The 72089-nt window shown below is 43.6% G+C and overlaps 1 long non-coding RNA gene across 3 annotated transcripts; it reads right to left on the bottom strand.

Moving 5' to 3' along the window:
* Positions 1-13275: 13275 nt before the first annotated feature.
* On the bottom strand, positions 13276-71419 carry LOC146785319 (uncharacterized). 3 transcript variants are annotated; one of them, XR_014970622.1, is made up of 4 exons: positions 69876-71419; positions 32484-32581; positions 17699-17794; positions 13276-16331 (listed from the first exon to the last, which is right to left on the bottom strand). It is a non-coding gene; the product is annotated as an uncharacterized LOC146785319 (long non-coding RNA). The 3 variants fall into 3 exon arrangements; XR_014970624.1 differs by having other exon boundaries at positions 17692-17794; positions 70361-70478; XR_014970623.1 differs by having other exon boundaries at positions 17692-17794; positions 69876-70003.
* Between the last annotated feature and the right edge of the window lie 670 nt (positions 71420-72089).

Genomic DNA, 72089 nt, shown 5'->3' with positions numbered 1-72089 from the left:
ATCCACGCAGGTTCCAGAACTTTCCATCACAGAAATGTGGGGGAAAAGTGTTTTTTTTGTCAATTTTTTAGGTTTGCAAGGGATTCTAGGTAACAGACCCTGGTGGGAGGCACTCAAGTCACCCCATCCTGGATTCCCCTGGGTATCTAGTTTTACAAAATATATAGGTTTGCTAGGTTTCCCTAGGTGCCGGCAGAGCTAGGGTTAAAAAACTACAGCTAGTCACTTTGCCAAAAAAGGGTCAATTTTCACTACGAAATTGAGGTGTGACCACATTGCATTTTGTGCAATTTCCTGTCGCGGGCAGTAGGCCAACCTGCACAAGTGAGGTACCATTTTTCTTGTAAGACTTTGGGCAACATGGGGTGGGTGGAAATTTATGGATCCACGCAGATTCCAGCACTTTCCACCACAGAAATGTGGGGAAAAAGTGGTTTTTTGTCAATTTTTAGGTTTGCAAGGGATTCTGGGTAACAGATCATGGTGGGAGGCAGTCAAGTCACCCCATCCTGGATTCCCCTGGGTGTCTACTTTTCAAAAATGTATAGGTTTGCTAGGTTTCCCTAGGTGACGGCAGAGCTAGGGTTGAAAAACTACAGCAAGACTCTTCGCAAAAAATTTGTAAATTTTCATGGTGAATGTGGTGTGTTCACGTTAGGTTTTGAGCCACTTCCTGTCATGGGCACTATGCCTACCCACACAAGTGAGGTACCATTTTTATCGGGAGACTTAGAGTAGTTCAGTTTTGTAAAGCAACTGTTATTACCTATTGATTTTTGATGCATTTCTCTATTCCAAATGAAAGACATTGTGTAAAAAAAAAAGTCATTTTGAAAAATGACCAATAAATCTCATGCTAGTATGAGTATTCCCAATTTCGAAAATGTGCAAATATGCACTGTTTCTAAACTCTGTAATTTGTTCCCATTTCAGAAATACATAGGTGTCTTTCATACCCATTTTTCCATGTATACATTTTCCCACAATAATTGCTATATACCCGGAACATAATAAAAAACCATTACAAAATGTTGCTCAGTTTTTTACTCTGGGTTCGTTGGGCTCTTTGTGAACCTACAAGTCCTATATATCCCCACAACCAGGAAGGTCCAGCGGATGTAACGGTACATTGCTTTCAAAGAGATGTCAAAATTAGAAGAAGTTACAGGTGAAAACGTTGACACAAAAGGCTGCTTTTTTCAACTAATTTTCAATTTTTCCTATATTTAACTGTTAGTTTCTATAAAGAAAACTTGATGGATCTACACAAATGAACCCTTGCTGAATTCAGAATTTTGTCTACTTTTAAAAAATGTATAGCTTTCCAGGATCCATTATTGCTTTTGTACCCATTTCTACCATTAACTGGAAGGAGGTTGAAAGCACAAAAAATAGCAAAAATAGGGTATGTCCCAGAAAAATGCCAAAACTGTGTAAAAAATGTTGGAATTCTGAAAAAAATCTGTCATTCCCTAAAAGCTGGATAAATAGTGATTTCAGCCCCACAACCCTTTTTTGATACCATTTGCAGAGAAAAACCCAGACGCTTTCACTTGCAGCCAGCTTTTCCCATTTTTCACAATAAAAAAAAAATGTTGCTGTATTTTGACTAATTTCTGGGAACCTTCTAGGAGAATCCACAAACCCTGGGTACCTTTAGAATCCCCAAGATGTTGGAAGAAAAGGACGCAAATTTGGCGTGGATTCCTAATGTGGTCAAAAAGTTACAGGGGCCTAAGCGCGCACTACCCCAAATAGCCCAAAGAAGGCCTAGCACAGGACGGTAAAAGGCCTAGCAGCGAAGGGGTTAAACCAAATACTATGCTGCTAAGCAGAAATTGGAATTTCTTGTGTCCTATACGGCGTATAGTTGGCAGGCAGCTGCGTGGCAGTGTAGGAGTGAAACGTATTATCTTCTTCACTCACCGCCGGCAGAGTCACCCAAGAGTAAAACAACTCATAAGGAAACGATGCATCGGCACTCACCACAAAAATTACAGCCATTCCATCGTCCGGCAACCCATACTGCATCAAGTGACGTCGCAGACGTGTGCGGCTATGAGCCACTATATCGACTGCCATAAGGACACAGACAGAGAATCTACACCGAGTTTTATTAGTAGCACAAGGGTTCAGAAACCTTTTTAATGATCAAGCTTGAATGAACCTATCACTATAGTAATAGGTAGGTCAAAAAACCGTCACTCCTGTTATCTGGAAACAAGAGTGAGGGCGTTGTGGACTAATAAAAGCACTACTAAGGCGTCTCAAATTAATAGACAAAACGTTAGGTGCGCCATGTTGCAGGGATTCTGCTCATACACAGAACTATGCGCAGGAAACCAGGACCTGAGTGAATTGTGGTGTACCAGAAACTCACCTCAGAACCCAGAACCCCCCTATCCGACCAGCATCAGTGTCCCATTCGTTATCCGTATAATCACGGAGGTCCCAATGAATAGACAACCCAGAACAAGTGACTTAGGGTACTCTCAGGAATGGTGGGAATCAGAAATACCTGTTCGTAATCATTCTCATATCAGTCCACAACAAGAGTAAACAAAGACACGGTAAAGTTTAAAGAGTTTATTTTATAAACCTCGTGTCCTAAGATGCAGTACTTTGGCTAACATAAGCAGACAAATGATTAATATCAAAACCATCAGCATTGTTACAATACCATAGAAAATAAAGGGAGAAATCATATTATAAATGACAGTGGGTTACAGCCACCTTTCCTTCACTAATAAGCTAATGTTATTAGACTAATAAAAGGTCTCTAGGTTTGAATGGGGAACCCCATACCGTAAAGATCAGCTTAGTGGATTCACATCACAGGATCAGATGTAGTCTTCTCCTAGGAAAGCTCGTCTTCAGAATGTGTGTTAAGCATGCAGCCTGCAATATTAAAAGCACTCGACTTTCAGGTATTTGCAGCTACGTGTGTGTTATGGCTAAATAGTGGGCCGATCAACCTGAACTCCAAAACATGCATTGTCTAGCGACCCAGACTGTTTCCTTTACACAATGTTCAGACCAAGGTCGCAGCTCACGGCTAGAGATTTGAACAACAGACAGTTCTCATGTGAAGAAAAGGCGAGCAAGCAGTTTTCAAATAATAACATGTGACTGCAGTATCGTGTGCAAAAGCAGCAAAAAGCAGCAAGATGGGTTTCTAACATCTAACGCGGTTATGTTAACTTAGCAATGTGTGTATGTAAATAGCAGCCTTCACTACACCTGCGTTGTTCCCTATTTTGGTGGAGGTTGTTTGGTCGGTTCCTAGCGTTATCATGGGTCTTCCTTTCATGTTCACATTATGCTCTGGTCGAAGTCCACCTGCACGAAACTCGTGGCCAAGGGTTTCACGTTTGTAGGACTTTGAGTGAGAAGCTTCTCTCAACTGTTTAGACCGCTTCCGTTACTCTTAACGGATTTTAAGTGTCAGCATGCCTTCTACCCTAACCAGGGGAACTTTTGTTCCTTTCCAGAGCGTTTTCTCTCTGGTGTATCTTTGTTGTTGAGGTTGCACTCTTCCGGTTATCTAGAGTGAATCTAACCCCTATTGTACCTTTTATTGGGGATGTTGTTTTCTCCCAAGGGTCAGTGTCTACACCCACCTTTGTTTAACAGGGTGTCTACCCTGTGGTGTTGTGAGGGTGACCACCCTTCTCTGTTGCATTGTTTTTTTTTATCATCTAAGCCATGCTTTGTTTTCCCTAAGGGAGGGGGATGGGGCGTGTAGTAATGTTATTTGCAATTTTAATGTATTAACTTATTTTTGCATCTTAATGCATTTCGGTTCATGCCAGTGGAATTTCTGATACCTCATGTAATACACCTTTGGATATGTGCATCTCATTGTTGTACTTTCTTGTTAATGATATATTTGAGGTATCTTACTTGTCTTTATCTTTATTTCTGCTGTTGTTCCCTAAGGAAGGAGGAGGTGTAGTAAATTACTTGTCTACTTTTCTCCACTGTACTGCTCTGTCAGAATGTTCCATGACATCATAGAATGCCTGAGTGCCTCTCTGTGTTAGAGTGTCAGTTAGTCAACTCAGGCTGAGCTATTAGGAGCCTGCTCCTGGTGGGGCTGTCTTTATACCATCTATCTTCTCCTACTATCCTGATCTCCTATACTGGAACCAAGCTATTAATAAAGAATTATCCTACATGTACAGATGGACTCTGTATCTTCCTTTACAACAGGCTCCAACTTCCTATTCCTGTCTAGCTGACTGCTACCAGTGCTTTGTGCATCTCCTGATCACTTTTCATTTGGATTTTGAGGTGAAAGGATCACTCTCTTTGTCTGCCGCATATATGCCATTGGATTTATGGACTTTGCTTTTTGTGATTTCACAAGTAATTTCAAAATACTTGTGTAAGGGTGGTTTTTGTTTTATAGAGGGCATGCACCAGTATTTATTTGTACTCTTATTCGATTTTTATATTTTATTTTGGTGGGTGACCTAGAGTTTCAGTATGAGCCAAGTTATTTTTTTTATTGAATTTTTTTACTTTTGCAAGGGAAAAAGTTTGCATAGTTTAATACATTTTTTCCATGTTTTTTAAGTTTTCAATATGTATTTATTTTACTTTGTGGCCTAGTCTTTTAATGGCCATCCATCTAGAAGGCCCAGTACTGGTCATGGGTATATGAAAGAACTGTTTCTGCTGAATATGTTGTTGCAAAACATCATTTAGGGCAGGGATGGCATTGAATTAAATTTAAAATGTGTTTTATGGTATTTTACATTTTCTTTCGGCAAACAGTGTATAGGTGGGGTAATATATATTAGATGCCTTGAGGGTATGTGTGTTGTTGTAAAATATTTATAGCTCAATTATGTTTCATTTTTGGCATTGCTGAATTGGTGTTTTTTCTCCAGTGTTACCAAGCCTCCTTTGTGTGACCAGTGTGTGTGTGAGAGTTTGCCATAGGCCATAATTTGTCTTTGCTCTCCATGCCATGTGGCTGGGGGCCCTTTTGTGCAGTCAGTGTCCGTAGGCCTGCATGTGTTCTTTGTTGTCCATGCCTTCTTACTTACTGTTTGACCATGTGATCGGTGACCATTTTATGTAGCCAGCCAGTGTGCTTTTGCCATATGCCTGCATGTTTTCTTTGTTGGGGCCATGCCAACTTGCATGCTGTTGTTGTTTGACCATGTGGCTGGTGGGCATTTTGTATAGCCAGCCTGTGTGCTTTTGACATAGGCCTGCATGTGTTCTTTGTTGGGGCCATGCCTCCTTGCTTGTTGTTGTTGGTTGACCATGAGACTGGTAGCCATTTTGTACAACCTGCCATTGTGTAAATACTTTTATTCCAGTTTTCAAGCCATTTTCCAGGGAGATTGATAGAAGAGGGCTATGCCTTTTTGTTTTTGTTGATATTTGTTTACTTTTTCCTGATATCAGTTTAATATTATGTCTGCCATAGTGCACAGTGCCCACTAGCATTCATTTTTTCAGTAATATTCCATTTACCACTGGACCCCCTTGCCTGCCATAGGTGCACTGTTGCACACCAACATTAATTTTTTAAGGTTTATTCAATTTCCCTCTGTACTCCCTTGCTTGCCATAGGCTCACACCAGCTTTTATTTTTTAAGGGGCAGATTGGGGATGGGTGGTTTAGGAGAATTGAAGTGTGGTATAATGGAGTGGAATGGATTGAGTGGTTTGGATTGAAGTGGGGTGGATAGAATTGTTGTGGGGTGAATTCGATTGAGTGTGTCAAATTGGTGAGGGGTGAGGCGAGATGGATTGAAGGGAGGTACATTGGGTGTACTGTACAAATATGTGTTAAAGCATAATTTCAGTATGCCTAAGAAAGAAACAATGTCGATTTGCAATAAAATAATCCTCAGCTCTTGAAAACACAGCACACAAGCAAAAACAAAAGAAAAACATGAGTGCAAAGTGAGAAAAGAAGACTTGGCAAAATATAAGCAAGTTAACTATAGAAAACTAATCTTTGCCAGGGTCGACTTTAGGGCGGTGCGACCGGTGCCGCCGCACCGGGTGCTGGCTTCCTGGGGGCGCCGTGTTTGAAAGTTTATTATGCTTTTGAAGCACCTGCTAGAGCGTTTCTGCGTTTCTTTCCTGGGCAATTACCAGGCCTCACATAAATGTCAAGATAACTTGTGTGATTAATTATCTTCCTGGAGAGAGATCAGCATTTTGTATAGTTGAGGTTTTGACTTCGGTGAAGCTAGTGCAGAGGGTTAATATGCCTGCAGCAAAGAACATGTACCAAGTAGATTACAGAGTGCCTATGATGTAAAACAGATCAGCAGGTTACTGCTTTCAAAAGTGACATCCTTTTGTTACTTGCGATTCATAACTTTAAGTCCTAATATAGAATAGTGAGCTATTAACTTTCATCCTGGAACTGCATACACACTGCAAAGTATACATTATTAGAACATTGATTAATGTTGCAAAAAGGGTTAATTTAGCTAGAAATCGATTCTTATTATTAAATAAAACTCCCAACTATGCTGTTTCTTTTTCGACTCTGAGTTTGTGCTTCTCCACACCAAGCACTCTTAAACTATACTAACTACCAGTATGGATGACATGTGACTCCTACACTTTTAGTCCTTTGGCTTATGTAACATTTCCTATTCACTGATTTACACAAGTATGATTGATTGTCTCTGTGTAATGTGTGTGTGATGCAAAGTGCTCGGACACCCTACACTGGTATGAGTGGCGCTATATAACTAATTCAATGCATCTGAGAGAGTGTGGTTATGGAGACTTGGTCACTGTTAAAGGGGGCTAGTGAGAGAATCCGTGGTGGGGGTGGCCACTGGGTGGGGTGTCAACTGACATTGTCGCACAGGGCGCCACCAGCACTAAAGCCGGCCCTGATCTTTGCAATTTTGTTTGTCCTGCTGGGCACGTTTTTGGAAGTCACAGCCTTTTGTTTGCAGGGCACTCTAAGTTAAATAGAACAAAATAGTACCTTAATCACATTGGGAGCAGTGGACAGGCACTGATTAAGATGAATCAATCACGCTTGGTCCCTGATCCACAGAAAGGACTGGAAACGATGTTAGGCCTGCTTTGACAAATTACGAGGCTGTAAAGAAGAGTGCAACGCAAGCCAATAAATTGTAAGCAGCGGGTGGACTCCAAGCCCTTTTTGTTAACAATCGCATCTCGCAAATGAGATGCATGCGCTAGAACATGCTCTTGCAGGCTTGTCCCTAAAAAGGGCTTCAGAAGAGGGCATCATCAATGCAGGCCTGAAGTCTGCCCAACTCCTAGGGTAGGCTTTCCACCTCATGGTGAAGTAGCGCTACCACATGGCATTAGAAGTGTACTTTGTAGGAAGGGGGCAGCAGTGGTGGTTCAGGCAGACCCGCAGTGGTAGGGATGTTGTGGCCAGGATGTAGGTGCAGGAACTTTGCTTGGAAACTGGGCCCCAGGGCAGTCGCAGATGCCTCCTCTTCCTCCTCCTCCAGAGCCACCAACTAATGTTATTAGGATGGCATCCATCCTTTGCTGCTGTAGCCGGCCTGCTATCTTCTGCCAGTTTTTTGGGAATACGTGAAATTCCCTGGAGCAAAACTCCATGAGTTCCACCCAGGACTAACCTTTATAACCCGTTTCCTGTTGCGGGCACTAGGCCGACCCGCACAAGTGAGGTACCATTTTTCTCTTAGGACTTTGGAGAACACGGGGTGGGTGGAAATTTGTGGATCCACGCAGATTCCAGAACTTTCCATCACAGAAATGTGGGGAAAAAGTGTTTTTTTTGTCAAATTTTTAGGTTTGCAAGGGATTCTGGGTAACAGACCCTTGTGGGAGGCACTAAAGTCACCCCATCCTGGATTCCCCTGGGTGTCTAGTTTTAAAAAATATATAGGTTTGCTAGGTTTACCTATGTGCCGGCAGAGCTAGGGTTAAAAAACTACAGCTAGTCCCTTTGCCAAAAAAGGGTCATTTTTCACTGCAAAATTGAGGTGTGACCACGTTGCATTTTGCGCCGTTTTCTGTCGCGGGCACTAGGCCGACCCGCACAAGTGAGGTACCATTTTTCTCGTAGGACTTTGGAGAACACGGGGTGGGTGGAAATTTGTGGATCCACGCAGATTCCAGAACTTTCCATCACAGAAATGTGGGGAAAAAGTGTTTTTTTTGTCAATTCTTTAGGTTTGCAAGGGATTCTGGGTAACAGACCTTGGTGGGAGGCACTCAAGTCACCCCATCCTGGATTCCCCTGGGTGTCTAGTTTTCAAAAATATATAGGTTTGCTAGGTTTACCTATGTGCCGGCAGAGCAAGGGTTAAAAAACTACAGCTAGTCACTTTGCCAAAAAAGGGTCATTTTTCACTGCAAAATTGAGGTGTGACCACGTTGCGTTTTGCACTGTTTCCTGTCGCGGGCACTAGGCCGACCCCAACAAGTGAGGTACCATTTTTCTCGTAGGACTTTGGGGAACACGGGGTGGGTGGAAATTTGTGGATCCACGCAGATTCCAGAACTTCCCATCACAGAAATGTGGGGAAAAAGTGTTTTTTTTGTCAATTTTTTTAGGTTTGCAAGGGATTCTGGGTAACAGACCCTGGTGGAAGGCACTCAAGTCACCCCATCCTGGATTCCCCTGGGTGTCTAGTTTTCAAAAATATATAGGTTTGCTAGGTTTATCTAGGTGCCGGCAGAGCTAGGGTTAAAAAACTATAGCTAGTCACTTTGCCAAAAAAGGGTCATTTTTCACTGCAAAATTGAGGCGTGACCACGTTGCGTTTTGAGCCGTTTCCTGTCGTGGGCACTAGGCCGACCCGCACAAGTGATGTACCATTTTTCTCATAGGACTTTGGGGAACGCGGGGTGGGTGGAAATTTGTGGATCCACGCAGATTCCAGAACTTCCCATCACAGAAATGTGGGGAAAAAGTGTTTTTTTTGTCAATTTTTTAGGTTTGCAAGGGATTCTGGGTAACCGACCCTGGTGGGAGGCACTCAAGTCACCCTATCCTGGATTCCCCTGGGTGTCTAGTTTTCAAAAATATATAGGTTTTCTAGGTTTCCCTAGGTGCCGGCAGAGCTAGGGTTAAAAAACTACAGCTAGTCACTTTGCCAAAAAAGGGTCAATTTTCACTACGAAATTGAGGTGTGACCACATTGCATTTTGTGCAGTTTCCTGTCGCGGGCAGTAGGCCAACCTGCACAAGTGACGTACCATTTTTCTCGTAAGACTTTGGGCAACATGGGGTGGGTGGATATTTATGGATCCACGCAGATTTCAGCACTTTCCACCACAGAAATGTGGGGAAAAGTGTTTTTTTTGTCAAATTTTAGGTTTGCAAGGGATTCTGGGTAACAGATCATGGTGGGAGGCAGTCAAGTCACCCCATCCTGGATTCCCCTGGGTGTCTACCTTTCAAAAATGTATAGGTTTGCTAGGTTTCCCTAGGTGATGGCAGAGCTAGGGTTCAAAAACTACAGCTAGACTCTTCGCAAAAAATGCGTAAATTTTCATTGTGAAAATGTGGTGTGTTCACGTTAGGTTTTGAGCCACTCCCTGTCATGGGCACAATGCCTACCCACACAAGTGAGGTGCCATTTTTATCAGGAGACTTAGAGTAGTTCAGATTTGTAAAGCAACTGTTATTACCTATTGATTTTTGATGCATTTCTCTATTCCAAATGAAAGACATTGTGTAAAAAAAAAGTCATTTTGAAAAATGACCAATAATTCTCATGCTAGTATGAGTATTCCCAATTTCGAAAATGTGCAAATATGCACTGTTTCTAAACTCTGTAATTTGTTCCCATTTCAGAAATACATAGGTGTCTTTCATACCGATTTTTCCATGTATACATTTTCCCACAATAATTGCTATATACCCGGAACATAATAAAAAACCATTACAAAATGCTGCTCATTTTTTTACTCTGGGTTCGTTGGGCTCTTGGTGAACCTACAAGTCCTATATATCCCCACAACCAGGAAGGTCCAGCGGATGTAACGGTACATTGCTTTCAAAGATATGTCAAAATTAGAAGAAGTTAAGGGTGAAAACGTTGACACAAAAGGCTGCTTTTTTCAACTAATTTTCAATTTTTCCTGTTTTTAACTGTTAGTTTCTATAAAGAAAACTTGATGGATCTACACAAATGACCCCTTGCTGAATTCAGAATGTTGTCTACTTTTCAAAAATGTATAGTTTTCCAGGATCCATTATTGCTTTTGTACCCATTTCTACCATTAACTGGAAGGAGGTTGAAAGCACAAAAAATAGCAAAAATAGGGTATGTCCCAGAAAAATGCCAAAACTGTGTAAAAGATGTTGGAATTCTGACAAAAATCTGTCATTCTCTAAAAGCTGGAGAAATGGTGATTTCAGCCCCACAAACCCTTTTTTGATACCATTTGCAGAGAAAAACCCAGACGCTTTCATTTGCAGCCAGTTTTTCCCATTTTTCACAAAAAAACCAAAATGTTGCTGTATTTTGACTAATTTCTGGGAACCCTCTAGGAGAATCCACAAACCCTGGGTACCTATAGAATCCCCAAGATGTTGGAAGAAAAGGACGCAAATTTGGCGTGGATACCTAATGTGGTCAAAAAGTTACAGGGGCCTAAGCGCGCACTACCCCAAATAGCCCAAAAAAGGCTTAGCACAGGAGGGGAAAAGGCCTAGCAGCAAAGGTTAAACCAAATACTATGCTGCTAAGCAGAAATTGGAATTTCTTGTGTCCTATACGGGGTATAGTTGGCAGGCAGCTGCGTGGCAGTGTAGGAGTGAAACGTATTATCTTCTTCACTCACCACAGGCAGAGTCACCCAAGAGTAAAACAACTCATAAGGAAACGATGCATCGGCACTCACCACAAAAATTACAGCCATTCCATCGTCCGGCACCCCATACTGCGTCATATGAGCCGCTATATGGACTGCCATAAGGACACAGTCAGAGAATCTACACCGAGTTTTATCATTAGCACAAGGGTTCAGAAACCTTTTTAATGATCAAGCTTGAATGAACCTATCACTATAGTAATAGGTATGTCAAAAAACCATCACTCCTGTTATCCGGAAACAAGAGTGAGGGCCTTGTGGACCAATAAAAGCACTACTTAGGCGTCTCAAATTAATAGACCAAACGTTAGGTGTGCCATGTTGCAGGGATTCTGCTCATACACAGAACTATGCGCAGGAAACCAGGACCTCAGCGAATTGTGGTGTACCAGAAACTCACCTCAGAACCCAGAACCCCTTATCTGACCAGCAACAGTGTCCCATTCATTATCCGTATAATCACGGAGGTCCCAATGAATAGACAACCCAGAACAAGCGACTTAGGGTACTCTCAGGAATGGTGGGAATCAGAAATACCTGTTCGTAATTATTCTCATATCAGTCCACAACAAGAGTAAACAAAGACACGGTAAAGTTTAAAGAGTTTATTTTATAAACCTCGTGTCCTAAGATGCAGTACTTTGGCTAACATAAGCAGACAAATGATTAATATCAAAACCATCCGCATTGTTACAATACCATAGACAATAAAGGGAGAAATCATATTATAAATGACAGTGGGTTACAGCCACCTTCCCTTCACTAATAAGCTAATGTTATAAGACTAATAAAAGGTCTCTAGGTTTGAATGGGGAACCCCATACCGTAAAGATCAGCTTAGTGGATTCACATCACAGGATCAGATGTAGTCTTCTCCTAGGAAAGCTCTTCTTTAGAATGTGTGTTAAGCATGCAGCCTGCAATATTAAAAGCACTCGACTTTCAGGTATTTGCAGCTGCGTGTTTGTTATGGCTAAATAGTAGGCCGATCAACCTGAACTCCAAAACATGCATTGTCTAGCGACCCAGACTGTTTCCTTTACACAATGTTCAGACCAAGGTCGCAGCTCACAGCTAGAGATGTGAACAACAGACAGTTCTCATGTGAAGAAATGGCGAGCAAGCAGTTTTCAAATAATAACATGTGACTGCAGTATCCTGTGCAAAAGCAGAAAAAGCGGCAAGATGGGTTTCTAACATCTAACGCGGTTATGCTAACTTAGCAATGTGTGTATGTAAATAGCAGCCTTCAATACACCTGCGTTGTTCCCTATTTTGGTGGAGGTTGTTTGGTCGGTTCCTAGCGTTCTCATGGGTCTTCCTTTCATGTTCACACTATGCTCTGTTCGAAGTCCATCTGCACGAAACTCGTGGCCAAGGGTTTCACGTTTGTAGGACTTTGAGTGAGAAGCTTCTCTCAACTGTTTAGACCGCTTCCGTTACTCTTAACGGATTTTAAGTGTCAGCATGCCTTCTACCCTAACCAGGGGAACTTTTGTTTCTTTCCAGAGCGTTTTCTCTCTGGTGTATCTTTGTTGTTGAGGTTATCTAGAGTGAATCTAACCCCTATTGTACCTTTTATTGGGGATGTTGTTTTCTCCCAAGGGTCAGTGTCTACACCCACCTTTGTTTAACAGGGTGTCTACCCTGTGGTGTACCCGCTTATGGGGAGGTTGTGAGGGTGACCACCCTTCTCTGTTGCATTGTTTTTTTTTCATCTAAGCCATGCTTTATTTTCCCTAAGGGAGGGGGATGGGGCGTGTAGTAATGTTATTTGCAATTTTAATATATTCACTTATTTTTGCATCTTAATGCATTCTGTTCATGCCAGTGGAATTTCTGATACCTCATGTAATACACCTTTGGATATGTGCATCTCATTGTTGTACTTTCTTGTTAATGATATATTTGAGGTCTCTTACTTGTCTTTATCTTTATTTCTGCTGTTGTTCCGTAAGGAAGGAGGAGGTGTAGTAAATTACTTGTCTACTATTCTCCACTGTACTGCTCTGTCAGAATGTTCCATGACATCATAGAATGCCTGAGTGCCTCTCTGTGTTAGAGTGTCAGTTAGTCAACTCAGGCTGAGCTGTTAGGAGCCTGCTCCTGGTGGGGCTGTCTTTCTACCATCTATCTTCTCCTACTATCCTTATCTCCTATACTGGAACCTAGATATTAATAAAGAATTATCCTACATGTACAGATGGACTCTGTATCTTCCTTTACAACAGGCTCCAACTTCCTATTCCTGTCTAGCTGACTGCTACCAGTGCTTTGTGCATCTCCTGATCACTTTTCATTTGGATTTTTAGGTGGAAGGATCTGTCATTGGATTTATGGACTTTGCTTTTTGTGATTTCGCAAGTAATTTCAAAAATACTTGTGTAAGGGTGTTTTTTGTTTTATAGAGGGCATGCACCAGTATTTATTTGTACTTTTAGTCGCTTTTTATACTTTATTTTGGTGGGTGACCTAGAGTTTCAGTATGAGCCAAGGTTTTTTTTTTATTGAATTTTTTGACTTTTGCACGGGAAAAAGTTTGCATAGCTTAATACATTTTCTCCATGTTTTTTAAGTTTTCAATATGTATTTATTTTACTTTGTGGCCTAGTCTTTTAATGGCCATCCATCTAGAAGGCCCAGTACTGGTCATGGGTATATGAAAGAACTGTTTCTGCTGAATATGTTGTTGCAAAACATCATTTAGGGCAGGGATGGCATTGGATTAAATTAAAAATGTGTTTTATGGTATTTTACATTTTCTTTCGGCAAACAGTGTATAGGTGGGGTAATATATATTAGATGTGTTGTTGTAAAATATTTATAGCTCAATTATGTTTCATTTTTGGCATTGCTGAATTGGTGTTTTTTCTCCAGTGTTACCAAGCCTCCTTTGTGTGACCAGTGTGTGTGTGAGAGTTTGCCATAGGCCACAATTTGTCTTTGCTCTCCATGCCATGTGGCTGGGGGCCCTTTTGTGCAGTCAGTGTCCGTAGGCCTGCATGTGTTCTTTGTTGTCCATGCCTTCTTACTTACTGTTTGACCATGTGATCGGTGACCATTTTATGTGGCCAGCCAGTGTGCTTTTGCCGTAAGCCTGCATGTTTTCTTTGTTGGGGCCATGCCAACTTGCATGCTGTTGTTGTTTGACCATGTGGCTGGTGGGCATTTTGTATAGCCAGCCTGTGTGCTTTTGACATAGGCCTGCATGAGTTCTTTGTTGGGGCCATGCCTCCTTGCTTGTTGTTGTTGGTTGACCATGAGACTGGTAGCCATTTTGTACAACCTGCTATTGTGTAAATACTTTTATTCCAGATTTCAAGCCATTTTCCAGGGAGATTGATAGAAGAGGGCTATGCCTTTTTGTTTTTGTTGATATTTGTTTACTTTTTCCTGATATCATTTTAATATTATGTCTGCCATAGTGCCCACTAGCATTCATTTTTTGAGTAATATTCCATTTCCCCCTGGAACCCTTGCCTGCCATAGGTGCACTGCTGCACACCAACATTAATTTTTTAAGGTTTATTCAATTTCCCTCTGGACTCCCTTGCTTGCCATAGGCTCACACAAGCTTTTATTTTTTAAGGGGCAGATTGGGGATGGGTGGGTTAGGAGAATTGGAGTGTGGTATAATGGAGTGGAATGGATTGAGTGGTTTGGATTGAAGTGGGGTGGATAGAATTGTTGTGGGGTGAATTCGATTGAGTGGGTCAAATTGGTGAGGGGTGAGGCGAGATGGATTGAAGGGAGGTACATTGGGTGTACTGTACAAATATGTGTTAAAGCATAATTTCAGTAATTATGCCTAAGAAAGAAACAATGTCGATTTGCAATAAAATAATCCTCAGGTCTTGAAAACACAGCACACAAGCAAAAACAAAAGAAAAACATGAGTGCAAAGTGAGAAAAGAAGACTTGGCAAAATATAAGCAAGTTAACTATAGAAAACTAATCTTTGCCAGGGCCGACTTTAGGGCGGTGCGACCGGTGCCACCGCACCGGGTGCTGGCTTCCTGGGGGCGCTGTGTTTGAAAGTTTATTATGCTTTTGAAGCACCTGCTGCAGCGTTTCTGCATTTCTTTCCTGGGCAATTACCAGGCCTCACATAAATGTCAACATAACTCGTGTGATTAATTATCTTCCCGGAGAGAGATCAGCATTTTGTATAGTTGAGGTTTTGACTTCGGTGAAGCTAGTGCAGAGGGTTAATATGCCTGCAGCAAAGAACGTGTACCAAGTAGATTACAGAGTGCCTATGATGTAAAACAGATCAGCAGGTTACTGCTTTCAAAAGTGACATCCTTTTGTTACTTGCAATTTATAACTTTAAGTCCTAATATAGAATAGCGAGCTATTAACTTTCATCCTAGAACTGTATACACACTGCAAAGTATACATTATTAGAACATTGATTAATGTTGCAAAAAGGGTTAATTTGGCTAGAAATCGATTCTTATTATTAAAGAAAACTCCCAACTATGCTGTTTCTTTTTCGACTCTGAGTTTGTGCTTCTCCACACCAAGCACTCTTAAACTATACTAACTACCAGTATGGATGACATGTGACTCCTACACTTTTAGTCCTTTGGCTTATGTAACATTTCCTATTCACTGATTTACACAAGTATGATTGATTGTCTCTGTGTAATGTGTGTGTGATGCAAAGTGCTCGGACACCCTACACTGGTATGAGTGGCGCTATATAACTAATTCAATGTTTCTGAGAGAGTGTGGTTATGGAGACTTGGTCACTGTTAAAGGGTGCTAGTGAGAGAATCCGTGGTGGAGGTGGCCATTGGGTGGGGTGTCAACTGACATTGTCGCACAGGACGCCACCAGCACTAAAGCCGGCCCTGATCTTTGCAATCTTGTTTGTCCTGCTGGGCACGTTTTTGGAAGTCACAGACTTTTGTTTGCAGGGCACTCCAAGTTAAATAGAACAAGATAGTACCTTAATCACATTGGGAGCGGTGGACAGGCACTGATTAAGATAAATCAATCACGCTTGGTCCCTGATCCACAGAAAGGACTGGAAACAATGTTAGGCCTGCTTTGACAAATTACGAGGCTGTAAAGAAGAGTGCAACGCAAGCCAATAAATTGTAAGCAGCGGGTGGACTCCAAGCCCTTTTTGTTAACAATCGCATCACGCAAATGAGATGCATGCGCTAGAACATGCTCTTGCAGGCTTGTCCCTAAAAAGGGCTTCAGAAGAGGGCATCATCAATGCAGGCCTGAAGTCTGCCCAACTCCTTGGGTAGGCTTTCCACCTCATGGTGAAGTAGCGCTACCACATGGCATTAGAAGTGTACTTTGTATGAAGGGGGCAGCAGTGGTGGTTCAGGCAGACCCGCAGTGGTAGGGATGTTGTGGCCAGGATGTAGGTGCAGGAACTTGGCTGGAAAACTGGGCCCCTGGGCAGTCGCAGATGCCTCCTCTTCCTCCTCCTCCAGAGGCACACACTAATGTTATTAGGATGGCATCCATCCATTGCTGCTGTAGCCGGCCTGCCAAGATGGTGTGGTGGTGAACCAGCATGAGAACATATATCAAGAATGAAAGAAAGAAAAAAGACAAATTGGAAGCAATGTGCAAATACTTGTTTAAAAAATATATAGTGGCACAGTAGCAATACATTGCTTGTCCTGTAGGGCCATTGGAATTTTTGATGTTTTTAGTAGGAGTTACAGGGCCATTTTTCACCAACACATGCCTCACATAAAAGCACTGACTGGCTGCAAGAAATTAAGCCAGAATGCCACTAGATTAAAAAAGCTTCTTTTAAAAGATTTCCCTCCCAAAAAGACTAACTGGACACTTTGTGTGTAACAATAAAAATAAATTACCTCTCATTAATGAGCAAGGCATTATGCACCATGCAGTACAAGTATTCTTGTTGTGCTAAATTAATGGAGGCAGGCTAGTGCATTGGGTACTTTGCTCCTCTGCGGTCAGCAACTGGGGCAGTTGAATTGGAAAGTTATCTTACTTTAATTCAAAAGGCCCTGCTCTTCTCCCATTGCCTTTCAATTCAAACATGACTCTAAAGAGGTAGATGAACAATAATAATATTACATCACACACATCACATTTAAAACATGGATATTCTGTCTGCCATATGTAGATGCTGGGAAAAACGGTGCACTGCAGTACAGGAATGGGAAAGGGATATAGATTTTACTCTGCACGTTCTTCACAGAGTATTCCATTTGAAAAAACTCGAAATAAGGCACTTAGTCCCACTTTACTCCCTGGCTTTGCCCTCCACCACATTTTATTTTCAACACATACATTTGCTTGGCAGTGAGGAAAGGAAACTTAATTTACTTTACTGTAGGGTAAGTAAGAGAGTTGAGGCCAGGTAGGTACCGGTTTTGCTATAGAATAGCGGAATGTCACTCATCATCATGTGCTAAGCTTTGGCAAAGTCAGTCACTGTAGTTGATGAATGTCGAAAGGGAAGAATTTGAACAGGCATCCGTTATGGAAGCCATGAGAAATGTGAACCTGAATCACTTTACCTGAAAAATGTGGTGCATGTCAAGATGGATTTTTCATTATTTTTTTGTTGTTGTGCTGGGACAGAAGTGAAGTATTAGGAGGTGACTTGAGTGGGCACTGGGAAACACACCTTGTTTTTGGTTTGCAATGCATTGAAACTTTGCGAATGCTGCATTAAATGAAATATACGCACTCTGCACAGCCAATACTGCATTGCCGGATTGAACCATGCTGCAATTAGGTAATGGGTGACATAATGCCATGGGCAGGGAGGTGATGAATGATGATGAGTGGGATACATATATGTCTTGGTTAACAAATACAGTGACTATACTAATTTGTCAATAAGCAAGCAATGTGACTTACTACCAACCATCCTTGCCACTGCTGGGACTCCCCCTCCAACCACCTCATCTGCCTCATCTTGTGTACTGGTGCTCGCTGGATTCGGCACAGGTGGCCCGTGTAGCTAGAAAAAACATTACATATCTTAGATGCCAAATACACCTCCCTTTATTATTGTTATAACAAAATACAACTGCAATTCCTCACTGCAGTTTGGTTAGCAGTACCTTCTATCGATAATTTCACTTTGGGCATTTTGTTGGTTGACAATATTCGAAAGTCAAGGTAGTCAAGCCAACCAAAACTTTTCGGAATGGAGGGGCAGGGCTATGATGACACAGAGTCAGTTAAATGAAATGAAGGGGTGGAATAAATTGATAAATGGAGAGATATATGGTCTAGGTTAGCAAATGCAATGGGACTTTATAGTACTTTCCAGCCATGCTGCACTGTCATGGAAACCTCTGGTAAACTGTATAAATGAATGATAACACAACACATCATTGGGGGTTCCACCATGACCAAAGCCACTCTCTCATTTTACTGTTTGAGCATGAGCAACAAAAAGAAAGCCTTCACAACAAACATGGTTTAGAAAAATAGCTTACTTGGGCCTGCAATCTTAACAGTTGAGTAACTAAAATGTATTATTTTAGTCTTACAGTACCAGTCCACAAGATATATAAGCGGAGAGGAAAAGTTTACTAACAAAGCAGAAGGAAGCTACAGACTAGCACAGATGGAAGGAAGTCAGCTACAGCAACATTAAATATAGAAAAAAGGGATAATGCAGGGATAATGCAGGGATGACAAGAATTTAACAAACATTAAATAGAAGAGGAGTTTAGAAAAAGGGAGACAGTATAAAAAGATAAACAAAGCAAATGTATTCTGATAGTGGGGAGAAGCAAAGTGGAAATAATATTAATCACAGGATTTACTGGGGCTAACAGAACCATCAGTCGCAGCCGAGGCGCTGGTGGTGGCAGCCCCTTCACCCTGACCCACCTTCAAGGGTTCATTTTTGCCTTTGGGTGAGGATGTAAGAACTAAAGAATATAAAACATTAGATTAGTGGTACAGTTAATCTCCCCAAAAATGTGTTGACAGGCAAAGGCAAATGCAGTAGCATTCTACTCAAAATCATCATCTCTTTTCTCACAGGATGCATGCAAAGAATACACCTCCCACCCTTAACCTTCGAACTCAAATCCATAATCTGTGGTGTCACACAGGGCTCCTCGCACAGCCCCACCCTCTTCAACATTAAAATGACCCCGCTGGCTACCATTGTATGCAGTCACGTACTCAACATGATCTCATGTGCCGATGACACCCTACTCATCCTCTCTCTCACCGAAGACACCCCGACCACCAGAGCTAACTTCTGGAACGCCATGACTGATGTAGCAGACAGGATGAAGACAAACTGCCTAATTCTGAACACAGTCAAGATGGAAGTGCTCATCTTTGGCCATACCCCCTCCCCCTGGCATGACACCTGGTGGCCTGCAGCCCTTGGACCGCCACCAACCCCTACTACCCACTCAAGGAACTTGGGCATCATACTGGACAGTGAGCTCTTCATGAAGCACCAGGTGAGCGCATTAACCTCCTCAAGCTTCCACATCCCTGGAATGCTCTGTAAGATCTTAAAATGGATCCCACCCAGCACCGGGAAAACAGTGACACAGCCCCTCATCACCAGCCAACTGGACTACTGAGAAAATTCGATTTTCGATTGTGATCGAATCGACCCGCCATTTTGTGCTCCGCCGCCATTTTGTGTTGCCCTCACTCAGGCAGCACGGCGAACAAAGTCTTTTCTGCTTTTCCTGCAGCATCGTGTCAAAATAAGCCTTCTGCCTCTATTTACAAAGCTGGTGTTAGAACTGGCCGAGTACACTAATCCCCGTCTGGTTTTCCTAATCCCTGTCTCAACTATCTGTTGGTTCACACTATTCTCTTCTGACTTTATCTTATCGTCTGGCCTTTGCTGTCCTCTGCTAGTATTCTCTCGTTTCACAACTGTCCTCCAAAACACACAAACGTATCTCGCCACCTGCGAGTCGGTTACATACCTGTTAATGAATTAGTTTGTGGGGAGGGGTAACAAACACAGTTGGAGGAGAGGCTTCTTCGAGTTACTTGATACTTTATTTTCAAACCTTTCCTATTGGTTCTGTTCTGTTTTCCAACCTTTCTTATTGGCTCTTTTTATATGTTTTAGGTGTGTTCTTGGTTAATGTATATTTCACATATGTACTATATAGGGTTGTGCGCCACAGAGTGAAGTGGCAGTCTCCTGAGAACATACCGTGTGTACTTCTAGGACAACAGTACTAGCTGCAGCTAATAAAATCTGATCTTTTACGCCGACAGAGTGTCCCCGTGTCTGTTAGCTGAAGCAGGAGAACCCAAGAGATTAAGGCGTACCTTGCGCTGCCAGACCCAAAAGGTTCTGGTTCTTCAACTGGCGCCCAACTTCGGGCGGCTTCAGAGGTAGTGGTTCTGCCTGAAGGTCGTGAGGAACCCCGCAAGAAAATTCTGGAGGAATCGCGAGCCACGTTAAGCGACCCCTGTATGTCGAAGTGGTCCAAAGGTCTTTTGCAGCGCGGTTACTCCTTCCTGACGGCTACTGACGACTGCTGCCCTGACTGCCGCCCTGCCTTGGCCCTCTTTTGATGATGTATGGTAAAGCGAGACGTTGGCGTAAGAAGACATACTTAGTTAAGTATTTGGCGGGTCGCTCCCACAATTTTGGTCCTTTGTTTCTTTGTTCCTTTGTTTCTTTGGTCCTTAGATTCGACTATTGCAATAGCCGAAGCCGAGGGGTAAGTGCATTTGTGCTGCGTAAACTGAGTTTACCACCTTGATGTTTGTGAACAGTCCGGTGAAATCACGAGATGCCTGGTCTGACTAAGTTTGGAAAACTTTGTTGCTTTGGTTGTAATAGGGATTCCCGGCTTGAGGACTTTTGTCCGATTCCTTCGGTTGGAACTCCCACTTATGAGCTCTATTCTAAACATGGTGTTGGCCCCATTGCCTTTAACAAGGCATGGATCCGATACACGAAGAATGATGGTGTTTTAAAATGGCCAGAAAATGGTAGTTTTGAGCCTGACATACTAGATAATTTGGAAGCAGTTTTATTCAAAAGAAAAGCCCGACCGGCAATGTTTGACTCTTTCCGCCTTTGGCCTAAGGAAGCCAAACAGAGAAAAATGAAGCAAGAAAAAGGGGATAAGAAAGCACAGGGTATGACCATTATACAGGCTGCTCAGCAATTCAAAGATGATGAAATTAATAATGCGAAGGAAATTTCAGAGAGACAGCATCGTATGGCGATAGATAAATGCTATCCGATGTTGCCAGCTTCCCCCTCTGATAAAAGAAGGGATTTAGAGGAGGATTCCTTGATGTCTCACCTATTGAGATTGCCTCCGCCCTGCACAAGGTGCCAATGCACCCCAGTTGTTACAGCCTGTTCAGCCGCCAGTTGCGCCTCCGCTTGCTCCGGCTCTTCCACGTTTGCCCCCTCAAGCATTGCCGCCTCTGCCAGCTTTGCCTTCAACTCCTTTACCTTCATCTTCTTTGCCCTCTGTTCCTCCGGTAATTACTGATTTCTCTTCCGTTAGTTCGCCTAATACCTTGTCCCCTATTCTTATGTCCAATTCTCCGTCTATGCGTAAACGAATCACAGATACGGTCTCCGGTCTTTTATCACCTTTCTTTGAGGCGTTAAATGTGTCTCCGGCATTTTTTCGAAGACAGTCTCGTAGTCAGTTCCCAGCTTACGATGAATGAGAGGTGTTGGACTCTCTTGCTCGTAAATGGATTGAAAAGGGTCCTCGGTATAGTGTACCTGACATTATGCCTACCTTCTCATAGTGGAATGCGCCTACGCAGAGATAGGTTTTCAATGCTATGTGTGATACTCTTATTAAAGGATGGGAGGATATGGACTTGGATTCGGTTCCTCAGGGTCTGTTAGACATTCAGGCTAATTTTGATAAGGGACTCATTGTGGGTTCTAACGTTGAGGACGCTGTAAAGACACTTGTTTCCTTTAGAACCTTATTTACCTCACAGACTTTTCTAGATTCCGATCCTTCAATTAGGTTGACACTGAAAAATTATCCAATGAGAGAGGTTCCTCCGGTATGGAGAAAAGAGGTTCCAGCAGCAGGTAACGTTCCACTTATTCCTGCTCACTTCCAGCAAATATGGGTACATGTCCCCTGGAAAAGATCTGAAGTTTTAGCCCTTAAACAGTCTCTACCGGATCCTCGTAACAACCCTGCAGGTTATTATAAAGAATTGTCACAAACTGTTGAAGCCTGCATCATGAATTTAGCAGATATTGACATGTTGATGGGGAATGTAGTTCCACAAGCATTATGGGCTAGGATTCGTAAAGAAAATCATGCCCAAGAATTAGGTGGAGACTAGTATGCTATAATTGTCGCAGATAGAAACCAAGTGGGTGGTGCGAAGCCTGATGCTTTGATTTCAGAACTCCCTGGTAGGATTATTACATTAAAAAAACGATGATGCCTGCCTTGAGAGTTACCTGGGATAAACTAGCCGCGTGTAAACAGAAGAAAGATGAGAGTGTCTCCGATTTCTTCATTCGTTTCGAGGAGACATTCATTGATCACAGTGGTCAGGACATGACTACAGAGGGTGGACAGCGATTATTTGTGGATAAGTTCGTATTTAATCTACTTCCCGAGCTGTCACATAAGTTGAAAGACTCCGAGAGTTCATGGGCTGTTTTCTCTTCAGCCCACATATTGGCTACTGCTCAATATTATGAAAATAGAGATAAGGAAGAAAGAGATAAGCAAGAGAAAAAGACTAAAGAATTAAAAACGTTATACTCAGCCCCAGTTTCAACAGCCTCCGCAGTTTCAGAGGGTGTATCAAAAGCCTGAGCCATATATTCCGTGACCTTTATTAGGTCCTAATCAATGTGCCTATTGTAGAGAGGAAGGTCACTTCAAGAATAGTTGTCCGGTTTTATTGCAGCGAAATGGGACACTATCTGCACCACAAGGTCGTGCTGGCCTCCAGTCAGCAAACAGAGGTAGAGGTCAAGGTATGTTGACCCAAGAACAGCGTTCCCTTCCTCCTTCTAATTCCGTGAATTACTTTGATCAGCAAAACGCTCGGTCTACACAGTATTACAATGAGGATTATTACATTGAAGACGGGAATGAAAGTCTTCATGCTAACTAGGACAGCCATGGACAAAGTAAGGGAGTTGTGTCGATTCCAGTAGATCAGAATGGACCTTATGTTAATGTCACTACAATGGATGTTTCAGAGCCATTTCTTTTAGATACTGGTGCGATGAGAAGTTCTATAAATCATTCTAAACTCCCTGGGGCACCTTTGTCTGGCTTAACGAATGTATCTGTAGGATTTTCTGGCGCCCCTGTTCGTAATCCAGTTTCTTGCCCTTTGCCCATTTCAATTGGCCATTTCATTGGCTCCGCTTCTTTTGACGAATGGTTTCGGTGAGAATCTGTTGGGTTTGGACTTATTGAAAATAATGCATGCTACGATATATTGTTCTCCTTCTGGTATACATCTTACTTTAGGACAGAAATTGACTTCTCCAATGTATTTGTCCAAAGATCAGTTTCCACCTGAATTGCTTTCTCCTCCGGCAACGCTTTGGGCCACGGGTCCGAACCATGTGGGCTGTCTTGAGATTCCACCATATGTCGTTACTCTCAAGCCCAATGCTGAATTACCATGTGTTCCTCAATATAGAATTTCCACTGAAGGTGAAAAAGCGCTTTTGGAAATCATTCATGATTTGGGTGTGGTTGAAGAAACGAGAGGAAACATATGCAATAGTCCTATTCTTCCTGTTCTTAAATGCACTGATCCTTCTCAGCCTCCTGTATATCGTTTCGTAATTGATCTTCGGGAGGTAAACAAAATTGTTGTACCACAATTTCCTGTTGTCCCAGATATCACTGCTCTGTTGACAATGATACCTTCCACAGCGACTTGGTTTTCTGTTATCGATCTAAAGAATGCCTTCTTTAGTATTCCCATTGCAGAAGAGAGTAGGGATATTTTTGGCTTCTCTCTTGGAGGCCGAAGCTTCCGGTTCAAGCGTGCACCTCAGGGCTATTATGAAAGTCCCTCTATTTACAGCCAAGCTTTAAAATGTCATCTCGATACTTTTCATTTGCCGTCTGGTGCTGCTCTTATTCAGTACATGGACGACTTGTTAATCGCTGCTGATTCAGAAGATATTTGCAAAAACGTGACTGTTGCATTGTTACGCCATTTGTTTAATCTGAATCATAAGGTTTCATCTTCCAAACTACAATATGTTCGGCGAGAGGTTACCTATTTGGGTCATCTCCTATCAAAGGAGGGACGACGATTAACCCCAGAACGAATTCAGGCGATTGCGCAAATGTCTGTGCCATCCACACAAAGGGAGGTACGTGCCTTTCTGGGTATTACTTCTTATTGTAGGCAGTGGATTCCGAACTTTTGTTTGTAAGCTAAACCTCTGTTGGCACTCACTTTGAAAGATACACCTCAGCCCCTTCCATGGACTGATGAATGTCAGAAGAGTTTCACTGACTTACGTGTTGCGCTATGTTCTGCTCCTGTATTGGGTACTCCCGATTACAGTGAGCCGTTCACGCTCTATGTCCATGAGAGAGAGGGTTGTTCGTTGTCAGTTTTAACGCAGCGTTTTGGAGACAAACAACGACAATGTGCATATTTTTCAGCTACGTTAGATCCAGTAGCCAAAGCATTGCCTAGTTGTCTTAAAGCGACAGCAGCAGCAGCAATTTCTATTCAACAGTCTGCTGGAGTAGTGTTAGTTAACACACTTATTGTTATGGTGCCGCATGCAGTGGATACCTTACTAAACCGAACGAAAACACAGCATCTTATGAGTGCTCGTTTGTCTGGATATGAGCTGACACTTTTGGCTAGTCACGTGCACATCAAACGATGTAACACTTTAAATCCAGCTACTTTGTTGACTCTTCCAGTAGATAAAGACGTTCAAAAACAACATGATTGTTTCCTCCGTACTGAGGAAGAGACAAAAGGAAGAATTGACTTGAAAGATACGCCGCTAGAAAATCCGGATGGAATTCTATGGGTGGATGGTTCTTGTTTTACGCTCCCTAATGGAGATACAGTTTCAGCCTATGCTGTTACTACTTTACATACAGTTGTGGAAACAGCACGTATCAGACACAATTCAGCTCAAGCAGCAGAACTGATAGCTTTAACGAGAGCATGTGTGTTGTCAAAAGGGAAAAGAGTGAATGTTTATACTGACAGCCAGTATGCATTTGGTGTAGCGTTCAATTTTGGGCGTCTTTGGAAAGAGAGGGGATTCCTTACTTCACATGACACTAAAATACAACATGGTCAGTTGGTGACTGATCTTCTTGAGTCACTTTCTTTACCTGCTCAAATAGCAATTGTGAAGTGTAGTGCACACAAGAAGATTACAGATGATGTTGGTCGAGGAAATGCAGTTGCAGATGAAGTAGCTTAAAAGACAGCGAGAGATGCTATAAGTGAATGTATGTTGCGGGTCCTGCAAATTGGGTTAGAGAGAGAGGAATGTATGAGGATACAGTAGAAAGTATAAGGTCGATTCAAGAAGAGGCTACAGAGAAAGAATTGAGCAAGTGGAAAGAAAGTACAGGAATGTTAGATGAGATGGGATGTTGGGTGGAATTATCTGATCACCAACGTTGGCTGTTACCAGACGCCTATGTACTACCTGTAGTTACTATGGCGCAAGGTCCAGCCCACTTAAGTGCGAAAGGTATATGCAAGCTTCTGGCTCCAGTGTGGCAAAATGAAGGAATCCCAAAGTGTGCAGACAATGTAGTGAAACATTGTATTGTTTGTTTGATGTACAATCCGGGAAAGGGAACCCCAACTCCAGCGGGTCACTTTGCTCCGCCGACATATCCATTTGAGGTGTTGCAGATCGATTACATTCATATGGAACGATGCAACAACCTCAAATATGTTCTGGTGGTAGTATGCGCCTTTTCTAGGTGGATAGAAGCATACCCTCTAAAAGACAATACAGCCTTATCCACAGCCAATGTTCTACTAAAAGAATTTTTCCCCAGGTTTGGTTTGCCGCGCATTGTCTGGAGTGACAATGGGAGCGAATTTGTGGGCCAAGTCATGCAAAAAGTTTGTGCGGGTCTTGGTATCAAGCAAAAGTTCCATGCGGCAAACCATCCACAGTCAGCGGGTTTAGTGGAATGCTACAATGGAACTTTAACCCCTTCGGCGCTCATGACGGAGCGGTTCCGTCATGAGCGTCGGTTGAGCTATGCTCATGACGGAACCGTTCCGTCATGACCACGCCCGCGCAAGAAACGGTCAGCGCTGAGCGGGAATCGGCGCCGCATCGAAGGGGTTAAAACTTAAACTAGCGAAAGTGCAGTTTAGTACAGGACTTAATTGGCCCGATGCCATTGTTAATCTTTATTTCGGCACCAAGGGCCATAAAAGCAACATAAATTATCACAATTTACAGTTTAAAATATACACATTAAATCACAAATTATGAAATATTACATAAGATTCGGGCACCACAGAACTCAGTATAAAACTACAAGAAATTCCTGCGCTTTAGCCACATTGCATTTAAAAACCGGGAAACTGCAAAAACTATTGGGGGTTGGGTATCATATTTCAGGACTCTCATTGCATGCTCGCACTCTCTAAAGCCAAGATTGGTACAGATGGGCTTAACCCAACGTTTTCTTTGGAGGTAGTAGGTAGGGCAAAAGAAAAAAATGTGTTTTTCGTCCTCCAGACTATGGCCACAGGCCGGGCATGCTGTACTATTGCTTGGATCCCACCTAGAGGTGAACGATCTGAGTGGCAAGCAACCCAGTCTCAATTGGTAATAAAGCTTCCTAGCTGCAGGGGGACTGACCAGATCTAAGAATTCCTCCTTCCTATAATTATCTTTAATTTGTAGGAACTCAGTCGTCAGCCTCCCGGGCTCAGAATGTTCGTATAAACACATAAGATGGTAGTTTTTAGCCTGTGCAGTCAGTTTTTCTTTAGGTAAGGCCGGACACGAGACCTCCGGAGAGGTCCATAGTTCTGGTAGGCCAATCTTAATACATGCGTCCTTGACAAAGCTTAACCAAGGGATGTTCTTATGCCTTAGTTGAGACCATACCCCCTTAAATTCCTCCCGATAAGAAACTAGCTCTGCGTTAGCCCAAAGTCTCTTCCAATATATCAATGGGCGCAGCGTAACCACTTGCTCCATGGGTATTAGGCCAAAATCCAGCCTGATAGGGATCAGCGGGGAGCTGGGAGGTAAACCCAACAAGCTCGCCATAAAAGTATTTTCGGTCCTAGTCAGGCTGTGGATTTTTGAGTGACCCCACAATTCAGCCCCATAGATAGACGCTGCTCTCACTTGGGTCCTATAGATTTCAATCGCTGGTCCCACTGGTTTGGAGACCGAGCCTCTAAATGCTTGTGAAATTCCCCCAGTGGTTTTGGCAAGTTTCAACACGGAGTTGGCAATTTGTCCCCCCCATCCAAAATTTTCTTGTAGGGTAATCCCCAAATAACTGAACGTTGTCACCCGCTCAAGGTGAACACCGTTCACAACTGGGTTAGGCCGTGTGTACTTAGGGGGATTGAGAATCATAAATTTAGTTTTAGCTAAATTGATCTCAAGACCTCTTTCAGCGCAGAAATCCACAAAGCCGTCCAGGATGCGCTGGATGCCAGTTGACGTACGAGACAACAACAAAGTTTCGTCAGCGAACATCAACGCTGGCACCAAGCCCGTGGCAAGTCTTGGCGCATCTATATCCCTAATGCCTTCCAGATGTTTAATGAGCCCATTGATGTATAGACAGAATAGCGTGGGTGCCAACACGCATCCTTGTCGGACTCCTCGATTTACAGGGAAGCGGGAGGACAGGTCACCATGTTTTCCGCATCTGACCTGGGCGAAATTATTCCTGTGGAGTCTGCTCACAATGTCCAGAAGATATGGAGGGACATTAAGATCCCAGAGCACCTTCCACAGATTTTCCCGTGGTACCAGGTCAAATGCCGACCTCAGATCAACAAAGATAAGATAGAGGCTGCCACCCTCTAGCTTTGCGGTCTTCCAATGAATGATCTGTAGTCGAAAGATCTGGTCAACAGTGGAGATTCCCTCTCTAAAACCCGCTTGCAAAAGGCTTAGAATATTGTTGTCTGATTCCCAGGAATGTAATCTGTCCAAAATTATTCGGCCAAACCGCTTTTGTGTGGTGTCAATTAAGCTGATGGGCCTATAATTTGCAGGTTGTAAAGGACAGCCTTTCTTAAATATTGGAACTATTTCTGCTCCAAGCCAAGACTCTGGGGGTTCAGCACCCAACAAAATAGAGTTAAATAAAGCGCAAAGATACGGGACCCAAATCTTTGGTTCCGAGCGGTAGAGGTCTCCAGGGATTTTGTCCAATCCCGGCGCTTTGTTGGATATCAGCAAACCTATAGCCATTTCCACCTCCTTTGGCGTTATCTCCATGATGGCTTCAGCTTGACAAGCAAGTCTGGAAAAAGGAGTGGATATGGATAATACATTGTCATTTGGACTGGAATAAAGACCCCCATAGTGCTTTACCATTGGCTCTTCTATCCACCAGAACTGCTGTACACTCTTGTTTGGGACTTAGCCCTTATGAGGTGGTTTTTGGGCGCCCAGCTAATATATGGGTAGCCCCTCGCCCTAAGAAATACTCAGACTTGCCATATACAATGTTGATTGATTACTTGCATGAACTTACAACTAAATTGCGTGTTCTCCATCAGCAGGTTCAGAGTGCTTTGCTGGAGGCTTCCACTGACCCAGGTCATTCCATCCGACCAGGTGACTGGGTTTGCATAAAGAATTTCCAAAGGACGAAAAATTTGGAGCCCCGGTGGAAGGAACCTCGGTTGGTTCTCCTAACAACGAGAACAGCGGTAAAAGTCGAAGGAAAGAAAAATTGGATTCACGGCGTGCATTGTAAGAAAGTTCCTTTGCCTCTACCCTTCGATCAATGGATGCGTTAGGGCATTAGTGACTCTGAGAGTGAGAAGGTTCCACGATTTGTACCTTTTAGTGATGCACGCCTGAATGGAACATTGTCTGAGAAAGAGGACGACGACATTCTTCAGGAAGCAATGACACCACATCGTCGCTTGAATACGACAAATCCGCGAACATTATTCCGAGACCAAACTGCACCTGATAAAGAACACTATAACCTAAGACCTAGACTAAAGAACACTTAAGATTTTCTCTCTCCTATGTAGTATTCTATCCCGGCTGCAGGGTCACGGTAGGAGTCTTGGTTGTGACCTGAGTAGTGGCAATAGGCCTGCAGGACTTGCAGTGTCATAGGACGGCAGATAATCATAATCAAGTGATTGAGGAAGATTGCCGTGAGCATCCATTTAGAAAGATGGAAACTACATTAGGAAAAAGAGAGAGAAAAGATAAAAAAGAATCCTGTAGATTAATGTACAGTCGTTTTAGTATAGCCTTATGTATTATTATATTATTGTGTATCCTTTTGGCGTGTATAAGTTGGATTATTTATGCTCTGCAGCAAAACTTTGTCTCTCCTTTTACCTCTTCGTCTTCTTCTACTGACTCTTCTACTGACTCTCCACATCTATTTCATTCCCTTCCTCAACATAAACTCATTAGAAGAACCGAATATTACAACAATTCATTTGTCCAGTTATTATATTAACACCAATTAGTGATCAATACAACTGACTGTTGGGTGTGTGGACTTATGCCACATACCACAGAAACAGGAATGCCGTATTTAGTTCTTCCGTTCTCTTATGAGGGTTCTGCTTGGACTTATTTTGTTATCTTCTCCAATGCCTATCAAAGCAAATTCAGACGATCCGTTAGTTCACATATTGGTGGTCCGGATTTCAGTCATAGTTTATTGATAAAAGGAATGCTAGCTATGGCTAAAATCATGGAAAATAGTAAAATTTCCGTTGATGAAAGAAAAGCGTACACTAACTGGAACGTCACCCATTATGTCACTAGCCTTAGTGATAAGGTTAAACAAGGAAAATCTCCACCGATTTGGACTATTCCTCATCAGAGAAATTTCTGTCTGCAAATAAATGGTCCATCTACTGACACCGTACAAAGAAACAACTGTTCCCACACATACGTCTACTCCTCTCAGAACTCGCCGCCTCTAGTACCATCTCAAGGCACGTATTTTATCTGCCACGATAGGGCTTACACGTGGTTGCCAACTGGTTTTTCTGGTACCTGTTATATAGCTTTCCTTCTTCCCCCTACATACACCGCTTCTGCAAATCATCATCGAAACAGATATGGCAGAGGGATTATCGATTCTAAAGACACAGCAGGACAAGAGGGAGGAGATTTCCTCAAAGGATTTCTTCCTTTTTGGGGTCCAATGGCCAACAGCAGAAATATAAGGCAACTGGTTCGTGTCGTAGAAACCACTATAGACATCACTGTAGGAGCCTTAAGTAATATCACGGCAGAACTACAGGCGGATCGTCTTATGACTTTACAAAACTGAGCTGCCTTAGACTTTGTTCTTGCGGATCGTGGTGGAGTATGCAAATTGATCGGGTCAAGTTGCTGTATTTTCATACCAGATGACGCTCCGACAGTATACCAAGCTATATCTAAGTTACATATAATCTCTGAGTCGATTCATCAGGACGAACGAGATTGGTCATTATTGGAGTGGTTTTGGAGACTACTGTCCAAATGGGGTTGGAAGGTATTGACATTCCTTGGAGTAGTTTTGACCATCATTTTCTCTTGTTGCCTTTGTATGCACTGTGGTCCCGCCGTCTGCGACCTTTGTGCTACTATGTGCATCCCTAAACCCAAACCACAAAGAACAGAGAATATTAGAATGATGCTACAGCAACAGCTCGATGACCTCATGGCCATCGACATTGACTCAGATTAACGTGAGTCTATGTATCTTGCCTGAGTTCTGGCAAAAGGAGGGTCTGAGAAAATTCGATTTTCGATCGTGATCGAATTGACCCGCCATTTTGTGCTCCGCCGCCAATTTGTGTTGCCCTCACTCAGGCAGCACGGCGAACAAAGTCTTTTCTGCTTTTCCTGCAGCATCGTGTCAAAATAAGCCTTCTGCCTCTATTTACAAAGCTGGTGTTAGAACTGGCCGAGTACACTAATCCCGTCTGGTTTTCCTAATCCCTGTCTCAACTATCTGTTGGTTCACACTATTCTCTTCTGACTTTATCTGATCGTCTGGCCTTCGCTGTCCTCTGCTAGTATTCTCTCGTTTCACAACTGTCCTCCAAAACACACAAACGTATCTCGCCACCTGCGAGTCGGTTACAAACCTGTTAATGAATTAGTTCGTGGGGAGGGGTCACAAACACAGTTGGAGGAGAGGCTTCTTTGAGTTACTTGATACTTTATTTTCAAACCTTTCCTATTGGTTCTGTTCTGTTTTCCAACCTTTCTTATTGGCTCTTTTTATATGTTTTAGGTGTGTTCTTGGTTAATGTATATTTCACATATGTACTATATAAGGTTGTGCGCCACGGAGTGAAGTGGCAGTCTCCTGAGAACATACTGTGTGTACTTCTAGGACAACTGTACTAGCTGCAGCTAATATAATCTGATCCTTTACGCCGACAGAGTGTCCCCGTGACTCTGTTAGCTGAAGCAGGAGAACCCAGGAGATTAAGGCGTACCCTGCGCCGCCAGACCCAAAAGGTTCTGGTTCTTCACTACGGAAACGCTCTTTCCACTGGAATCACAACCCATCTACTGAAACAACTCCAGAACATCCAAAACTCAGCAGCCAAAATCATATTGAATCTCCCAAAACGATCAAGCATAACCCCTCATCTCAAAGACCTCAAATGGCTAACAACCAAGAAGTGATGCCACTTTAAACTACTCACCCATGCATTCAAGGCCCTCCACAACATAGGACCAGCTGACATCAACCACGGACTGGCCTTCTACCAGCCCACCAGACATATACGTACAGCCCACCTAGCCCTCACACACTTACTATGCATCCGTTGGGCAAAGGAGGGGGGCTATCCTTCTCTTACTTTGCTGCCAAATCCTGAAACAAACTGCCTCACCACCTCCAGATCTCCACCACCCACACCTACTTCAGGAGAGCACTCAAGACCTGGCTGTTTGACTAATAGACAAACTGGCCAATATTCAGCGCCTGGATACCTCTGGGGTGAAAAGCCATGCTCTACATAGTTGGATTAATTGGTCATACTTTCTAAATCAGACTGCCTATTGAACTAGTATTGAGTTGGCCTATTCCTTATTCCCTAAACCCTATTCCTAATTTTCTAAACTACATTTGGAACTACCAATGCATTGCATCAAATGCTCTTTGCTTCTCAACCCCTGTGATGGGTCAGCATAGTATCCCTTTTCAATGCATGAATTCATACTACACATAACTGGGAAATTGGCACTGATTGAGCTACAAAAGAAAGGCTCAGAGAATGCTAACTCACTGATATTACTACTACCATTATCTTAGTGACAGGACAGAGGAGTCTGCATGACTTCTTAAATAATCAGCCCAAGCGAGCGCCAACAAGTTCGATTGGGTAGCACCGAGTACCTGGATAGCTCTAACTGGATCACATAATATTCATAATGTGAACTTATCTTACCTCTGAGTGTGAGCAGTATGGTATTTGAAAAAAAAATATTACCATAGTAGAACAAAAAAAAAAATACTTACTCACTGAGCCCTGCAAGATCTACTCCAACCAAGTTGAAAAGGTCCTGTTCCCGATTGAGAATGTCAGCTCAGCAATGCGTCAGCTGCTGCATGGTATGCTGGTGCCCAAAAAGACAAAACCGTAAAATACACAAACACTAAGACACAAAAAAAGAGTAAATAAAGGGTAGTTGAGTGGGAAAGGGGAAGGAGTAATAAGATATTATAGGGATACAAACAAATCAGGCCTGAATAAGCAGAGCAAAAGGATAGCTGAGAATTCTTTCACCCCCTGGTGGACATCCACAGAGTCTCGCTGAGTTTTTTGGGAATACGTGAAATTCCCTGGAGCAAAACTCCATGAGTTCCACCCAGGACTAACCTTTATAACCCAATAGAGGTATGCCTGGATCAAGACTGATTGACCAATTGGCATGGGAAGAAGGAACAGTGGCCAGAGCTCATCAGGATGCCAAAAAAGTATTTATCATGTTGGTAGCCAGTGCGTCTTCAGTGCGTGTTTTCAGTTTAGCTGAGGTAGTTTTCACAGTAAGAGGGGCCAGTTTCTCTCCTCACAAGATGTAAAATTTGACAATGATTACAATGAACAAACTATTCATACCAAAAAAATTACAATGCTCCTGAAGACAGAACTATGGATGAAGGCAGTTAGTCTTATATCACAGGTGATCCTTTGGATGACCCCCGTGAGTTTGAGGGCGAACGTTACTTTACTAACTAATAAATAACACAACAACTAAACAGTTTTGACTCTTTTTAAAAAAAAATGATGTATATATTTGGTATGCAGTTTTGGTCAGCTGTTGTAAATAAACGTAAATGGTCCAGTCTGAATGGCACAGATAGGCAATGAAGGAGGACACAGACGTTTATTGCTGGTACTGACCTAATGGTGACAGGTGAGAAAGACTAACTCAACCTTCGATTAAACCATAGTATTTGATATGAGAAATTGTGTCATTCTACGGCGCAAGCCTCCATTTCACAAAAAGAACAACAAGATGCCATACATCCCTAATCTTTGTTTTATTCTCTTGCTCTCAATGAATATTTAAAGGCTGCACTCTATTGTGAGTTACTCCCCTGGGAAAGAGAAGCACATAGGCAAGGACACCACACTTAGCAAAGCCAACTTTCATAAATGAATACCAATGATGATGATTCATGTGATAGCTGGGAAGGTTTGGTAAACTAAACTTGATACTAATTGTTTGGGTGATAATTCTGGATGAAAGCTTGCCTTCCATGTTTCACTGGGATAGCTAATTTACTGTATTGTTCTTTTGTTATCTTAAGTTTATCATCTCCAGTTTCTTTTAAATCACTCAGTATACCTAGACATCAACAAGTTGATCTTGTTTTGGATTCCATTTTAGCTAACAACAGCCAGAAGAAGGACCAATGCCTATCTACTTCTACAGGTAATAAGAAATGTCAAAGAGGCCTTCTTGTCTGAAAGAGGTGAGTTGATTAGAAAAAGGCAGACCTGGTGCTTAACTGGAAAACTCCAATGGTCTGGATATTTTGCACAAAGGGATAAGCTGACTTTTCATACTGTTTGGTATAAAAAATTGGGTTGCTGGTTTAGGGGGGTGAAACCCTACTCAAGAAGAAGCCACAATCTTTGCCAGGGTGATGTCACAAGCACACCACAAATTAACCTCTGGTTGCTTGCCACAGAGCTGTCAGGCTTAACTTAGAGGCAATGTGTAAAGTATTTATATAGCACTTCAAACAGTAATATAGTGAGAACACAACACAAAAAAAATCCCACACCAATTTAGAAAGATAGAGTGAACTTCAATAAATATATTGACACCAAAACAACAAAAATCCAATTACTAGAATTGGAGGTATGAGTTTTTAAAGATCTAAGAGAAAATAGCACCAAGAAGCCCAAAACTCCACTTGTGATTATTTGGTCGTGTGATACCAGGAGACACTCACAAGTTTAGCCCGACCACAAGGGAGTGAGGATTGGATTCAGGGACCAGGTTAGTCCTGCTGAGTTACCTTCTCAGTCCAGTACCAGGAATTGCGTTTTCAGTGGAAAGAGCCATGGTGAGAAGGGAGAGCACCAGGGCATCTATCGAAGTTGTCGAGAAGTCATTGCTGTAGCATGAAGAACCTGTTGACGTCATGGACGGTCAGAGCTAGAGCTTTGCATTGGTGATTGATGCTGTAGTGCGAATAGTTGGTTCACTGCTCCTTTGCGCTGGCAGTTGGCATCAATGGCAAGGTCTTGGCATGAACAGGCCAGTCGCAAAAAGACCAAAAACTTCAGATAAGCTCAAATGAGTCACACCAAGTGTCCAGTACCTGAAGGGCACCATTTAGGGGTCAGGAACTCACTCAAGCAGAGGCCAGCAGGGCTCACACACGTCCAGTTGCAGGTCCAGTAGCTGGTCAGCCAGTGCAGTGAGCCTCTGGAGCTATTTATGTTCCTGCAGCATGTATATATGTATATATGTATATATATATATATATATATATATATATATATATAAGCAGCAAAATTGAGTATCGTACACTCTCAGGATAAGAAGCAGGACAACAGTCTGGTTAATACAAGTTTAAACTTGGATTAACCAGACTGTTGTCCTGCTTCTTGTCGTGAGAGCGTACTATACTCAATTTTGCTGCTTTTGGAATACATTTGCGGGTACGCTTCGCCGGCGTATACGCCACCCTCCCTGGGTCCCAGTACAGAAGGAGTTACGGTGTGTTTGTGGATATATACATGGCAAAATAGCCACAGTGCTCACGTTTTGTTCTCTCAATTATTATTGTCAGGTAAAAAGTGTACATCATTATAAGGAAACCAATATACATATTTAAAAAAACGTTTTCATTTTTGCAACGAAGTGATAATTACTTGGGAACATTCATCAATCTGATTTTTGAGACGGAAACACGATCATCATACAATCATTGTGTTACAACTTCTGTCACAGAGACAAAGATCAATGATCACAGTGTTTTTTGACCTTCATTGTGTAATAATCTCTGAAAGAAGATAAAGATTAACGATCACGGAGTATTCGACCATCACTTCTTTTGAATAACATCAAATAACCTCTCTCATTTACGGCCTTCATTCCAAAGTAACACCGGCAACGTGGTAAAATTATCATAATACTAATACACTCAAGAACTCACCCTTATGTCTAGAATGTATCTGGTACTCATACAGGGATACTGACATACAGACTACAAAGGTCACATTAACGGATCTACGTGCAATAATGTTTGGAGTAAAGATAAAAATCAACGATCACGGAGGATTCGACTATCACTCATTTTGGATAACAACAAACAACTTTTTCCATGCATGGCCCCTATTTTGAGTCGACCTTGGCAACGCGACAAACCAACCATAACATTTAAATTGAAAGAGTTCAAAATATTTTTGAATAAGGTCGCATACAAGTGAATGCCTTGTAAAATATGCAATAGGACAATCAAATAACGGAATTAATACACTTAAGAATTCACCCATATATCTGGAGGCTATCTGATCTTTATACAGGGCAATTGGAATAAAAAATACGAAGCTTACACCAACCAACCAACGATTCAAAAATATCTTTTTTGATGTCAGGAATATATTTGATATCCACATAGTGGGAATAAATTGACAAACGGATAGGAAACGTGTAACAGGTCACTAATTTAAATTAACAAGAACAACAAGACCTGATGATAGCTTAAATATTATAACATAAATCTTTGCCCCACTATCAATGAGAAGATAAAGATATTTATTCAGCTAATGTGTCAATAAAACGTTTGCTTTGAATAAAAACTCAACTTTGAATCATCTTAAACTAAAATTCTTTCTGCCTTCTCTCTAAAAAATAAAATCAAAAATAATGGCCGACCGTTGGACCAAACGAGAACAACTTCTAAAGGACATGTTTGACGATGAAGGGGAGTTAACAGTGGGGCATAGCCAGCAGAATGGCAAACTAACAGGATTAAAGAACTCACTAAAACAATTGCTTAAGGAATTAGAACAAGCAAGGATAGTAGAGATCAACAAATGGTGGGAGAGTGTCACCCTTAAAAAATATATTGACTGCAAAAGAGTTCCTAGAGGCCTAGGAATTTTCGTTTTACCAACTCTAAGTGACTTGGACTCAGACCTGCTTTTAAAATGGCAATCAGATACTAACAAATGTTCTATGAAACTAATTAACACTCTAATAATACACGCGGAAAGGAGACTATCACAAACCATGGAAGTAATTAAAGAATTGGAAAAAACATTGGAAGATTTTAAGAAGACACCAGAAGGTACAAAAGCATTTGAGGACATGGAAAAGAAACTGAACAAACACGAGGAAGAGATGCAGAACAAGAAAATATATGCTAATCTCTTCATGGGCATGTTGGAGGCAGAACAAATCTGGTCGGAAAGAAACAAAGATATGTTGGAGCACATTGTTCTTTGGGTACGCTATATAGACGACCTGTTCCTGATATGGGAGGGAAACACAGAGGATTTGAACATCTTCCTCAAGGTTCTCAATAATAATTCCTTTCAATTGCAATTCACTCACAACATCAGCAAGACAATGATTGATTATCTTGATATCCACATCTATATCAAAAATCAGAAGATCTGTACGACACTCTTTCGTAAATCGACTTCATGTAATAGCATTTTATCGGCTAACAGTGCACATCCCAAGTGTTTAAAATGGAGTGTTCCATATGGAGAATTTTTAAGAGCACGGAGAAACTGCTCAGAAGAAGAGGAATTTCTTTCACAACTGGATGAGATGTATCAGAGATTTTTAATCAGAGGATACCCAGCAATAGTGTTGGACAATGCCAAATTAAGAACCTTACAAAAGAAGAGAGAGGCCACACTATTGCCTAAAAGAACTAATATGGAAAAGATTGAGAATCCGGATAACAACAAAATAAGATACATTACTCAATTTAACTCATCCAGCAAAACCATCAGAAACACACTCCAAGATCATTGGAAAATCCTGAGAAGAGATGATGACTTAAAAGAAATGACATCAGACCATCTCAATATTACATACAAAAAAGCTCCATCTCTGAATGATATCCTTGTACTTAGCTATAATCAAAGGAGTGAACGAGGTGGAAGCAAAACACAATGGCTAAAAGCTTAGGAATTTTCAAATGTTCGAAATGTAAAGCCTGCCGCCATGGTTTGAACATACAAAAAATTGACATCATGACTGGTGAACACAAGGTTATCAAAGAGAGGATTACTTGTGAAACCACGCATGGGGTCTATGTTTTAAAATGTGAATGCGGGAAGGAATATTTAGGTAGCACCGTAAACAAACTAAAACTGTGAATTTTACAACATCTAAGGGCTACAAAGAACAAAGACTTCTCCTATGCCATCTCAAAACATATCTGGAATGTACATGGTGGCAATTTTGACAACCTAAAATACTATGCAGTCGAACATATCCCTCAAAACATCAGAGGGGGAGATCGTGATCGTCTTTTGAGACAAGCTGAATCAAGATGGATTATCCTCAAAGGAACAGAGTTACCATGGGGTTTAAATGCAGATGCTGTCAGGCCGTGAGGTAACGAGCCACGCCTACTCCCGACAACACGTCGGAACTACAATTCCCGGCGGCCTTTGCCGAAGGGGAGGAGCCACGAGAATATAGTCGCGTACGACGCTCCTGGCGTCGTACGTGATACTGACCAGATTTGCCAAGCGGACGCTTGGCACGGTGATTTCCGCGTTACGAGGCGAGTGCTATCGCCCAACCCGGGTTCTATCCGGACCCACCTTCTGACTACGCGACACGGCTGAGCGTGAGTTAGAGTCCAGGAACCTTGAGCCGAAGATACGGATCAGCTGCGGACCGTCCACGAAGGCGGGAGGACTCGTAGCGGTGTATCAGACCCCCCCGGTGTCTCCCTGAGATCACAGGGCCTTGGGCAGGACTGTTCCCGGTCAAACTCCGTGAGACCTGGGTCTGCCGACGACCAGAGGGGTAAGACTCTTGACCCCCGGAGCGGAGGTTGAGAGTAGTTTGTTCTCATTTGTTTTCGAGACATTTGGCCACCGCCTCTAGGCTTCCAGGGAGGAAGTGGAGAGGCTCGTTTTTCTTTTGTTATTAGGGGCAAAAATCAGGGACGAGACTTGTGTTAGTTTGATATTCCAGGGCCTTGTTCGAACTTGTGCACAGGGTCAACGAGGTTTATCATAAACTATGCCAACCGAGTTTTCAGTGCTCCCAGTGAGGTACTCTGTACTCCAGCGTCAGAACATTGCTGCATTCCTTTGATTCCCCGGTGAGGGGCCTTTTTGGTTTGTTCTGTTTCCTGCTGCTTGATGCTGGCAGAGTTCTTCTATGCTTTTGGTGTGGGCAGCACGGTTCTTCTCATCCGTGATTGAAACACATCCTACCGTCAGGACTAGAGAAGACTGATGGTACGAAAAGGACTTAGCGAGAATGAAATGAGAGTAGTTAGGGAAATAAACTGTTGTTGACCTGTGTGTTTCTCTCGTTTCAGGTATCCCTTCCCTTGCAGCCCCTTCCCTACCTTTCCCTCGCTTGATTACCTCTATGCTCTGTTCACAATTGTCTAGTCAGAGTGTGGGGAAATCAGGAGGTGGACCCATATGAGCATCACCCTGATCCTGAGGAGCGTGGAGCCGTCGTGACAGAATCACGTACCCACGAAAACAGTCTCCTCCCGGTCAGGGTTCGGCTCAGTGATGGATACGTTAGAGGAAGTTATCCAAGCTTTGAATTTGGTCCAACAGGAAGTCGCCGCTTCTCGCGCAGAGAATGCGGTGCTGAAGGATAGACTTGATAGACAAGCCAGAAATCCATTTGATGTGTCTTCAGGCAGTTCACAGATCCAGGTACATGTCCCCCCGCCGATTCCCTTGGCTAGTCCGGAAAGGTATGCAGGCGACCCCCATAAAATACAAAATTTCCTGACACAAATTGCACTACATTTCTCTTGTAGACCTGCCTCTTTTGCCACAAACATATCTAGGGTATCCTTCGCTATATCATATCTCACTGGGGACGCCGCCAATTGGGCGGTTCCGTTGGTCAGAAACGACGATCCACTACTCTCCGATTGGACAGCCTTCCGGATGGAATTCGAGAGGGTGTTCGATAGGAGAGCCACCACACTCAGTGCGGATCGGGAGTTGTTGGAACATCGGCAGGGTAGGAAGGATTTGATTACATACATGACCTCCTTCAACCGACTGGTGGGAGAAACAGCATGGCCTGAGGAAAAACGAATGGCCCTGTATTACCAAGGACTTCGGGACGAACTAAAAGACGTCCTGGCCCAAATTGATCCCCAGCCCAACACTTGTACGGATCTCATAAACCTCACCCTGAGACTAGACCATCGAATGTCCGATAGGGGCGGGGACCGTAGAGGAAGAGAAAGAGGAACGGGGGGCGTAGAGAGACCAATCCGACCATCTCAGGCCTCGAATGAGGCCGTTCCCGAGCCCATGGACGTTGGAGCTATAAGGCCTCCACTGTCCAAATCCGAACGCGAATCCAGGCGAGTGCAGGGGCTCTGCATGTACTGTGGGAAGAAGGGTCACTACGTAAGGGAGTGCCCTGTGAAGCCCAAGAAAAGGAGTGCTTCATATCCAGGGAAACAAGTAGCCACCGCACAAACAGAGTCTGACGAACCTAAAACCGGAGACCTCAGGCGGGAGGAGGTAGCTGAATGCAAATGGATAGTTCCGTCGTTGGGGTTTTCAGGGGTACAGGGAGCTACCGCTCACATAGTGTTGACAATGACCCTCCGAACCGGGCGGAAACAACATCTGGTTCGGACGATGATTGACTCCGGGGCCACCGGCAACTTTATAGATGACGGACTAGTGCAGCGACTGGGACTTGGAAGAGTGCCCAGCGAAAAACCAGAAACCGTATTAGCAGTAGACGGCAAACCGTTGAAATCCGGTCCCGTTACTGAGCATATGGATATCATAGAATTAGTGCTCGAAGGTTCACCACAAGACCATGTGGAGAACCTCGCGCTGAACATCATTGAGGCACCACAATATGAAATAATTCTGGGCATGCCATGGCTCTGGCATCACAATCCCACCCTGGATTGGAAACAAAAAACCATTGCGTTCAACTCTCCAGACTGTTTGACCACGTGCATGAAAGCACATACCTCGCAGGTTCTATCCATGATTCAGGGTTACCAGGTAGCCACAGCAGCCGAAAAGGACGTGGCGTTGCCCGCGGAGTATCGGAGATACCGAGAGGTGTTCAGTGAAACCAAGGCGGAGAAACTCCCTCCACACCGCGAATATGATTGTCAAATTGATCTCATAGATGGCGCCATCATCCCATCATGTAGGGTATATGCCTTATCGGAACCCGAAACGAGACACCTACGGGCCTACCTAGACCATTTCTGTTCCATTGGCTTTATTCGCCCTTCTCGATCACCAGCGGCATCCCCCCTTTTTTTTACGGCGAAAGCCAATGGGGAACTTCGCACGTGTATCGATTACAGACAACTGAATAAAAACACCATTAGAAATCGATACCCTCTCCCACTCATCCCCGTGTTGTTGGATCAGGTCAGGGAGGCCAAGATATATACCCGATTGGATTTAAGAGGGGCGTACCACCTGGTGAGGATCCGAGACGGAGATGAGTGGAAGACGGCTTTTAAAACTCGTTTTGGTTTATTTGAATACTTGGTTATGCCGTTCGGGCTGTGTAACGCCCCGGCGGCATTCCAGTATTTCCTTAATGATGTTTTAAAAGAATACGTGGACAGATTCGTAATCGTCTATATCGACGACATTTTGGTCTATTCAGTCACAGCTGAACAACATACCCGTCACGTCTTTCACGTCCTACAAGCACTACAGGACAATGGCCTCTATTGTAAACTCAGTAAGTGAGAGTTTAGCGTTACAGAGGTAGAATTCCTGGGAGTCATATTAAATCCCCGGGGGTTTCGAATGGCAGAGAGGAAGGTGGAGGCAGTCCAGAATTGGCCCATTCCCAAAAGCGTGAGGGAGGTGCAATGCTTTTTGGGGTTCTCAAATTACTACAGACGGTTCATCCCTCAGTTCTCGCAAGTAGCCGCTCCCATCACTAGATTGCTGAGAAAGGCTACCCCGTTTCTGTGGACCTCAGAGGCCACGGAGGCATTTGAACAACTGAAAAGGGCCTTCTGTAACGCCCCCATTTTGCGACATCCCCAAATGGAGAACCCATTCATTGTGGAGGCGGACGCCTCGGATGTGGCCACAGGGGCGGTGCTATCACAGAGGGACAAACACACAGGCCAATTGCACCCGGTGGCGTTCCTATCCAAAAAGCTAAATGCAGCAGAAGCAAATTACACGGTGGCCGAGAAAGAACTCCTGGCCATCAAGACAGCCTTCCAAGAGTGGAGGCATTACCTTTGGGGAGCACAACATCCAATAACGGTATACTCGGACCACCGAAACTTGCAGGATATGAAAACGGCCAGACACCTGTCACAAAGGCAAATGAGGTGGATGCTGTTTTTTGCAGGATATGACTTTGTGATCACCTTTAGACCAGGAGCTGACAACAAAAAAGCAGATTCATTGTCTAGGCAGGGGGAAGCGGAAGAAGCCATACAGGATGAACCAAGAACAATCATACCCCCCGAGAGAATTGTATGTACCATATCCGCAAATCAGTTCATGGAACACGTGACCGGTAACCGATCTCCACAACAGTGGGAAAAATGGGCATCTCAAGACGTTCGTAGGACTCTCAAACATGGAATCCCGCTGCACGACAACAAACTATACCTACCTACCCACGCCCTCCGTTTGAAGGCGTTCAATTGGTGTCACAATGCGACATTAGCAGGCCACCCAGGAGTAAAAAAGACTATGCACTTGGTGCAAAGGCAATTCTGGTGGGGGAGTCTGGCAAAGGACGTGAAACTATGGATAGAACAATGCGAAACATGTGCCAGGGCAAAAGGCGAACAGAACAAGAACAAAGGACTGTTAATGCCTCTACCCACGCCCTCCCAACCATGGCAATCTATCAGCGTGGATTTTATAGTGGGTCTCCCACGGGATCAGGGATGTAACGCCATATTAGTAGTCGTAGACAGTCTGACGAAAATGGGCCATTTTATTCCCTGCAATAACCTGCCTACGGCCAGCGAAACAACGCAACTACTTTTGACGAATGTAGTGAAGCTACACGGAATTCCCCGGGTCATAATCTCCGACAGAGGCCCCCAATTCATAGCACGGTTCTGGCACGTGTGGTGCCAGGCTCTTCGAGTGGAAGACGCTCTGTCCACCAGCTTCCACCCGCAAACCGATGGGCAAACGGAGAGACTAAACCAAACCATCAAGAAATATCTACGATGCTATGCCAACGAAGCAGAAAAATCGTGGGTATCCCTGTTATGGTTGGCCGAACTATCGTACAACAATGCGTGGCATTGTTCGACAGGAGAAACCCCTTTTCGGGCCAATACGGGCTTCCATGCAAACACCTTACCAGTGGCCATTCCTAGGGAAGTACAAAACCATCCAACAGTCTCGGCACAGATGAAAGCCCTCCTAAAAGGTCATCGCCGCATCCAAGCACATCTCCAACAAGCCAAGACATCCTACAAGAAATGGGCAGACAAACACCGACAAGAGGGTCCCACATACCAAGCAGGCGATAGAGTATGGCTCTCTACAAAGAACCTACGGTTCCGTTATCGAAGCATTTTCCACCCACGGTATATAGGTCCATATACCGTCCTGCGCAGAATAAATCCAGTGGCCTATAAACTGAAATTGCCAGGGTCATTGAGAGTCCACCCAGTATTCCACTGCAGCCTGCTGAAACCAGCAAAAGGCAAACCCCACAAAGTACCGCCACCCGTGATAGTGGATGGGGAAAAAGAATACGAGGTACGACGCATCCTGGATTCCAAGTACCGCCAAGGATGCCTGTGGTACTTGGTGTCATGGAAGGGTTACACTGCGGAGAACGATTCGTGGGAACCGTGCTCAGGGGTCCATGCCCCCCGTGCGGTGCGATCGTTTTATGCCCGAAATCCGACCAAACCTGGCGCTAGGAGGCGCATGGGAGGGGGGCGTACTGTCAGGCCGTGAGGTAACGAGCCGCGCCTACTCCCGACAACACGTCGGAACTACAATTCCCGGCGGCCTTTGCCGAAGGGGAGGAGCCACGAGAATATAGTCGCGTACGACGCTCCTGGCGTCGTACGTGATACTGACCAGATTTGCCAAGCGGACGCTTGGCACGGTGATTTCCGCGTTACGAGGCGAGTGCTATCGCCCAACCCGGGTTCTATCCGGACCCACCTTCTGACTACGCGACACGGCTGAGCGTGAGTTAGAGTCCAGGAACCTTGAGCCGAAGATACGGATCAGCTGCGGACCGTCCACGAAGGCGGGAGGACTCGTAGCGGTGTATCAGACCCCCCCCGGTGTCTCCCTGAGATCACAGGGCCTTGGGCAGGACTGTTCCCGGTCGAACTCCGTGAGACCTGGGTCTGCCGATGACCAGAGGGGTAAGACTCTTGACCCCCGGAGCGGAGGTTGAGAGTAGTTTGTTCTCATTTGTTTTCGAGACATTTGGCCACCGCCTCTAGGCTTCCAGGGAGGAAGTGGAGAGGCTCGTTTTTCTTTTGTTATTAGGGGCAAAAATCAGGGACGAGACTTGTGTTCGTTTGATATTCCAGGGCCTTGTTCGAACTTGTGCACAGGGTCAACGGGGTTTATCATAAACTATGCCAACCGAGTTTTCAGTGCTCCCAGTGAGGTACTCTGTACTCCAGCGTCAGAACATTGCTGCATTCCTTTGATTCCCCGGTGAGGGGCCTTTTTGGTTTGTTCTGTTTCCTGCTGCTTGATGCTGGCAGAGTTCTTCTATGCTTTCGGTGTGGGCAGCACGGTTCTTCTCATCCGTGATTGAAACACATCCTACCGTCAGGACTAGAGAAGACTGATGGTACGAAAAGGTCTTAGCGAGAATGAAATGAGAGTAGTTAGGGAAATAAACTGTTGTTGACCTGTGTGTTTCTCTCGTCTCAGGTATCCCTTCCCTTGCAGCCCCTTCCCTACCTTTCTCTCGCTTGATTACCTCTATGCTCTGTTCACAATTGTCTAGTCAGAGTGTGGGGAAATCAGGAGGTGGACCCATATGAGCATCACCCTGATCCTGAGGAGCGTGGAGCCGTCGTGACAGATGCTGAATTACATAATTTCCTATGAGAACTTGGAACAACTTAAATTACAGAAAATATTGATCCTCAATGAAACGTGAATGTTTGACCAAGTTACACATGTTTGAGAATCCAATTACTTACTTAGCTTTTGATGTTATGTTCTTATAAGTTCATTCTCATTCTTTGAGATAATGCAAAAAAAAAGTTAAAATCTAGCAGAATTATGGTGGCCAATTTGAGTCAACTGAACCCTTGTATGCAATTTGAATCCATTAACATATATATATTTATTTTTCTCTAGAGCATTTCAACGTGTTGTACAAGGTGACCAATTGGGAGTTAGGAACATGATCTGCATTAGAATTTGTGTACTAATTTGGTCGGCACGTGAAGTTCCCCTTCTCCTCTTTAATAATGGGAAAGAATTAGGTTTGGAATTAGCCGTGCTCCATATCTCCCTGTGTACCTTATTATCATATAATGGTTTTTATCTTATATTATCTTATTTTCACTTTTTAAATCTGGTACTTTACCATGATTAGATAACTACAGATGAAAATTAGTCCTACATTGTACTTCACTCTGTATTATTAATTTCATTATACACTTTAGGAAGGACTTTGTATATTTGTTACAACACCTACGGCCTGCTCTAGTTCCTTAAGATCATGCTTATATATATGCTTATATATATGGTTGAATTATCAAATGAATCCATCTGTTGAGGGTCCGTAATTGATGGGATGTTGAGTCTTACATACTTTCAAATGTGAAAAGAATGTATAAAGTTTAGGACCCCACACACATCATACATGACATATATATAAATTATTTTAAATGTTATGTAGTCCCTGATGAAAAACTCTCTCTCTTTTTCGCTGCCATAAGATTAGTATACATTTATGCCACATAATGCAATTGGAACTGAGTACTTTACAAGTTTGTATATGCATTTATGTCGCTTCCACCAAAAAATGTTCAAGCTCAAAACTGAATGTGCTTGTTTGTTCCCCTTTATGATACATTTTTTCTTTTAAAATTTGGGACTTCTTGTTAATTGGGGGCGGGTCAAACCAACCTCTTTTTAAACACCCCTCACAGATCATCACATGACCCGGACGAAGGCCTTTGGCCGAAACGCGTAGGTCGTTTTGTTGTGACCTGATGCACTTTGCACTTTGCATGTTTAAATTTAAGAAGAGAAAAAAGCTAATTAATATGAAGTGAGCAATTCGAAAATAACCTGGATCTGCTGTTTGGTGTGCTGCCTTTCTGTGACCCTCCGGGACTTGGTGATCATTTCTGAGGGCTTTGTACGGAGAAATCCTATATATATATATATATATATATATATATATATATATATATATATATATATATATATATATTATCTACTGGCGGTCGCCAGTAGATAGTTATAGTTAGGACCGTGTTTCCATAGGAAATCCGCAACATTCTATTTGGAATAACTTTGGCGCCGGTTGACGAATCCTCGCAAAATTTTCAAAATAGGTGGGGCGCTCCGCTCCGCTCCGCTCCGCTCCTACCCTGAAAGTCTCGGGGGGATTCGTCAAGCGGGGGCTGAGAAAAAAGGGGGGTCCCAAAACGCGTTTTCCCCCATGCAATTTTCCATAGGGACCTTTAGTCCAAGGTACAGCCCGAACGGCTGAACAGAATTACTTGAAATTTGGCAGAGAGGTAGTCCTCAGGTCAGGGATGTGCCTTTTGCAGGTCTGGTGTCAATCTGTTCAGTAGTTCCTGAGAAAATCAAAAGTAAAATCATATATATATGTGGGCGGAGCCTAACCACACATCTCATCCAGAGATTTGATTGGCTGTCAGCACTTCATTCAAGAAGTGTTGGCAGCCATCTTGGGACCAATATACATGATAGCACCTCATTAAAAAGCATTGCAATTAATAGAAGGTTTTAAGACTTTAGTTACATTATAAATCATTTGTTGATGGTATCATACTCATTTTAGGAATTGTGGTATGTTCTGAGGTAATTTCACCATGTGAAAAAGCCTTCTGCTGGGATATCATGATTGAGAGAAAAATATTTTCTCATGCTTTTCCCACAGAGGTTTGGAAGGTGATCTATAAGCTAAACTGAGAGCTTATTTTCTGTAAATTCACATTATCTTTCTCAGTCATGTGAGAATGAAGTCTGACATTCTCAGTAAAACATGTACATCCAACAAGGGCAGAGACTGTCAGTTGATTCCTTTGTGTTCTACTGCAGCTTCCCGGAGTGTTCCAAAGAACAACTAGAGCGCTAACAGTCCTACTTATGATAAACGTATGGCACACCTGAAGCCATCTTGCTTGGATTAAAGTGGTAACTCTTAAAACATTTAATTTAAAAAGGAACAAAACGAGGGGGTTAATTTTTCCATAAAAAGTATGATTAATGCTGCAGAAAGAAAAATTAGGGCACATTTTGAGTGACTTCTCAAATCCTCTTCTATTTCATTAAAAAATTCTGACATGCAGACTGAAACATGCACTTTCAATACCAGCAGCAGTTTTTCCTGGTGAGCAGTAGCTTTACTACAGTGATCTAATGAGCAAAAAGAGTGCTAACATTCTGAATTTATGGCAAATGTGTGACACATCTGAATGCCTTCTTGATGGAATCAAAGTAAAAAACTGAAAGTATTTCCTACTGAGGAGACTGCAGTAAATGAGGAAATTAGGAAACTTCATAACAGATAAGTCTCCCAAGATGGCCACCAGAGACAAAAGAGCCCAAATGTAGCCCAAATATCACCCAGATGTAGCCCAAGTATAGCCCAATGACAGAATGTCCCAGAGTGTTCTTAAAAACAACTAGAGCGCTTACTGTCCTCATTATGACAAAAGTATGGCACACCTGAAGCCATCTTGATTGGAATAAACTGGTAACACTTAAAACATTTAATTTAAAAAGGAACACAATGAGGGGGTTCATTTTGCCATAGAAATTATGATTAATGCTGAAGAAAGAAAATGAGGGCACATTTTGAGTGACTTCTCAAATCCTCTTCTATTTCATTAAAAAATTCTGACATGCAGACTGAAACATGCACTTTTAATACCAGGAGCAGACTTCCATGGTGAACAGTAGCTTTACTACAGTGATCTAATGAGCAACTAGAGTGCTAACATTCAGAATTTATGGCAAATGTGTGACATATCTGAATACCTTCATGATGGAATCAAAGTAAAAAACCGAAAGCATTTCCTACTAAGGAGACTGCAGTACATGAGGAAATTTGGAAACTTCATAACAAATAAATCTCCCAAGATGGCCACCGGAGACAAAAGAGCCCAAATGTAGCCCAAAATCACCCAGATGTAGCCCAAATATAGCCCAATGACAGAAGTATGCAAAAAACGTATTATTTTGTGTTTTTGCAGTGTTATATAGTGCAGACTTGTCAGGTATTGGAGTGCTTTACATGAGCATTGGTTACATCACACAAGAACAAATTCATTTTGGTTGTAGACATGGGGAGACTAAGTGATTTGTCCAGAATCACAGAATGTCGAGCTGAAGCAGAAACTCCAACCTGGTTCCCCAGTTGCAAAGTCTGCAGTTCTGGAAGTAACACCACATCCTCTCCCCTAAGTGCAACATTTAATCAAGTGGTCAACTGGATAAAAAAACATAAAGGTAACAAATAATTTAAAAGTGCTTTATCGCTATTTGAAAACTCAGAAAATATGTCCTTATTTTAGTCTTTTAGAGCACTAACCATAATTTTGATGCCAATAAGACCCTCTCATATATGTAATTTCTGAAGGAAATGCTCTAGGTATTACAGTTTTGATTTCATCAAGATGACGTCAGGCATTCCACACTTTTGTAATAAATATAGAATGATAGCAATCTAGTTGTTCATTAGGATACTGTTGAGAGGCAGAGGCCAGGGGCACGGACTCTGAAAATTGAAGGCAGGTAGGAGGGTGCAAAGGCAACAATTTAACCACACTGAGCAGGCAGGAAGGGCCGTGGCAGCACAACAGACTATGGAGGGCAGTGGAAAGGGGGGCAGGGGCAACAAACCAACAATACAGGACTTGCAAGAGAGGCTGTGGCAATGTAATAGACCATTGTGGGCAGAAGGAAGAGGCAATGGTAGTACAACCATACATGCCAACAGACCCGATTCAGCCAGGAAACGTCCATTGTTTTTGAAATTAAATGGGCTTTATTCGATCTGTCTCCTGTCTACAATCTCCTCTTTTTCAATGTAATTCAAAGGGGAAAATCAATACCCCAGTTTTTTTTCAAAATCTCCCTCTTACCAAGTTCAAAATGTTCGCAAGTATGGTACATTGGATCATGGAAGGAGATGGGTTAGGGACATGGACTTGGATAACAGAGGACAGGAGGGACATGGAGAGGTGCACCAAACTGACCCTGCAGGGCAGGCATCAGGGTTTGCAGCAGCACAATACACCACACAGGGCATGCGGGACGGGAGTGCAGCACAACAATCCATAGAAAGCAAGAGGGAGGGGACAGGACCATGCACATGGACATCAGAGAACAGAGGGGCAAGAGGCAATGGTAGCTAGCTGACCATAATGGACAGACAGGAGAGAAAGCTGCAGCATAACAGACCATAAAGAGCAGGAGGGACGGATCAGGGGCATTACAATGGAACAGACAAGCCAGGAGGGAGGGAGTAGGGGTCTGCACATGTAAACAGAGGGCTGGGGGCAAGGGGGCAGGGCAGGAGCAGCAAGATAGCCATGGAGGTCAGGCAGGATGGGCACTAGAAGCAAGACACACCATGAAGAGCAACAGTGAGACTGTGATGGCATACACACAGACCATGGAGGGAAGGTGGGAGGGGTTCAGGGGCAGCTAACTGACCACACAGGGAAGGTGGAAGGGGCCATGGCAGCACAGAAGACCATGCATGGCAAGTGGGAGGGTTAGTGGCATCACAATGGCTATGATGGGCAAGAAGGAGGGTGCAGGGGCATGCACAAAGGACGATGGAGGATAGAAGGGAGGGTCAGGACCTGTGCACAGACAAGAAAGTTCAGGGGAAGGGGCCTCACAACAGACCACACAGGGCAGGCAGGAGGAGCAGTTGCAGCACAACAGACCAGGGAGGGCAGAAGGGTGTGGCAGTACAATGGACCATGTAGGACAGGAGGAAGAGTATAGGTGCATGGCATGTGGACAGGCAGGGTGGAGGTGGCAGGGACAGGTTACAGTCATCTGAAAATGCTAGGCAGGTGGGAGGGGAGTGGCAGCTCAACAGAACACTCAGAGTAGATAGGAGTGGCAGGTCCATGGGACATGGTGGGCAAAAAGGATGGAGCAGGGGCATGCACAAAGACATCGGAGGGCAGGGGGAAGGAGAATAGGGGCAGCAAGCTAAGCACAGAGTTTAAGCAGGAGGTCAATGATGGGGCATAGAATTGGGCAATGGAGGGCAGGAGGAGTGGACTGGTACATCATACTAAATTGAGGGCAGTGGCAGCACATCAGACCATGCATGGCAGGAGGGAGGAGGCTAGTCCATGGATTCACACAACAGAGGATAGGGAGGAGGGGGATGGGGCAGCAAGCTAACTGTTCAGAGAAGGCGGGTATTAGGAACTTTATTGTTTTTAAAACGTGTGTCTGTGCGAACTACTTAAAATATGAACAAGTATGCAGCATAATCTCACTTTTATTCAGGAAGAAGAGGACGTTTGTGACTGTGACTCCGGGCTCACTTGGCAGAAACAACCCCTGACCCTCCACCCCCTATCGCAAAATGTAATGCCCGTGAAAAGGGTAGGTGAACACAGTGTTATATAGAACATAGTCCTGAGAGCACGATTGAAAATGAAAACTAGATATTGTGTATGGTATAAACTATGCACCAAAAAGTGTGATATAAGATGAACCGGGCGTGAAATATAATATGCAATACATTGTGCGCAATGACAGATTCATTGGAGAGCGCGAGATAGCACAGGCACTAGCGCGTGCTATGCGATATGCGCCTTGGAGTGTAATATGCACAGGGCAGTGTTGTGTAACCTAACTAGTCTCTAAAGTTGTAATATAAAATATGTGCTGGGAGTGTAACGTTGTATATGCACTGTGACAAAGATATGGATCCCAGATTGTAATATGTATGGCATAGCACTGTGCGTTATAACATAGGCATCGAGGAAGGCACGTTAGATGGGGCAATATAACCGGTGCGAAGACAAGTGTGGCATGACATATTCACGGGGTGGTGTTACAGTGCACATGGGCTAAAGAGTGTCATAGCATATGCACAAGCTAGTCTAATACAACACAGAAGTGTGTGGCACTTAGCAGGCAATGGTGGGTGTAACACAGCATTGGGCTCTGCCAGGAGCGCACTGTGACTCTCAAGTGATGTTCGTCCCCTTTCCAGAGAGTAAAATAAAAAGTATTACACATCCGGCAGTGGATGTGTGTTTTATTAACCGTGAGGGGGGTTTCTTGCATAGTTTTGGTCGAATTTTTGTCGAATCCCCTTTGAATGGCTTGGTGTGCATGTGTATTAAATGTGCCCGTCAATAGCTACCCATGTTTGTATAAATAAACGACAAGGGTGTCTACCGGGATTAGGCACGGTAGGGCATCAGACATGTCAGAGCTTCACTAGTGGTGTAAATACATTCCACGTGGATTCATTGTATGCATAGTCGCCTTTTAATGAATATCACGCAAATCGTCATGGTGATAGCTACGTACGGTTTGTCCAGCATGTCCTAGGTGTGTCTATAAATATATATTTTTTAAAAATAATAAAAAACAGTGGCCGGCCCTGGGGATTGGGGTCAAAAAAATATAATTAGGAGACAGGCCCTGGGGGATGGGGTCATCAGGGCCAATAAATTAGAATAAGAAGGGGAACCACACAGCCCCCCTTCTTAGAAAATTAAAATAAATAAAAGACTGGCATCGTGCCGGAGGCCACGCCCCCTCCTTGCAGCACTCTGCAAACGCGCCCCCTGGCGAGTTGTAAGTTGGGGAATTAATTCCTCTTCAATACTTAGGGTCCCTGAGAGCCAACTAGCCCAACAGGTATCTCCAGTATGCGCCAGGGAGCTGCGCTGCATACAGGTGTTCTAAGGCCAAGCCCCTTTTTACACCTCTCTGCAACGCAGCTCTGTGGCGCTTACTGGAGGTACCTAGTGGTCTAGTTTGACCCTAGGGACCCTTAGGATTCAAGGGGACTTAATCTCTCAACTTAGAGCAGCCACAGGGCGCGTTTACACAGTGGTGAAGGGAGGGGACGGGGCCTGAGGTGACATGTACAAACACGCACTATGGCACGTTTTAAATTGGGGATATAATTTTCCTTCAATACTGAGGGCCCCTGGGGGCTAACTAGCCCACCAAGTGCTTCCAGTAAGCGCCACTGAGCTGCATTGCAGAGAGGTGGTCCAAGCTGTGCCACTTTTTACACCTCTCTGCAACGCAGCTCTGTGGCACTTACTGGAGGTACTTAGTGGGCTAGTTGGACCCTAGGGACTCTCAGGATTCAAATGAACTTAATCTCCCAACTAAAAACGGACACAGGGCGTGTTTACACAGTGGTGAAGGGAGGGGACGGGGCCTGAGTTAACGTGTGCAAAAACGCCCTGTGGCCTGTTTTAAGAGGTAGTTTTAATCCCCCTGCCCTATTATATACTAGGGGCTTACAGAGGAGGTCATGCTAATCACAGGGGGACCCCAACGCATAATGTTCCCTAGTGTATGTAGGTGTTTTCACTGTATTCTAAGTGTCTTTTAACCCCTTCAGTGCCCATGACGAGCTGGACTCGACATGGGCCGCGGTGGCGCTGTGCCCATGACGAGTCCAGCTCGTCATAGACCCCGCCCGCTAATGCAACGGCCGGCACTGGGCGGGGAAAGGGGCGGGCACTGAAGGGCTTAACATATCACTGGCTCTAGGACTGGTTAGTCAGACTCAGTTACCACCAGTATCCGTCTGAAAAAGTTGAGGGTACAGGATGATTTTGCAACAAGGCTTCTTTCTCCTCTTCTTTTTGTTCTTTCTGCACGATATCCTTCTTCCTGCACTTTTCTTCGTCTTTGAGGACTTCTGTTGCTTCTTTCTGCACTTCTTTTTTTTCTTTCTGTGCATTTTTTCTTCTTTCTTCACATGTCCTATCTCTGTAGGCATAGTTAGAAATTAGCATTTAAAAAACCTTTGAAATTCACAGAAAAAAAACATAGGTTTCAGGCACGTTATAGTTAGGAATTAGCATTTAAAAAACCTCACAAATTCACTGAAAAAACCATAGGTTTCAGGGATGTTATAGTTAGCTTGACTTTTCACTTGTACAAAACCATTGAAATTCCCCCGTTATAGTTTGTTCAGCTAACTATAACTCGCGCGCCCGCAATGCACTGCTGATGACGTCACATATTACACCACTCATGACATGGTCAGTGACATCACTCATGACATCACTGATGACATCTCAAATTACATCACTGATGACATCACTGATGACATCATCCTTGTGATAGAGTGGCAGACCTCCTCTCACCCTAATATAACCTTTGATACACACATTCAAAAATAGAGACTAAACTTTTCAAAACAATGGACATACCAATACCAGTTACAACAACCTCTTCAGTAATTCTAAGATCCACATACACATACACTCATTCACCAACAGTCCTATACAGTCACTCATACATGTACTCACTCATCATATGTACTCATACACCTATACATCCTGTTACACAATGCCACTCATCCATAGAGTTACTCACACACATAGTCACTCATGCTAATAAAGAATCAAACATACAATTACTTGCATATACAGTTATACACACACCACCACACTTACTTCTACGGAAACTTACACATACTTAGTCTTTTAAACAATCACTTATAGAAACACATACTTATTCATACAGGAACTCTTTCAATCTCTCACTCTCACATATACTTACTTATATACACCAATAGTCACATATACTAGTTTAAAACATATGTAGTTACTCATAAAGACACTATTGAGACAGTCATTCACTCACTAACACACCCATACACACACTCATCCACCCATACAGTCCTGCACACATGCTGTCTTCAACACATACAAAGAGTGAGTCACTCATTCATGCACCTATGCACTACGTAATAACCCCCACCGAACCATGCAGACACTCAGATTGATACTTAAAAAAACAACTAATAACCTATATAGACATCCATGTAGCTACTCACCAACCCATGCAGCCACTTATACACAAAGTGAGAGACTAATACAGATATTTACATATTTAAACATTACTCACTAAGCCATGTATTCACTATGATACACTTAATCAGTCAGCTACACAATCAATTTTTCAAAAACAAATCATCCATTTAGACACTTATATACCCATTTATTCTTCCATCGACCTTGAGATATACATATATAAAACATATTTAATTTTCAGAAAAACACACATTCACTGGATGATGTCATCAGTGTTGTCATTTGAGATGTCATCAGTGATGTCATGAGTGATGTCACTGACCATGTCATGAGTGATGTAATATGTGACGTCATCAGCAGTGCATTGCGGGCGCGCGAGTTCTAGTTAGCTGAACTAACTATAACGGGGGAATTTCAATGGTTTTGTACAAGTGAAAAGTCCAGCTAACTATAACACCCCTGAAACCTATGGTTTTTTCAGTGAATATATATATATATATATATATATATATATATATATATATATACATATTCCCAAAAGCCTCCGAGCTTTAAAGACGCACTCTGTGAGGAATTGTTCAACTTGAACTTTATTGACACAGCAGCGGCTCTACGGACCCACAAATGATGTCCCTGACGCGTTTCAGTGCACACCTGCACCTTATTCATAGGGAAAGGCAAGTTGGAACACCAGAACTGGACTGCCAACATCTTTTCTCCTTCTGATGCATGTGTTCTCCAGTGATCAGCCTGCTGGGAGCGGTAGTCCCCAATTCTTCCCATTTGGTGGGTCCTATGTCCAACAACGATTATTTTGCCAATGTTCGTATTAATTGTCTTACGGCCCTCCAGTGAGCCTCGGGGCCGTACTGCCACTGCCAAAATTGTAAATATTCCTCACGCTGGAACAGGCTGCAATGATTTACAGCCACACAGAACGCTCTTCGGTATCAGCAGCGGTGCAATCTTCCACGGCCGGAGCTGCCGTGTTCAAACATGTTCCCAAAAGCCTCCGAGCTTTAAAGACGCACTCCGTGAGGAATTGTTCAACTTGAACTTTATTGACACAGCAGCGGCTCTACGGACCCGCAAATGATGTCCCTGACGCGTTTCAGTGCACACCTGCACCTTATTCATAGGGAAAGGCAAGTTGGAACACCAGAACTGGACTGCCAACATCTTTTCCCTTTCTGATGCATGTGTTCTCCAGTGAACAGCATGCTGGGAGCGGTAGTCCCCAATTCTTCCCCTTTGGTGGGTCCGATGTCCAACAACGATTATTTTGCCAATGTTCGTATTAATTGTCTTACGGCCCTCCAGTGAGCCTCGGAGCCCTACTGCCACTGCCAAAATTGTAAATATTCCTCACGCTGGAACAGGCGGCAATGTTTAACAGCCACACAGAACGCTCTTCGGTATCAGCAGCGGTGCAATCTTCCACGGCCGGAGCTGCCGTGTTCAAACATGTTCCCAAAAGCCTCCGAGCTTTAAAGACGCACTCCGTGAGGAATTGTTCAACTTGAACTTTATTGACACAGCAGCGGCTCTACAGTGTTCCAACTTGCCTTCCCCTGAGTTACAGGTGTTTGATACAGATAAAAGGTGTCCGTAGTTGGTCATTTGATTTGGAACTGACATTCACTATTTTTAGGACCTTGGCTTTCTCTGAGCAGTTATATACAGATTGAACACAGTACTCAATGAGGGTTTCCTATTATCTGCGGTTGATTTTTAATGTAAACTATGCTAGCTGTATAATATATGGTATAGGGTCAATGTTGCACCTAATGCATGCTTTCTACACCTAAGGTAGTTGTGTCTGTGATGAGAGTAATGATGGCTGATTTTCTCCTGAGGCATTTTGTACTTACTGTCAGGCTTCTAATAGTAATGTATAGACTAATATGCAGGAAAAGGAACCTAGGATGATGTCATAAGTGATGTCACAAATGGTGTCCTAGAACATATCATGATAGAAGTCATATTTGAGGTCATAAGCAGTGCATGGTGAGGGCGCAAGTTATAGTTCGCCATGTTAACTATGGCTGCAGAATTTCTGTGTTTTTTTAGTTCAAAACGTTAATGTTATCATTGACATATTAACTTAACTATAACCTTACTTTAACCTTTGTTTTGAAAGTTGTCAGTCAATGTATTAGTTTTTTTTAAATGAGAGCACATCTTTTTATCATACCTAACTATAAGGTTGTTTAAATCTTTATTTTTTTCAGTGAGTTTCTAAGGTATTTAAAAAAAATCAAAACAGATCTCTTTATTACACATAAATATAACGTTACTTTAACCTCTGTTATTTTTCAGTGAATTTCTAGGGTTTTTCTTTTTTTTTAATACATTTTATTTATTCAATACAGCATTTGTTATGACAGGTTCATACAAAACGTATTAAAGTATAGATTACATAATCAATAGTTAATTAATCGGTTTTACATATTACATTTTCATAGATAAATAGAGGCTCAATAAATACAGAAAATAAAGTGCTAGTGCAGTGTAGATTCCAGATATAAAGGGGGAGTAGTCCCCTTTTTACCCATCCCTTGACCGAGACATGCCTTATCTACCCCTCCATCCATTCTGTTACCAGGGACCAGATCTTTTCCCCCAGCGGACATACCCTATGTCCCTTAATCTTATACAGAGATAGTTCCAGATTATAAACTACAAGAAACCTAGATCTCCACACAGCAAAGCTGGGCACATCTGGTTTCAGACAATCTGACACTATGCACAGTCTTGCTACAGCCATAGCCATAAAATTAGATAAAACATAAAGGCCTAAGGGTGGCAAATGTCAGTGAGATATTAATGGTGCGCAGGGTGGGCTGGGTAGGACCCTCACAAAAGAATATCAAAGGGGACTGTATCATTATTAATTTTAGACGACCCCCACTGGTAAAATTGTTACTGTCAGTACAGGAATTCAATAACAATTTCCCAACCCTCATTTGGTCGTGGCCCACATACTTTTGTTATCCCCCCACACACCATGCATAATAGGTTCTCTGCTCTGCCTAGCTTATAAAGCCTGGTTTGACTGTCTTCCCATTCACCACCTGCTGCATCTGTTATCAATGGACTCTCCCCAGACCCCCTCGTCGTTGTTACCCCTGAACCAGACGATTTAAATCTACATGTGCTTAGTTGGAACGTTGCAGGGCTAGCTTTTAAGCTACACTCTACAGACTGGGTCAATATAGTCCAAAAATACGACATCCTAATGTTCCAAGAAACTTGCTGTACAAAGGAACTATTTTTAGAAGGCTTTGTATGCCTTAATAGTATTGTACCTAGCCCTAAAGCAGACCGCCCATCAGGTGGACTCTCAACCTGGATCAATATCCCAGCAGGTGGGAGCATAAAGCCTCTTGTGACAAATAACGATATCTTCCAAGCAATGATTTACACACGAGGGGCGTCAATTTGTTCTATCAACTTTTATAATAACGATTTTATAACATTACCAAATATGAATTTTATTAATTTGTTTGAGTTTATTGCTAATTTACAAAATCAGAATGTGTATGACAAATTGGCTGGATTTTGTCTGGTTGGTGATTTTAACGCTAGACTGCCTAAGGATAACGGCCCAACTCCTATTTCCTTGGCCCCTGAGCCTTTATGTAAAAGAGGGATGGAACTACTAGATCACCTATCGATTTGCAATTTAATTAACATGATGCAAGTAGCCGACGTACATCAAAACAAAAAATGCCTAATACCTACTTATAGGGGTCGTGGCTGTCTCTCTAAAATCTATTACATTTTCATATCAGCCTCATTGGAGGACCTTTTAGTAAAGGCAGAGGTTTTGTGTACCACGCAGGGCAACTATAATCCAATTTTAACAACAATCATATTCTCTCCCAGACCCAGTTTTGTTAAAGAGCCCAGGGAAAATAATTTAGTGGTCTCAATGGACAAATTAAGAGTAATTTGGAAGGGCATTGATAATAAATCTATATCTGCCAATATGCTCATCAAAACTTGTTTGACAATTAGTGTTCCTAACCTAGAGATTATTGAGGCATTTAGTAGCCTATGCGCTGGTATCAAACAAATGATTTCTTGACCAGCGTTAAACATCAGTGAGAAACCTAGATGGTTCAATAGTACCTGCTCGCGAGCAAATAGAGAACTGCGTGTAGCATTAGCGGCTACACGCAGGGATGTAACGGTCGTTAGATTATTACGATCTCGTTATAAAGAAGCAGCCAGGTTACGAAGAGACGAGTTTTTAAAAGATCGTTGGGTCAATCTAGCCTGTGCCGCTACACTTAATGACGGAAACGGTTTCTGGGCAGCAGTTAAAACTATGAGATCGTTGGGCCTCACCCTTACTCCCCTTGGCTGCAACAAAACCAGTGAATCATGGGAAGCACATTCTGCCAGGATTTACACTCCCCCGCCCGAGACTATGAACACATCAATTAGTCCTTCTGTCACTTAGGTCTTTATATCGGTATCAGAAGTTGAGGATGCCATACACCAAAGCGTAGGCAACAAAGCCCCAGGGCCGGACGGACTTTCTATCGATCTTATTAAACACAAACCGGACTTCTGGGCACCCCTTTTATGTAATGTTTTTAACAACTTAACAAACACCTTATCCCAAGCACCTGGTCTACCAGCATTATCGTGCCTATTTTCAAAAAAGGATATCGATCTAATCCTAGCTGCTATAGACCGATCTCTCTGATTGATAACACCTTAAAAATCCTAGGGAGGGTTGTGTTTAACAAAATTAGGACATGGGCCGAAAAGGAACACATTTTAAATCGGTGCCAGCTGGGTTTTAGAAGCAAACTGGGCACAATCGAACAGTGTCTTAATTTAAATCTTATTGGAAAGTATACGATAGCACAGAAGTCACCTATTTATTTGGCCTTCATGGACCTTACCTCAGCGTTCGATTTTGTCAACAGGTCACGCTTGTGGTCGGTCCTTTTAAACTATGGGTTGGACGAGGCTCTGGTTCACTTTTTGGCACATTTGCACAGGGACTTGAAGGCGCGGGTAAGGATCAGTAATGATGGGGAGGTCTCAGGGGACATCGTTATTGATAGAGGGGTCAGACAGAGATGTGTACTGGCCCCTCTCCTATTCATTCTTGACATAAAAGATATACATAATTGCCCGTCAGAGCTCAGTAACGACGTACCAAAAATTTATGGAAATGTACTTCCCGCGCTCTTATATGTTGATGATGCGGTCCTTATGGGCCGCACTCCGAATGCACTACACACTTTAGTTGGGGGTTTCGTGTCCTTTATGGCAGACCTAGACCTCTGCACCAATTTTAAGAAATCCTTTATAATGACTTGTGGCCCAAAAAACACACAGTATCAATTAAATAACCTCAGGTCATGAACGCCTACTACGCACCCGCACTTTTTCCTATTTGGGTTTAGTATTTTCTGACACTGGACATTGGGCAGCCCGTGCTGCCCATAGTAGAAGCAAGTTTTTAAAAGCAACTAACTCTATTCTAAGTCTTCCTCAACCAAAACAGGCAGAGGTAGTGTTACCCTTAATGAAGATCTATAAATCGCAGTGTATCCCCACCACCACATATGGCGCTGAAGTCTGTGGTTTTATAAATTGCAGTGGGATCCAAAGAGAGGAAAATAGATTTTGCAGGAAACTTCTAGGTGCTCAAATTTCCTCCCCAAAGTATGTATGTCATAAGGAACTAAAATTTTATTATATAGAAGATTTTATCAGGTCACGCCCAGCTATAATTTGGCTAAAAATCTGGCTAAACCCAGCAGCAACTTTAACAAGGGAGATCATTGTAGACTGCCTTAACTGCGACAAGGGAGGATCCATACCCTGGCTTTTCGCTGTTAGAAAAAGCCTAACCAGCGTGAACCTTGAACATATCTTCTTAAACCCATTAGCACTAGAGGGTATGAATAAAAGAGTCCTCATAGGTGCATTGTATGAATCTTATAACATCGAAAGACACGCCACAGAGCGTCTAAAACCTTCAGTCGCTAGGTTATATGTCCCTACTGGAGTTAAATAGCCCTCAAACGCCTATGCCATCCAAATACCTTCTGAAGAGTATTGGACATTGGGGAGGAGCCTGCTTTTTCGCCTAAGGGATGGCACTTTAAAATACTCACTTTGCTTCCCTCTTAGATTTAATATTAACCTTGAACAAATGCCCTGCCGATGTGGCACCGGCAGCAACCAATCGGTAGTAAATTTTTTATTTTTCGGTAACTTTTAAAGAAAATACACAAAACAATACTTGATTCCGTACTTTAAGGCATTAGCTAATACTGATTACAGAACAGCGCAGCTTGAGATTCTTAGACTTGAAAGTGACAATCTGATTTTCCGTGTCAGCTCGTTTCTGAGAGCGGCAGTCTGCTCACATATTTCTATGAGCAATCTTTAATGTGTTAAGGGCACTCGAACACATAATATTGTTCTTTTGCATGTAGTTGCTTCTATTTTCTCAGTTGAACACCAATTAAAGCGCTATTTGTAGGCCGGAAAATCTTAAAAGCCTAAAATGTTATTGCACTTATACTATGCTGCTAATATTGTTAATAACCAATTGCACTTTATTTCAACATGATGTTGCTGTTACATGTCTGTCCAACCCTTTTAATGTGCTAATATTTTAACGTTATCTGCCTATCAACTTGAACATTATAATTATGATATCGTTGTCCTATATTATGCCCTTTTTAATGTTGTACACAATTGTCGTCTTTTTATATTGAAAGTTCCTTTTAACCAAAGCTTCTATGCACCATGCTTTTTAACAAGAATTGAATTACTGTTGATGGTGTTTGAACTGTGCTTTAATGGATATTTGTGTCCGAATAAAGAATATTGAATTGAATTAGGTATTGTTGATTTTTAAGATCATTTTCACCCTCTACCACCGCTAACATCATCAGAGGGGTAATTACCACCTTAGGTCAGACCTTAGGTCCGATGCCTTCCGACCGAGATCGTCGGTTTAACTTCCAATTTAGGCAGTCGGATGTGAAACCAGCCGGTCATTCTGGCAGGTTCCCGACTGGCTCCAGGAACCCGTTGGCCAGTATGAGATCGGCCCATAATCCATATGGCAGGCGTTTTACGCCGTCCAGATTACAAAGCTCGATATCCGGCAGGCTTTCCATAACCGGCTTCCCGAAATCAAGTTTGGGGGCCTCTAGCAAGGCTTCCTTTTTTTTTGCGGCCTCTGGTTGGAGACGGAGAAGGGTTGACCCCTGCAACATGTAGCAGGCACACTGAGGTGCCTGCCAGGTAGTGCAGGGATAAAAACAACCTCCCATTTCCCTATGTGAGCTTTCGCTATGGCTGATTTACAGCCGAAGCAGGAAATGTGAGTATGCGACCGGAGGTCGGTCGGTCCCCCCATTTTCGCAACGGTGTCCAGTGGACACAGGTCCCTCCTACATCATAATATGCCCCTTAATGTTTTAAATTCTAAAAACAACAGAAAGTCACCGGTTACAGTTATACTTATTGCAAGTAAGTGTAACATGCCCTAAGGTAGCTATATCTCTCCCCCCCTCAATGTACAGTTTTGTCGTCAATAATTTAATTACAAGTATTGCAGTTATATCATCAATGATGCCATAGAAAATGTCATGAGTGATATAACATGTGGGGCAATTAGCAGTGCATGCCGAGGGTATAAGTTATAGTTACTTGAGATAAGTATAATTATAAATGCTGAATTTCTGTCATTTTTTCAGTTTAAAAAGTTTCTTTGTTAATGAACATTTCACCTAACTATAGCGTTGCTTTAACCTTAGTTTTTTCTGTGAATTTCTAGTTTTTCTGTTTAACAGAAAGTCATATTTTATTACCATACGTAAAGCCAACCTCCAGGCGTGCACAGCTGAAGTGGCCAAGCCCCCAGCAAGAAGCCAACATCATGCTGTGCATGGCCTTGCGTGGCTGGGTGTTGGCCACTTAGAGTGGCCTGTGACCAGGCCTTCTGGGCAACCCCCCTCCCTAAGCTTCTTTAGGCCCCAGAGAACCCATCCCCATGGCCAAACACAATTAAACATGGGAGGGGGGCATGCAGCTCTCCTCCCAAGCCTTGATCAGCCCCAGGGGACCCTATCCTGTGGGGGGAAATATAATAAAAAAGGGGAGGGAGTTTGCGGCTTACTTCTCTGAGCTTTATTAGGTCCCGGGGACACCACCTCTGGGGCTATGTGCTTATTGTAAAAAGGGAGGGTGGGCCTCATGGCTCCCCTCCTTGAGCCTTCTTGGAACACAGGTACCCCTTTCAATAGGGTCATCTGTTTTTTGAAAGGGGAGGGGGGCACCTGGCCACCCTCACCAAAACTATTTTGGCCCAATGGGCCCCATCCCTGAGGGCCTCCATTAGGAATAGGTGGGTGCCTCGGTGCCCATGACCCAGACGGCTCCCCTCAATGGGAATAGCCCCTAACCAGAGGTAGTAGCTGCTTTTTGAATGCTCCCTCCGGGCGGAAGCAATGTGTGTTCTGTTTCCCTGCCCTCACCAGCATGGGCAGGGAAATAGAACAAAAGTCTGTTCTCCGTCTGCCAGAGCATTTCCAAACCTCCCACCTGCTAAGAGCAGACTTAGGGCCCGATTCCGATGTTGTTCGGAAGGCCTCTGAATCAGATTTGGCTTTTCCGGATACGATTCGTAGCCCTTGTTTACAACCGAATGGTACACAGGTCCGAATGACCAAGTACGATGCGAAGATCGTGTATGTGCTGATTGAATCGTTTCCGGGACCCAAACCAGTCCGTATGACTGGTATGTAGCCGAATCGTGCCGCGCTATGGAACAGAATTCTGACCGAGCGAGTACGATGCACGATTCAGACAGCCGCTTCCCCTCGGTTTCAGCGAGACGAAGTGGCTGTCGGAAGCGTACTTCGTGGGGCCGTAGCAGGCTCCCCTTCAACCAGGGCCCTCTGAATCTGTCACCGGGGGTGCCCATGGCTCCCCCCAATCCAGGCATGCACAGTGTGGCGGGCACCTGGGGTACCCACCACAGGGTGTATGCTTTTCTCCACCCACCCCTCTTTGCCCAACAACCCACGCCCACCCCAGGAACTTTGTAAAAGAAGCGTGGGATCCTCTTCAAATTTTCAACAAACGAAAAACATTTTGGGACCCTGGTGGGCTCCCTCTGTGACTGCACCACCAAGCCTAGGGGGTCAGGGTATCCCTATCATGCACCCGTCTTGTTTTTGCATTTTGTTAGGACTCAGACTTAGTCCCAAGTTATAAGTAGGCCTGGGCAGAGTTAACAGAGTTTCGCTATGTTGAACTTCGCGAAGGGACAAAAAAACTCCGCTAAGTGAAGTGTCAAAAAAACTCCTCCAAGCTACTGCTAGCAGGGGAGTGTGTTACCTTGCGCAATTTACACTGATTTTTAACATGGGGTGTTTGGCCCATGCTGTAAAATCAGCTTGAATGGCATCACATACAGCACAAAAGGGCGCAACTTCTTTGTGCTGCTCAAGTAGAAGTACTACTCGAGTGGCAGATTCCTCAACGGGAACGGAAGGTTTCTCATCATGATTGGTAGCGACCATTCGCGACCACCCACATTGAGAAATCTCACTAGGAAGCAGACTAGCGTAGGATTTCCCTCGCTCGTGTTTGTCAACCTACCCTTGACGAGCACAATCAGCGAAAAAGCTCCCCTATGTGGAGCAGAGTTTTTTTTAACCCTGTGAGCTCTGCGGAGTGCAAACGGAGCGGAGTTCATGACCCAGGCTTAGTTCTAAGATGGCTGCTAATACATCAGCCATAATGTGGTGGCAGCCAGTCAGAGCTCAGCATGAGATCTGTTGGCTTACGATTCCTCCACATTCCTAGATATACACATGTCTGGGCTGTTAACTGATCTGAAACTCCTGAATGCATTTACACCAAATCATAAAATGCACTCTTTCTGAACCAAGATCTAGATTTCTGCCAAATGTGGTGTAAATCCATTAAATGGTTTGGGTTCCAGCTGTGCTTAAATTTCTTATGGACACATTAATGAGAAATGTGTGTTTTGATAACCCCCCTTTCTCCACCCCCGCTTGATGGATCTCGCCAAAACTTTCCTGTTAGTTGCTGAGGTGGAATAACTTATTTTTGGAAAGTTTCAAAGTCTCGTGAAGCTGTGTAAAAATGCAGCAATGTTGGGGGCACTAGTTTTAGTTACCTTAGGGGACAAGTTATAGTTACTTGAGCTAACCCTAACTATAGATGTTCAATTTCCATTGTTTTGTGTGTGTAAAATCTGAACCTAACTATAACGCCCTTGTAACCGTTAATGTGTAAGGTTTTTAAAGCTATTTCCTAACTACAAATTCTCTGTAACCTTCATTTTTATCAGTGAAAATATATATATATATATATATTCACTGAAAAAACCATAGGTTTCAGGGAAATTAGTTAGTTGGACATTTCACTCGTACAAAACCACAGAAATTCTGCCCTTATATTTAGTTCAGCTAACTATAACTCATGCCCCCGCAATGCACTTCTGATGATGTCACATATTACATCATTCATGACATGGTCAGTGACATCACTGATGACATCATTCAGTGACTGTATGTTTCTTTAAAGTTTAAATATGTATTAAAGACGCCAAGGTGTATTGAAGGATGAGTGGGTGTATAAGTGTCTGGATGGAGGATATAGTAGGTGCGTGACTGACTGTTTAAGTGAGTGATTACATGTGTCATACTAAATGCATGGGTTAGTGACTAAACTCTGTGAATGTCTGTATCAGTCAGTCTGTTGATGTATAAGCTGCTGCATGGGTTGGTCAGTAGCTACATGAGTGTCTATATGGGTTATCGATTGTTTGCCTGAGTATTTGTATGGGTGCCTGAGTGTGTGTGTGGGTGGTTGGGAGGTATGCGACTCTGTGCATAGATGTTTGAGTGGTTGATTCATTGGGTGTATGGGTTCAAGAGTGCATGTGGAAACAGCTGTATGGGTGGGTGAGTGTGTGTATGGTTGTGAGTGAATGAATGTCTCAGTGGTACATGTCCAAGTAACTACATATGTTAAAGGCAGTGTATGTGAGAGTTGGAGAATATAAATGACTATACATGAGAGCCAGTGATTGTGAGAGTGGCTGTATGGATGAGTATGTACTTGTATCAGTGATTGTATAAGAGAGTAAGTATGCATTTGTTTCTGTTTGAATAAGTGATGTGGTGTGTGTATAACTGTATAGGTGAGTAAATGGAAGTGTGATTGATTCTTTGCATGACTGACTAGGTGTGTGAGTAACTCTGGTTGAGTGGTGGTGTGTGAGTGTCTGTATAGGTGTATGAGTGCATATGAGATTATTGTATTGATGAGTGACTGCATGTATGAGTGACTGTATGGGTGAATGAGTGGATGTGTGTGTAGACCTAGGAATCAGTGAGTGCGTATGTAGTAACTGGTATTGGTGTGTCGATAATTTAGAAAATGGTAGTCTGTATTTTACAGTGGGTGTATCAAAGGTTATATTAGGGTGTGAGGAGGTGCATCATGTTTTCACGTGGATGATGTTATCAGTGATGTCATTTGAGATCTCATCAGTGATGTCACTGACCATGTCATGAATGATGTAATATGTGACTTCATCAGCAGTGCATTGCGGGGGCGCGAGTTATAGTTAGCTGAACTAACTATAACAGCGGAATTTCTCTGGTTTTGTACGAGTGAAATGTCCAACTAACTATAACGTCCCTTAAACCTATGGTTTTTTCAGTAAATTTCTAAGGATTTTTAAATGCTAATTTCTAACTATAACATTTCTGAAACCTATGGTTTTTTCAGTGCATTTCAAAGGTTTTTTAAATGCTAATTTCTAACTATAACGTTCCCCAAAACCTATGTTTTTTTCAGTGAATTTCAAAGGTTTTTTAAATGCTAATTTCTAACTATAACATAGCAGTCTTGTTTTCAGAGAGGTGGAGCATGGTGAGTGTGGCCTCCAAACACCTTTTAGCAATCCCTCTGTGTGGGATTTACTGTAACCCTGGGCATAGTTCGCAAAGTAGCGCTTCGCGTAGCTACGCAAAGTGCACTTCGCACTACGCGAGCTACGCGTTGCACTTCGCGAACTGCGTAGTACCTTGTTCGCACTGTGCAAGATGTCGTTTTCAATGATTGCACAGTGCGGACAAGCAACCGGCACTGTGCAATCATTGAAAACGGCATCTTGCACAGTGCGAGCTGTAGTTTTCTGCTGCTCGAGTAGATTTTTACTCGAGCGGCAGCTTTCTCAACGCGAACTGGTAGTTTCTCATCGCGAGCGGTCCCGAGCATACGCGACCACTCGCAATGAGAAACCTGACCTCCTCTCGTTGGGAATCTCGCCGGGAGGTTTATTTTCCATGCTCGCGATCGCCAACATGATGTTGCTGATCGCGAACAAGGAAAAAGTCTCGCCGGGATGTCATTTTGCTTGCTCGCGGTCGCCAACTTGACGTTGAGGACCGCGAGCAAGCAAAAAATGACTGCAGCACTACGCAACACTACGCTACGCGTGTTTGCGCTGTGCTACATGCAATTCGCGTAGTGCGAAGTGGCGCAAACTACGCGAGCGTAGCGTAGTGCTTTGCCCAGGCTTAGTTTACTGGAGGTAACAGGAAAGGTAGTTGGCCCCCAATGTCAACCTTGGGGGTCAACTACCCCTTTTATTACCTCCAGTAAGTCCCACACAGCAAGATTGCTAACTTGTTATATCAGGACCCGCCCCCTCCCTGCACTACTGTGCAAACGCGCCCCCTGGTGCATTGTAAGGTATTTTTTTTTTTAAGTTAGGGGATTAAGTCCCCTTGAATCCTGAGGGTCCCTGGGGGCCAACTAGCCCACCATGTACCTCCAGTAAGCGCCAAAGAGCTGTGTTACAGAGAGGTGTTCCGAGGCCATACCCCTTTTTACACCACGCTGAAAATGCAGCTTCTGGTGCACTGCTGCTCAGAGGATGAGGTCCTCAGCATCTAGCAAAGAAGGTTTGCATGGGAGCTAAAACAGGAAACATTGCTTTGTTAATTATCCGGTAAACATTTTCCCCACTTCACGGATTTAGAAATATGGAATCATTTCAGCATGGTAAGTGTCTGCCAAGTGCTGTGGAGATTTGTAAAACTTTTACACAGATATTAGCAAATCAATGATTTTTACCCGCCATATAAGTGCGCCTCCATTCTTGGGATCCGCATGAAACCTGAAACCCCAGCACTGGGTAAATGCAAGCGACTTTACCCAAAACTAACCCTGGGCGGACAACTACGCTACGCTCGTGAAGTTTGCGTAGTTTGTGCAACTTCGAACTACGCAAATTGCACGTAGCACAGTGCAAAATCGCGTAGTGTAGCGTAGTTGGCATTTTTTGCTCGCTCGCGGTCCTCAACGTCAAGTTGGCAACTGCGAGCGAGCAAAAGGACATCCCGGCGAAACTTTTTTCCCGTTCGCGATCAGCAACATCAAGTTGCCGATCGCGAGCGTGGAAAATAAACCTCCCGGTGAGATTCTCAACATGGGGAGGTCAGGTTTCTCATTGCGAGTGGTCGTGTATGCTCGCGACCGCTCGCGATGGGAAACTACGAGTCCGCATTGAGAAGGCTGCCACTCGAGTAAAAATCTACTCGAACGGCAGAAAACGACCGCTTGCACAGTGCAAGATGCCGTTTGCAATGATTGCACAGTGCGGACAAGCATCCGGCATTGTGCAATCAGCGTGAATAGCGTACTACACAGTTCGCGTAGCGCTACGCGGATCTCACTTAGTGCGAAGTGCGAGGTGCTGCAGCCGAGGGACTGATTTGGGGGTTCAGTCATATCAGGCGATATGCTCGTTTATTAGGGGAGTCGTAATCTGAATGGAAATCCGGCGGTGGGGTATCCAGCCCCACCGCCCCTTCGGTATGAAAGGATCGTCCGATAGGTTCGCCCAACAGTCACCACTCACTGCAGACCCCGCTTGTATGTCCGAGCAGTGTCTACAGATGGGTCTTGCCCTAAACATATCCCTTCTAGGGGTACACATGTTCTGCCTTTAGTTCGGGGGGTCTCATTGTACACCGATGCTCAGGGCTCAGTGTTATTACTTACGATGGTGTCAGTGGCATGGATATTCTGGGGTCCCTCGGTCATCAATGGCGTTAACCAAGCCACTCCTGGGAGGGGGCGGGGGGCTGGCTCTACCACTGAACATGCCCCCACTGCCAGTAATAACTGCAGAAAATGTCTGTCCGTTCGGTTCTTTTCACCCAAAGTCCCGAGCCCTGCTGGGGTCGGGCCTCTTATTTACCCTCTTACCCCTGTGACATGTTTACAGATTCCGTGTTTAGCCCCTACCCGCCCTTTCACCTTTGTCATACAGATCCATCCCTCCGACGCAAACCCTTATCCTCCCTCCGAGGATGCCCCCGATGCACCATCACTTCCTTATACTGGCACTGCAGGGGTCCTTCTGCTACCAGCGTTAACTGGAGATCGAATCCCAGGGCTGATGCTTGGCTGTAACACTGTGATTCTCATCAAACCATCTTTGCCTGAGTGTCTCGTCTGCAGCAGAGCACATGGGAATGCGATTATAAACAGCACATCCAGAGACCACGGCACGGGGGAAGAGAGGATGAGGGTGTAGTGAGCAGCACATTATATCTTGTGAGCGGCCCTGCCAGAGAGGACGGCACAGTGGGTGTAGTGAGGAGCACACAAGACTGTAGTGAACAGAATGCTAATATTTTGTGACATTGCCCCCGGGACCTGCCCCACCTGGGGGCCTCATTAAAATGAAGTGCGGGAGCCCGTCCTTCATTTTTTTTTTATTTTGGCGGAATTTGCGACCCCAACGCTAATTCCGCCGAAATTTTAAAAAACTGTTTTTTTTTCCTGGGGTCCTTGTGGGACACCCTGAGCAGACGTAGGGGGCCAGGGTGTTTCTACCATGCCCCCTTTTCTTATCCTTTTTTAACCTTTATTTTACTGTTTTCTTGTGACTCTGTTCTACTGAGTCACAAAATGGCTGCCAACACTTCCTGGTTTGGAGTGTTGGCAGCCAATCAGAGTAAAGCTTGTGCTCGGGAGGGTTCGCTAATCCACAGCATCCCTAGATATCGAAAAAAAAAATTTGTGAATTTCTGAAAAACTACTGAACGTATTTACACCATTTAAAAAAAAGGGCTGTTTCCGAACCAAGAACTACCTTTTTGCCAAATTTGGTGTAATTCCGTTCAGCAGTTCTAGCTTTGTACAAAGTTTCCTATGGAAATTATTGTGGGAAAACACATTTTGGAACCCCTCTTTTTTCTCAGTCCCCGCTTGTCGAATCAACCTGAAACTTTCAAGACAGGAGCTGACCGGAGCGCATCACTAGGTTTTAAAATTTCGCGAAGATTTGTCAACTGGTGCAAAAGTTATTGGGAAAAGAATAAAAGCTTTTCCTACGGAAACTGGGTCCTAACTATAACTACCTATGTGGCTGATGGAACTAATCTATGCGGGCTCACTCACTGCAGGCAAACTAGTGTTTGGATGTTTTGCGGCACCGCCTGAGCCGCGAGAGGAGCCCCGCTGCTCTGCAGTCCTGCTGAGACGCCAAACGACGGGACAGAATTAGGGACAGGTAATGCTGATGGGGAAGGAAGGAGCATGTTAAGGCCGTAGGATTGTTCTTTTGCAACCCACTGGGGATGAGACTGTGAGAACGGGGATGAACGCATGGTGACTCACTGGAGTAACACTTAAGCACTACAATGACCAATAGGCCACGGGGGTGACCACGCCCACATGGGCGGGTTATTAAGAATCCTATTAGGTGCTTTCTGTAACGGCCAGAGAGTTTATTCACCAGCAAGTCATTTGCCCATGAAGAAGTGCTCCGTAGCACGAAATTCGTTGGTCTGGACTTTCGATTTTAGCATGGCACTCTGCTGTTTTTTCATTGCATCCTCCATTAAAGATGTGGCTGATGGGACTTACCTGTGCGGGCTCACTCACTGCAGGCAAACTTGTGTTTGGATATATATATATATATATATATATTGGCTCCAAGTCTCACCCTTTCACTGCCGAACTTGGGGCGGGTGCCACTATCCGTTGACGTGAAGGTGAAATCACGTAAAATATTCAAGGCTACAAAATGCGGAGCACTCACGGGACATGTTCAGTTGAATTTGATAAAGCAAATGCATTTCGGCGTCCAGCCTTCCTCAGTGCTTGTCAATTAGGCATTTGGCATTGCACATGTTTAAATACATTTTAGAGTAATCTCATTGGAGAGGCACACAATCATAGTCAGTAACGAAGGACTCACACAGTTCAAGGTCATAATACCTCTCTCTCTGCCTGCCATGTCAGCGTGCGTTTAATTGCTTGCAAACTGATGAAAAGTATTTTGTTTTTGCATTTAAAAGTTCTCAGTCTCTCATAGACGATTTTTAAATGAAATGTTCAATGTCACTCACACGCTGCATGACCTCTCTGGTCCCTCGAGATTAATCCGGCCACTATGCCTCCAGTTGCCAGTGCCATGGTGTTGTATTTCAGTCCCTCGCCTACCAGGGTCTCGAATGCTGCACAATCCTACAGGTTTCAGTATGTATTACTTCCATCCTCCAATTCAATAATTGACAGCAAAGCTGGTAGGATAATTTCTCATTCTTTCCTGGCGGTTCTGGCAGTAGTTTAAATTATTGGCTCCAAGTCTCACCCTTTCACTGCCGAACTCGGGGCGGGTGCCACTATCCGCTGACGTGAGGGTGAAATCACGTAAAATATTCAAGGCTACAAAATGCGGAGCACTCATGGGAAATGTTCAGTTGAATTTGATAAAGCAAATGCATTTCGGCGTCCAGCCTTCCTCAGTGCTTGTCAATTAGGCATTTGGCATTGCACATGTTTAAATACATTTTAGAGTAATCTCATTGGAGAGGCACACAATCATAGTCAGTAACGAAGGACTCACACAGTTCAAGGTCATAATACCTCTCTCTCTGGCTGCCATCTCAGCCTGCGTTTAATTGCTTGCAAACTGATGAAAAGTATTTCGTTTTTGCATTTAAAAGTTCTCAGTCTCTCATAGACAATTTTTAAATGAAATGTTCAATGTCACTCACACGCTGCATGACCTCTCTGGTCCCTCGAGATTAATCCGGCCACTATGCCTCCAGTTGCCAGTGCCATGGTGTTGTATTTCAGTCCCTCGCCTACCAGGGTCTCGAATGCTGCACAATCCTACAGGTTTCAGTATGTATTACTTCCATCCTCCAATTCAATAATTGACAGCAAAGCTGGTAGAATGATTTCTCATTCTTTCCTGGCGGTTCTGGCAGTAGTTTAAATTATTGGCTCCAAGTCTCACCCTTTCACTGCCGAACTCGGGGCGGGTGCAACTATCCGCTGACGTGAGGGTGAAATCACGTAAAATATTCAAGGCTACAAAATGCGGAGCACTCACGGGACATGTTCAGTTGAATTTGATAAAGCAAATGCATTTCGGCGTCCAGCCTTCCTCAGTGCTTGTCAATTAGGCATTTGGCATTGCACATGTTTAAATACATTTTAGAGTAATCTCATTGGAGAGGCACACAATCATAGTCAGTAACGAAGGACTCACACAGTTCAAGGTCATAATACCTCTCTCTCTGGCTGCCATGTCAGTGTGCGTTTAATTGCTTGCAAACTGATGAAAAGTATTTCGTTTTTGCATTTAAAAGTTCTCAGTCTCTCATAGACAATTTTTAAATGAAATGTTCAATGTCACTCACACGCTGCATGACCTCTCTGGTCCCTCGAGATTAATCCGGCCACTATGCCTCCAGTTGCCAGTGCCATGGTGTTGTATTTCAGTCCCTCGCCTACCAGGGTCTCGAGTGCTGCACAATCCTACAGGTTTCAGTATGTATTACTTCCATCCTCTAATTCAATAATTGACAGCAAAGCTGGTAGGATGATTTCTCATTCTTTCCTGGCGGTTCTGGCAGTAGTTTAAATTATTGGCTCCAAGTCTCACCCTTTCACTGCCGAACTCGGGGCGGGTGCCACTATCCGCTGACGTGAGGGTGAAATCACGTAAAATATTCAAGGCTACAAAATGCGGAGCACTCACGGGACATGTTCAGTTGAATTTGATAAAGCGAATGCATTTCGGCGTCCAGCCTTCCTCAGTTCTTGTCAATTAGGCATTTGGCATTG

Source organism: Triturus cristatus, chromosome 11 (genome assembly GCF_964204655.1).
Source record: "Triturus cristatus chromosome 11, aTriCri1.1, whole genome shotgun sequence".
NCBI lineage: Eukaryota > Metazoa > Chordata > Amphibia > Caudata > Salamandridae > Triturus > Triturus cristatus.
The sequence above is the reverse complement of the archived record's forward strand: the minus strand, read 5'-3'. Positions and strand labels throughout refer to the sequence as shown.